Source organism: Pristis pectinata, chromosome 13 (assembly GCF_009764475.1).
Source record: "Pristis pectinata isolate sPriPec2 chromosome 13, sPriPec2.1.pri, whole genome shotgun sequence".
In the NCBI taxonomy this organism is placed as follows: Eukaryota; Metazoa; Chordata; class Chondrichthyes; order Rhinopristiformes; family Pristidae; genus Pristis; species Pristis pectinata.
Genome location: NC_067417.1, coordinates 16198549 through 16254635, shown reverse-complemented (window position 1 = coordinate 16254635; position 56087 = coordinate 16198549). Strand labels below are relative to the sequence as shown.

Below are 56087 nucleotides of genomic sequence, written 5' to 3'. Positions count from 1 at the left end.
TGAATGGAGGGTCAAGTTAATGTCTCAGTGGAGGAGAGTGCCATAGTATTAACAGGTTGTATTGAAACAGATAGAATGGGAATGAAAGTAGGTTGGCATATATGAAAATTAATGTCACCTGGCCTAGGAGAAATGCTTCTTAGGTCAGGGAGGGAAGCTTTGATGACAATCTTTCAGTTCATGAATATGGGACTGGAGAATGCAGAGAGTTATTCCCTTCTTCCAAAATAGAAAGAAGGATAACCCTTGTAGGTACAAGCAATTAATCTAACGTTGTTAAGTGGAAAGTTGCTGGAGATAATTTTCAGAGTCAAGATTAATTCTCAGTCTCAGAGGTTAGGTTAATAGGGGATAACCAATGTGTATTTGTAAAAGGCCTCAAGTTGTGTCTCACTAACCCAATTGAATTCTTTGATGAAATAATAAAGTTCATGAAAAAGTATAGTAGATGAATATATGGACTTTTAATAGACATGTTACAGCAGAATTACTTGTAAAGTAGAAGCACTTGGTATTAAAATAGCAATGGAATCTTAGGTAGTTAAATGAGGAAGGAGGGTGACACAGAGAACAATGGTGATAGATGTTTTTCTGGCTGTTGAGAAGCATGTTGTAGGATTGCTTTTCTTGCTGTATATAAATGATCTGGTTCTCAGGACCAGGAAGCAGATTAGCTCTACCCTGAAGAAGAACAATTTCACATTTGTAAAATGGACAGGCAGATTGTGGATACAACTTAGTGTAAAGTTAAGCACTTTAGAAGAAATCATATGGAGAGGTAGTTTAATATAAATGCTACGACTTTGTGGAGTGTGAAAGAGCATTGTGACCTAGGAATGCACAGTCACAAATCTTTTTTGGGTGGTGGGGCAAGTTGATAAAGTGATTTGCAATAGGGATACCAAAAAGCAATCGTACAAAACCATTAGTCAGCTTCAGTATGGTGGATAATTCTGGGCATCGTACACTGGGAAAGATGTCAAGGACTTGGAGAAAGAACAGCATGGTTTATAATACTAAAGTTACAGGATTTCAGATTATACAGAGACCCAATAAAGGTATTCTAAATCATGGCAGGTTTAATAGAATAAATAAGAAGTTGTTTCTTCTAGTAAGTGGATTGATAATTGGAAATCATTGGTTTAAATAGCTTGGTGAAACGTTAGAGAGGATCTGGATGCTGGTGGAATCACATTTATTACAACTTCCAAAAGATTATTTGACATGTCTTAGGAGGTAAATAATATGCAGAAATATGTGGTAAAAGTTAGGTTGTGAGTCTGAATTTGCTGATCTTTGTGGGTGCATTCCCATTTCTGAGCCTGTATCTTATAAAGAGTGTCTCTCTTCACAAGAACACATTCTGCTACTGAACACTATGATGCTGGAGGAACTCAGCAGGCCAGGCAGCATCTGTGGAGAAAAGCAGGACCCTTCTTCAGGACCTGAAACGTTGACCACCTGCTTTTCTCCACAGATGCTGCCTGGCCTGCTGAGTTCCTCCAGCATCATCGTGTTTTTCATTTAGATTCCAGCATCTGCAGTCCTTTGTTTCTCTTAAATACCTCTCTCTTTATGTAGCTGAAAAACATGAGTTGGCAGCTTGAATTTTAGAATTAATTTCCATTTATATTTCTCTTTTCCAATCCCGCTTGCATCTGCTGTGATTTTAAAATGTGCTGTATGTTCCAGGATACAACCAGTACTCTGGGTAGCCAACAGATCCATTATTTCTGTCTGCTGGTCCTGCCAGTAGCTGCTTTTTTTTATCAATCAACAGAAGCAAATTTAGTGCTCATTAAAATTGCTCAGGGCAAAATTATTGTGCTTGATATGTGCAACCACTTGGATTATACATCAGAGCATGGATATCCCTCAGGGCCCACTCTCAGCAGCTGGTAGCTCTGCCATTGACCTCAGCTAAGGTCATTGCTTCAAGGGGATGGACGAGAAGAATCTCTGACAGATTGAGAGCACATCTGCAGAAACCCCTACCAAAGAGACCAGAAATGCCAGCCAGAGGTTATAAGGACCCTCAGGAGGGTTTGGGAGGTTGTAGAAAGGCAGGTGTGGGGGTGGCAGGGGCAAGGTTAAGTGGGAGGAGCAGGAGATTGGTGCCTTTAAATTTTCTCTGAATGCATTAAAGGTATTGATCTTGCTGAGGCAAGGTTCTAGAAGTAAATACAACAAATGTCCTTTCGTTATTCAATAGTAATAGCAACTCCTCTGTTTTTAAACACTTTATATCCCTGCAGCACATAATAGCACTGTTAGCATTACATCAATGATTTCTTTCCAGTGCCAGGCAGATTCGGTGAGCTAGCAATGAATGACTGACTCCACTGTAGGGCTGTGATTAATACAAGCCATGATACCACAGAGGATCTACTACAATAATGCTGCTTCTAGTTGTGCAATACTCTCCACAATTATTCTCGTTCTTAGGAAGTAACAATGCTGAAATTTTCAGTTTTACCATGCCAATGCATTCCAAAAGACATTAATTGTTGGCTCTTTTAGCGATGCAGAAAACATGCTCCTTTGTGGTCTGGAATGGTGTATTCACACAACTTCTGGCATGAGTTTACGTTACTTAAGTATCAAAAATAAGCAGTTTTTTTCCTGCCTGTGAATGGGATAGTTCTGTTGATCTTGTTCTGTGTGAGAAGTATTGAGCCACAGTGCATCGCCAGTGAGCAAAGAGTGCTAATTGCTTCCTATTACACGACAGATGAAAATTAATGACTCAGATCAACTCTTAATTTAATAAAGAATAACTACAAACTCTTGGAGATACCTTGATTAAGCAACGTTGTGTAAATTGTAAATTATCATCTGGTTTGATGGAAAGTAATTCTGAAGGCAGTTGTTGAGCCGGCAAGTTAATTGGCCTTGATTCACTGTCACTAAATATAGGAAAGGGGAGAACTAAGTTTTAATTTGGAGCAATTACACTGGTGCTGCTGCAGAACTGTTTTGTAAAGACTGTTTTATCAATACTCTTTTTCAAAGAAGGGTAATGAGCATACTAAATAAAAAACAAAGCATCTAATAACAGTACAGTACTGAGAACATTAGTAAGAAAATAATCTGGAAAAAGAAGTGAAACCATCAAAGAAATTGGTTCTTTATGAGGAAGGTCCAGTTCAAGTACTCAACCCCTTTGTAATTGCAGATAGAGTTACAGCTTTTAGTGTATCATTCAGATGGATTGCTTCAGAATACAGTTATACTGCAACAGGAGTTGTTTTACACTGGGACTCCAAGGTCACCTTTAGTTCTCAGTTCCATCTGTGTTCAGCACCGTGCTGCATAGTTAAAGGAATTTCTCCACTTACATTCTGAATTCATTTTTAATTTTAAGCAACAGTAAAGCTGAAGGATAAGTGTACCTTTTCAATGGTGATACAACTAAATAAGTCACATAAGAAGTCCTGTTTTCCTATTCCATTCCATTTAGAAAAGAATTTTGTAAAAGATTTATAAAATGCTACTATATGTTTCTTGGGATGTTCTGAAGCAATTTATGGATGTGATTTTGGGCGTAGCACTGCTGTATTATAGGAAATATTCCAGCCAATTTTGTAAAACTAAATTCCCACTAACTGTGATATGATAATAACCAGATAATTTGCTTTAGTAATGTTGAATCATGAATAAATATTGTCCATGTCACCAGAGATAACTTTCCCAAACAATGTCATGGGATCTTTTATATCCAGCAGAGATTGTGGACAGAAGTTTGATTTTATGATTAATCTGAAAGACAATGTGCTGCCTCTAACAGGACAGCACTCCCTTCTCCCGTGGTCTCTAAAAAAACAAATGTGAGGATTATCAGGTAGATTGGTCGGGGAGAGACAAGATAATGATCTTACTGGTAACAAGGGCATCAAAGGAGAAGGTGAGGATGTGGTTTGGTGATAGAAACCATACAGCTACCATCATGGTCCGGGCAGAGTAAGTGGCATAAGATAAACCCATTTGGGTCTTATTTGGGAGGACAGGTGTTATCACTCCTCTGTCAGGTTTTCATTAAGGAAATAATGTGGCTGCGATTCATAATAAGCTCTTGGATAGGAAGGACCTTATTCGCCAAAGAATGGAGATTCCAATGGAAGTATGGACATGGATGGTGATGGTTGATCCACTGACAAGTCCTCTGGATCAGCATAGGGGGGCAATTTGGCTGGGATGGAGATTAGGAAGATTAGCCCCTTGGAATTCTGGGCAGGAAGGTTGGCAAAAGAATAGGATGGGGCAATTACGATTACTCCACATAAAATGGAGGCAATGAGTTCCTTTTGAAGCACGTGAGGTGGGGGGGGGTCACAGAGCAAAATTATACATTTATACTATCAATCCTGGAACTGTGGCAGAAAAGTAGGAAGGGTAAGAGTGACCTGGGATTGGGATTCGGTTTTGGATTGGGTGATAACAGCAAGCATATGATAACAGAAGAGAGGAATCAGAGAGGGGTAAAGATAATTTTAAAAAGGAATGCAAGTAACAGTGATGCTCGGTATAGATCAGCAGTCAAAATGGATACATGAGTAGACAACTTAATGAATTATATGAACAGGGAATAGAAAGGAAGTAATTGGAATGGAATCCAGATTTAAAGTCAGTGGTCAGTTGGTACTGATCAAGGAAATTGACCGTGTTGTCCAAGCTTGGTGAGTAAGTGAAGCCAAGCAGCTGAGGGAAGGGTGGAGAACTGATGGATGTACTGTCGGATTGAAGGAAATCTGCATTATCACTGCAGGGCAGAAGAAATTCTGTGGTGAAGTTGGAGCACACATACAACAGAGAAATGTACTGCAGAAGTGAGAAATTCTAGCCGGATTCTATATTGCATCTAAAGCTGAATAAACAATCATGGGCCTAGAAGTGGTGGGGGAAGGAAGTTCAAAGATCATCAGAAGAGATGGACAGTATTTGAGTCTTTTGATGAAGTCCAGTACAGAAATATAGTGTCAATGTCCAGAAATTTGTTTACCACATTTGTGAAAGTTCCAGCACTCACCAAGGAAACTGTAGGCAGGCATGGTCAGTTTGTGGGCAGGGCCAATTTAATCCAGCAACTAAATTGTAGTTGGAATTAAAGCACATCTACTATTAGAGGCAGCGGAAGCCAAACAGTGAAAGCAAGGAGAGAAGACAAGGATAGAAGTGAACAGAACTTGTGGAGTTGACAGCCTAGGAGGCATTTTATGGCTGTGTAAAAACAAATTACATAATACTATGTTTTTTGCACCATTTCACCCAATATCAATGAAAAGTAGAATGAAAATGGAAGTGGGAGTGTAACTGCAAATTGCAAGGGCTCTGCAGTTTCATTCTAGGTCCTCCATTCATCTGATCTATGCACAGAGGAACCCTGGCAAGTGCAATGGCTTCAACGTGTTCAACACACTCCTAGGTACCAATGGCAGAATTTCATTCATGCATGCACTTTAACAGAACAGTCCTTTAGGGATCAGATTCTAGCATCTACACCCTCTTGTTTCCACATCACGTTCAAGCCTCTGTCTCTAGCCTCTCCCCTCATCTGGCTCCATCAGCCCCCTTTCCTTTCTTCTTTCCTTATCTGTCTCTATCACCCACCAGTCATTGTCTCATGACTCCACCCCTCACCCTCACCCCGCTGGCTCCATCTGTCCATCATCTCTCTCCTCACCTGGTTCCACCTATCACCTGCCAGCCCCTGCCTCACCTCTCCCTTTCACCTCTTTACACTGGCTATCTCTCTTCTACGCTCTCAGTCCTGCTGCGGGGTCTCCACCTGAAACGTTGACTGTCCCTTTACCTCCATGGATGCTGCTTGATCCTCCAGCAGTTTGTTTTTTGGTCCTTAAGAGCTGTATTAGCATTACTTTGAGGGGTTGGTGCTGAGAACCTACTGTTCAGGGACGTCACAACAGCCACCATCTCAACTACAAACCCCGGTGGCGGTCCCTCCTCCCCGCATGCTGCCCCCACATGAACTTCCCACCCTTTGATCTGCTAACCTGAACCAAATATGACATCACCTATCACTTATCAACAATCCCCATCCCCTGGCACCCACCCCTGACTACTGACCTATTCCCCACCACACGTCCACTATCCCTGACAACCATTCTCTCTGCTCCACAAATTGCTGACCCCAGACAAACCCGTTCACCTTTGAACACTCCCTAGTGATGGAGCACAAGAAGAAAAAGCCCTTGATTTTGCAAGGCCTGTTCAAAGTCACAATTCCATGGATTTTAAATTTCCTATTGCTGTCCTGCAAACAAAATATTCATTGACTCATCAAGAACCGACTTTTTAATGCACATATTTCAGTGCCATCTGATTTTTAGGTAGCCCTATGTACTCGAAGCCTTTCTCACAAAATATAAAAGTCCAACTAGAAGGGAATCAGTATGAGATATTATAATGGTTAATGAAGCAGAACAGATAGCAGAAGTTAGAATAGGCAAGCATCTCAGTGGTAGTGATAACAACAGCATAAGATTCAAGATTCGGATTGACGTAAATAAGACACAATCTCAGGATAGACTGAAAAGAGCAAGCTATGAGGAAATGTGGATGGGATTAAAGAAAGTAAACAGACAAATCCTTGAAAGTCAAGGAGACAGAAAGCAGCAGGAAATCTTCAAAAGGGTCATCTGCAATTCAAGAAAAAAATATTTCACTAAAAGCCAAAAACAAGCAAGCCAATTATGGGGCACTGCAAAATGCAATATAATACAAGGAGACATTAGAAGACCCACAGACTGCACAGTGGCAAATGGACCTTAACCGATAAATATGAGGTGGTGTGTCTTGGTGGTACAAACAGAAATGTGGCCTACCCCTCAGAAAACAGAATACCAAATCAGAAAGAAGAACAAAATGATCCAGCAATCTCAGGGAGCAAATCATTAAGGCAGTATTGCAGGTCAGCCAAGCAATTAAGAAATGTTAACCTTGCAATGGCACTTATTTCTTATAGAATTCAAAAGCCGTAGAGATGTTAAACATGTAAGATTCTGGGCACACTTAAATCTGCTCATTTTTTGGTCTCCATTCCATTGGAAGGACAGAGAGGCATTGGAGAAAAGGTTTACAAGGATATACCAAACTAAGTGATTACAACTATCATGAAAGAATGAACAGGTTCGGAAGTTTTTCTTTAGAAATCAAAGACATAAGAGAGACCTAACAGAGTGGAGATGCGGTATGGGTTAAAGTTAGAAGGTTAGATGAGGAGGAAATGGCCTTGATATTTATAGGGCTGCACTTCCTGAGGGGTGACATCAGAGGGATTTCAGCCACAAGGTGTTATGAAGGATGCCTTTCAAGTTATTTGTCCAGATTTTCTGGCTGGCAACCTGCCGGATTGATAAACTAGCTACTCATTGGATGGAGGAGCAGGCATTGAGGAAGGGAGTGATGCTGCCAAGACCATTTAGCAGATGTGGAAGAGATCCCACGGAGGGGAGTTAGGTGGTTAGGATGAGAGAGATTGTCCCTTGGGCTGGAGATAATGTTTGGCAGAAGATGACAGTTAAGGATGGAGCTGGTGGTTGTGGGCTGGTGGGGGCTGCAGAGAATGGTAAGCAGGAGAGATCACTGTTCATTTCTTGAGAGGGATTTCAGAGGGTTGAAGAAGGCCACAGGAGAAATTACTTTTGATAGCAGACCTGTTGATTTTGAGGAGCTTGTTGTTGAGGGGTGGGGCAGTACACGGGTAGGGTACAGATAGTTCTCAAGATAGAATTCAAGCAAATAGCATATGATTGTTGGAAATATTGCAGTGATTCACAGATTAACCTTGTTGGACACATTTGGTCCTTCTCCAGATCCATTAGGCGTGTGCTGTAAAGCCTTTCTCCTGTTGGATTGGCTCTTCTCTTATCTGCTGGATTTCTCAAGGCCCAGAAATTCTGCCCAACATGAATTAAATGTACATCATTTTTTAAAACAAATGGAAGCACTGTGTTTCCTTAAAAGGTTTATCACATGACCTTCTTCCAGGGTAAGGATTAGTTGCCTACCTCTTCTGCCATTCTATTTAACAGGAAGGGAGCAGTTTTTAAGCAAATTGGATTCCAGTTTCAGTTTTTTAACATTTTGAGTTCTCAACCCACTAAAACTGACACAAGGTTGAGGATTAAGCTTGCCCCCAGTGTTTTCCATGAAAGAATCCAAAACCAGGGGCCATAAGTACAAGATGGTAACTAATAATTCCAATTGGAAAATAAGGGACAATGTTTTTACTTAAGAAGATGGTGGCATATGGAAATCACTATCAAAAAGCGTATTAGAGAGCTCGGATGCATTCGGAAAGGAACTAGATAAGTACAGGAGAGAAAAGAGAAAAGGAAGATATCCTGAAAGTCTGTGATGAGGTAGATGGAATGGGAGAAGATTTGTGTGGAGCATAAGCACCACCACAGGTTACTTGGGCAAATAGCCTGTTGTTGTGCTGTACATTCCTTGTAATTCAGCACAAGTAAGAAGCAATAATGATTCAATCCATTGAATTACAAGTAATTAAAAGATTTTTTCTCTTTACCAATAAATTCATTGGAACATTGTGGGTCTACAGAAACAAAATTGTTTGTGCCATTTAAGCCTTCATTCTCTGAGTGCTTTGCTGCCTTTTCGATGCACTTCAGCCGGGCCTGGGCCCTCTCTTGCTCTTGCTTTAGCTCCAGATATGCACGGGAAAATGCGTGGAAAATAGATGTTGCTGGAAATGCCATTATTAGGATCCCACTGAGGATGCTACTCAGAGCCACCACCTGACCAGGAATACTCTGAGGCACCATGTCGCCATATCCAACTGTTGTCATAGAAATGATAGCCCACCAATAGGAAGCAGGAATACTGCTGAAGTCTCCTCCTTTCTCCGTCTTATTTTCTGCAAGGTATACAAGCGGTGCAAATAAAGTGACAGACACGCAGAGGAAAAGAAGCAGGAGTCCAAACTCACGAATGCTGCGCTGCACAGTAAGACCCAACGTCTGAAGCCCCAGGGAGTGCCTGGCAAGGCGCATGACGTACAGAATTCTCAAGGCCCGCAATATTCGGAGCACTAGCCCCAATTTTTCCAAATAGATGTTGCTTCCTGAAGATCTATAACTGTCGCCAGGTCCTTTGTCAACCAAAAGCGAAACATAATATGGTAGAATTGCCAATATGTCAATAATATTCAAAGGTCCTCTCAGAAACTGCCACTTGCTTCGTGCCTGGATAAAACGTAACACAAACTCCAAGGAGAACCAGGCTACACAGATGGTTTCTATTATAAACATGTTATAGCACCTCTGGGAACATTTATCCTGCAGACAAAATGCAAAAAAAAGAAATACACATTAGTAATAAAAATATATATTATTTGAATATATCTGAACAGTTCATAGATTATGAATATCATTAATTCAAAGTTTTTCTCCCTTTTCACTTATTATCTGATAAATCTTGTAATCATTTATTTATCTTGAATATTATAAAAAAAAACTTATTACTGATTAGGACTTCCATTATTAATGTTTAGAGAATGGTGGCAAACATTTGGTTTGTTGCAAATCATAGCCAGAAGCTGCCTACTAAACTCGAGACAGCTCTGTAATAGTATTCTTGCTGATAAATCAAAGACTTGGGTTCAGAAAAATAAGCATATATCGTCTGTGCTAAAACATCAGCACAATTCTGAAGAAATCAGAATGAGGCAATCTTTTGGAGGAAACATTAAACCAAGATCCTATCTGTCATGTTAGGTGAATATTAAGGATTTTGCACTTATAAAACAGCAGGAAGTTCTCTTAGCATTTGCAGCTCTGATTGCTCTTCAGATATAGGAAATCAAGAAACCACTGAGTGTGCTGTATTTGAGGAAGACTATGTGTAGTGCTGATATTCTGGCTGTAATGTTCAGGAGTTATGTTCCAAAACTAGCTGTATCTTTAAACAAGCTATTCCAATGCAACTATAATACTGGCATCTCCCTAACAAAGCAGGACATTACTTCACTGGGTCCTGTCCACAAAAAACAGCAAGAATTCAATTTAGCCAATTCCCACCAATCAGTTTTCTTAATCACTGGTGGTGATGGAGGTGCAGTCAACAGTGGGTGGCACACTGCAGCTAGTAGAGCTGCCACATCACAGTCCATTGACTCAGGTTCAGTCTGATCTCTGGTGCTGCCTGTGTGGAGTTTGCACATTGTCCCTGTGACTGCACGAGTTTCCTCCCACATCCCAAGGATGTACAAGTTGGGAGGTTAATGGGCCACTGTGAATTGCCCCAAATGTGCAGGTAAGTGAGAGATTCTGGGGTGAGTCGACGGGAATGTGAAGAGAATAAAAATGGGATTTGTGCCGGATTAATGTAAATGGGTGCTCAAAGATTGGTGCGGACTTGATGGACTAAAGAATCTGTTTCCATGCTGTATCACTGTACTCCAATAACTGGGTTGCTTTGATTCTGCTGGCATTACTTAGCTCCAAATCTCTTGGTGCACCATGGACAATAGAGCTGAACTCCAGTGATAAAATGACTTCAAGGAAACACTTAACCTAAGACATCACAGAAGGAGTTCCTCAGGCATCGTCCTGGGTTTAACATCTCCAGCATTCACCTAGAATGAAAATTCATGGATTACTGTACAGATGTTAGCTATTAGAAGGCAAGCTCTTAAATGTTCTCTCATCACTTCCCAGATATCCTTGTGGAGATATTAGCTATCTTAATAATAAAGGGAGTTTAATGAAATATTAATTGGAAGTACACATCCATTAAAATAGCAGAAGGTTAAAAGAATGTATTATGCATTAATTGGCTAACATTAGCTTGATTCTTTTTTTGCTCCCACTTTTAGCTTTGTTGATGCAATAAAATGACAACAAAGTCATAATTGCACTGTTGCAAATTCGTTATTCAGTCCTTCATTGAGTTAAATAAATCAAAATTGATATTTTACATTAACCTTGCATGGGAATTGTTTAATTTGATTGGATAATACAATGCAAAAAGACTGTATTCATTCTGATTGTACAGTAATCCACATGAAGTTGTATAACTTCTTCAAAATTTAAAGTTTAACAATGAACTCCATTCTCCTCAACCTTAACATTGTAATTTAAGAAACAATTCACATGGATGACTGAAAAAATTCCAGAAATCTGAAAAAAATGAAAATCAAAACCAGTGAATATCCAAAGGAGAGTAACAAGAATTTATTGCGAGGCTACTAATTGGAAACCTGATTTTACCATACAAAGAATTCCAATTACCCGATTTGTGTGATGTGGTAAGCGTATCCTGATATATGGCTGATGTTTTTGGCTTTGGGGATTGCAATGACTAATTGACCTCCATGGTATAAAAATCAATTGAAATCAAACTCATTTTGTCATCTGGAAATCAATGTGGATTTTGTGTTGTCAAACTAGTGACAGACTTTAACATGGCATGCCTCATTATCATGGGGTAAAGACAATTACTGTGGTTCGAGCTGTATCTGGAAAGAGAAGCACTCAGTAGAGACCTCAACAATATTATATGGCTTGTATTAAAATCGTTTTAAAGGGCCAGTGCCTACAATGAGAAGACTATCTAAAGAATACATGTAGAAGTTAAATGACTTTATTTTCTCAGTTTAAATAACTCCTCAATGAAAATGTTATTTTACTTATACTATGCAGACAGTACAGGGTACTTAATGATTAAGCTTGTCAGCCATATTGTACAACAGATGTATCAGGAATCTGCGTTGGCATACTGTCAACATGACATATTAGTTGCTTATTGAAAGGCAAGAGTCTTGCTGTGAATGATATATCTCGAGAGATTAATCCTATTTTCTGGATCATTTGGAGTGATGTTTATTCATACAAATTGAATGTGGAATATACTGACAGAACATAAAAGAAAAATTATTGAATGTAACAGATGCCTAAGAATTTGGGAAATGTTGAAAGAGACATCTGTATTTCAGATGTGATTTTGTGCTGCAGGCTTAAGGCTTTTCTCACAGTTTATTGAATTTATTTTTTCAGAAATAGAGGCACTAGCTGGAAATTCAAATGCTGATGTTCCATCAGTTTAAAGGAGCAAAGCATCTCACCCCAGCAGGAAACCTTGTGAAAACTTGTTTTATTGTGAAATTGAAAAAGGCTCTTCAATGAGATATAAAAATGCATTTGCATATCTCAGATTTGAAATAAGCAGTTTTAAACTGAATGTCTAAGAATTTTTCAAAAGAATTGTGAAAATGTTGTCCCAGAAGAATATAGATGTACAATGAATTGTTGGGTGTAAAAGTCAGACAGATATGTACTTAGAAAGTAAGGTTAATAAAGCACATGAAGACCAGAGAGGAACTTAGATTTAAAATAAGTAAAGTTGCCACAACCCAAAATATGGTTTAAGTAGATCAGTAACGGAAATAATCTTGTTACTTTAATTTCTGTTGTAGAATTTAGTGCAATTGCAAAATAACCTCATTCATAATTTTTGTCTTGCTTTCCATCTGTCTGCCACGCTCAAGTGAAAGCAGCTTCTGCGCTGTTTGCTCTGTGTTTCTGCCTTAGTTTAATGTGGCATATGCTACTATTTGCTCCCCAAGCTTATTTATTTTGCAGTCAAATCAAAAGGAACAGGATTTCCAATCACATACTGTGACAAGAAGTAACCAATTCTACTTTGCCTAGTTTTGCAGGAATTCCTTTAATCAATTAACTGATCATAAAAGATTATTTAAAAGAAAAGCCCTAGGCACGATCGGTAATGAGCCCCGAGCAAAATCTGCAAAGGCATTAAACAGTCTGAATGTTAATCAAGTAATTGATAAAACTGCTTGTTCCGAACAAAAAGACAATACTATAAGTAAATAAAGCATGTATGATTTTAATAAGAGAAAGTGAATTTTAAAAGTTGAACTCAGTGCTGTGGTCGTAAAATAAAAATTAAGAGATTTTCCTTTTTTTGGGACAACATTGTGACTTTGATCTTTGAACATGTTGAACAGTTACTTTTTACATCCTATAAAAATGATGTGCATTGGATTATCAATAGCATGACTCATACAGAGAAACCTGTATTGTGCAGTGAAAGTACTTCAAGTTAGCCATGCTCACTGACATTTTGCTGAACAAAATCAATGTAGATGATTTTGTGCATCAGCAATACAGGTGTGAGGAAAGGTGAAAGAGGATAAATTTACTTGCCTTGGAAGACACTCTAGAGGTGACCGATTGGAAGCATGAAGGATTTAATAAAATATATTTAGGATACAATCAGGAGAGATGAGTTAGTAATTAGGAACCTTGGACTGAGAGGAGAAATCAGTTGTAAAGATTTCATCTGGAAAATAAAAGTTATGAACTAATGTAATGCTGCAGCAGTATATAGATAATGATTTAATGACAATAAGTTATAATTCCTTTAATGTAATAAAGCATCCCAAGATGATTATGGAAGCAATTTTCAAACAGGATTTAACACCAAATCCCATGCAGATATCTGTAGACAGCTGAGGTAGCTTTTATGAAGTTTCTCCAAGAAGGAAATAAAGGTAGAGAGGTGGGCGGGTGTAGGGAGGGAACTCTAGAGTTTAGGAACTTGGCAGCCAGAGGTGTGTCCAAGATGGAGAAATGAAAATTAGGGATACTCAAGACAGTAGAATAGGAGGAATGCAAAGATCCTGGAAGGTGAAGGGTCAGAGGGATTACAGAGAAAGGGAGAGGTGAGTCCATGAAGGTATTTGAACATTTTTAAATTAAGGCATTGGTGGACCAGGAATCAAAGTAGGACAGTGGGACAATTAAAAGCATCTGTGGAGGGAGAATGGGGCAAGGAGTTGTGGTTGGGACAGCTCAATGTTAAATGAATTGATGTCTAGGCCTAATCACCTTTCATGTTCCAAAAAAAATTCTCAGGCAAAAATAATCTGCATAATACAATAATGTCTCAGTGATTATGTTAGAAATTAATTCTTTCTTCAATGATTTTTTTCCTTATATCCCACCAGCAGCCATAATATTTATTCATTTGAATACCATCATACCTTAAACATTTTTACCATATTCAGAATTGCTGGAATATCTGTTTAATTTTATTCTAAAAAAATTCCAATAAGTCTCACCAAATGAAGAATGGTGGTGCACATATAAGATCTGACCACAAATATAGTCGAATATATATGTCAAAAATCTTTGTTTAATATGCTTTGTAAGTTACAAAATTATTAATCATCTTAAGAAAACATACCATGTATTTCTTTACAAAAAGAGAAGCAGTGAAAGTGCAAGTATCTGCACTTCCAAGTATCTGGTAATTCAGTTCAAACTGTAGCATTGTCAGCATCTAATGAAAATGTACCTATACAATGCACCTCCTGCCCTCTCAGAAGACTGGTGGATGATACAGGGACTAATGAGATGATGAATCATAAAATGAGAAAGAATGTGATTTTTGAGACCATAGACTATTAATTTCTAAAGGCCTCAGGCAAAAATAGAGCAGAGTACCTTGATGCTCCAGTGAGCTTTGTAGACAGTGAGAGAATGAGATAGCAAAACTTAGTGTATAACTCCTTGGGTATTTGCAAGCATTACGTGCACTGTTCTCTAGTTATGTGTAGGTGGTTGACTCTGAGCTGGTATGACCCTTTCCGTGTGTGGCTGATGACAGAAAAACTTTCATGACCTCAGGTCATGCTAAAATGGTGCACAGTCAAAAAGTGCTTTTGATGGATAGTTATTAAAGTTATTGTAGGGAAAGGTTGTGAACAATTTGGACATGATATGGCTCCAACAAACATCAGTGGAATAAATGGCAAGATAACCTGCTAAGTAGTTTAGTTGAGGAATGGATAAGGATATCAAACCTATTTTTCTTCAAACAGCACTGTAAATGCCATTATATCCACCCGAGTATGATGAGACTTTGGTTTATTATCTTCACCAAAAATTTGCACTTCCAACAATAAAATAGTGCATTGCTTTAAATTATTATGTTAGGTTTATGTAATGCATTGGTGTACAAGTTCCAAACCTCTGACCAAGACCAAGATTACTACCACTGAGTCCCTTGCTGCTGGTTTTCGGTTTTGATGTCAAAATGTTCGACATACAGGTAAGAGAGAAACTGCCTTAAATTTTAATCCTGATGTTTCTAACATTATAAAAGAATTGGCATGCTAGCCAATACACAAAGCGCTGGAGGAACTCAGCAGGTCAGGCAACGTCTGTAGAAGGAAATGGCCAGTCGACATTTCGGGTCAAGAGCCTTCATAACGTCAACTCTCAATTTCCCTCTATAGATGCTGCCTGAACCGCTGAGTCCTGATGAAGGGTCTTGACCCGAAACGTCGACTGCCCATTTCCCTCCTTAGATGCTGCCTGACCTGCTGAGTTCCTTCAGCTCTTTGTGTGTTGGCTGCAGTCTCTTGTGTCTCCATCTGGCATGCTAGCCAGCACTTTTTTAAGCTCGTTGAAATAACTTATCAAAGATAGGGGTTCAGAGCTTTGCATGTGTTCCAATTATCAAAATTAATTGGATTGTGTTTTCTGCCTCAAAAATAGAAGGGGAAACAAATCTGCCCCTACAGTATGACTTCACCATTAACAAAGCTTCTTTGATTATGTTATGGCATTAAAACATTTTCAACACTTTAGGTAAAAATACAGATGAACCAATTTTGAAAGAAACAACTTATGTTTGTATAAAGGCAAAATCACATCAAGCAGAAAAATGTAATTGCCAAAACAAATAAACTTCAGCATGCATGTGGCCGAATAATACTACCTTCAGGAGGTGGTCAAGATTTCTCTTTGGTTTGTTTATGAAAATCATTAAAACTTTCTGTCCACCTACATGTGGCATGAAACAAAAATGAGCTGCTGGAGGAACTCCGTGGATCAGGTAGCATCAGTAGATGGAAATTGCCAGTGGGCGTTTTGGTTGAGACCTTTCATCAAGACTCTACATTCTGAGTTACTCCAGCAGCTTGTTTTTTGCTCCAGATTCTAGTATCAGCTGTGGCATGGCTAAAATTGTTAGATTTATGCTCCCTCATCAAGGAAGACACCTTAAGATACATTTTTTAAAAAATCAACAATGTTTCTCATTCATCCAGAATAACTCAAATTACCCTTAAATGAAAATTGGCAGTACACATGGGCAGCTATTAGAACTGGGTCAATTCTGTCAAGGGCAGATAACGTTAAAGTTTGTTTGGTGTTAATAGTTCAAAATGAAAACAGTTTGGCCAATCTCGATTAAACTTCCATTGCAAGCTTAAACACTGATAAATCTCTCTCTCTGTTTTAATCTGATGGGCATTAATCTGACAAAGGATTGAAGGAGGTCAGATTTGGTCAAAGGTGAAAATCTTAAATAACTTAAAAGATTCTGAAGTCTATCTGTCTGGACCGCGAGTTCAGAAGTTCTTCAAAAGAAAAGTTTATTGAAAGCTTCATATTTGTCCATTAATCTATCTTAACTTGAATTTCTCTTACTTGGGCTGTTTAATGTATGGCAAAGTTTTGTTTAATTTCTGCCTGCAAATTTTCTTCTTTTATTGTACAGTATTTATCTTGAAATATCAAAATCTAATTTGGTATCTTCATATTAAAGCATTCAGTTTTATTATAAGTTTCTTTCTCAACAACTAATTTGGTTCAGTTGAAACATCTACACATTTTGAAATAAGAAGAAATAGGGAATATTTAAAATAGGGAATGTTTCCCACCAATGAAGCATTTAAATGTGCAGTCACTGTTGTAATGAAGCACAAGGGTAGGATGGAAGTGATGGAGGGAGGGGTACAGCACATCTAATCCAAATTGGTGGTTTTGCACCTACAAGCCCACACCTTCACCCCACAACATTAAGAATGTGCATGTATGCCCTCCAAAAGCCAGCAAATTTAAATTCCTGTACATGGTATTATACAAAGAATTGAGGCACAAGGCCTTATAAACAGCATTGAGATGGATAGCCAGACAAAAGTGCACTTTCTCATTTCTCATATTTCCTTATTGCATAGGAGGAAGCCATTCAGACCAACAAGTCTATGCCAGGTCTCAGAGCAATCCCATTAGTCCCACTGCCCCACTTATTTCTCTGTAACTTAATCTCTCTTGAATGCCCATGAACACCCTTCCCCTCTCCTACTACTCACCTACACTAAGGGGGGAATTTACAGTTGTCAGCTCACCTAACAAGTAACACGTCTTTTGAATGTCGGAGGAAACCAGAGCTCCCATAAGGAAACCCCCTACTGGAGAACATGCAAACTCCACAAAGACAGCACCGGAAGTTAGACTGCAACCTGATGACGAGCCGTGGCACAGCAGCAGTACCGGCAGTGCCACTGTGGGGGTGAATCGTGGGCAACAGTCCCTCAGCACTGCACCGAAACATCCACCTAGATTTGATGTTCAAGAATTCGGAGTAGTACCTGCAATGCTAGCCTTCAGAATCAGAATCAGGTTTATTATCACTGACATATGTCCTGAAATGTGTTGTTTTTGTGGCAGCAAGACAATAAAGACATAAAAATTACTATAATTTACAAAAATAAATAAATAGTGCAAAAGAGGAATAATGAGGTAGTGTTCATGAGTTCATGAACAGTTCAGAAATCTGAAAGCAGAGGGGAAGAAGCTGTTCCTGAAATGTTGAATGTGGGTCTTCAGGCTCCTGTACCTCCTCCCCGATGGTAGTACCGTGAAGAGGGCATGTCCCAGGTGGTGAGGGTGCTTAATGATGGACTCATTTCGTTTGACTCAGAAGCAAGGATTCTTATTAAAGCAAGTGGTGTTAGACACTAGCGTTTACAAATTAGATCTCACTCTGTTTTTGTGCACCAAACATGTGCTGCATATAGCATTAATGCTCACTCAGATCTCCTGAAAAAAAAATTATTTTGGGCAAAAATATATTTAAAGAAGTACTGTGACCCTGATTCATGCACTGATGTAGGATCAGGTGTTATGGCACAAATTTATGTGCTGAAATGGGATGAGGTGCTATGGTGCAGGTTCGTGCACTAAAATGGGAGCAGTGCGATTCCTGTTAGGGATGCCTGCAGAGCACAGAGATCACACTATTGCCACACTAACTGTTGACGACTAAGTTAGTGCTTCAAGAAGCCTCTCCGTGATAGTCACAATACAGCAACTGAAACAGTTGCCATGGAGGTGACATAAAATACATGGGAGGAAGGTCACAGCACCCTGCCTTATGTCTGGGCATCCACTTCCCCCCACCAACCCCCACCCTCCACCCCCACTCCTCAGCCATGGGATGATCTGACCCAATCCACTCCCATGCCATAAGCACCCCCAAGCCATTGCAATGTGCAGGATGATCAAAGGATTAGTGATTGCAGACACAGCTTGCAAAAAAATTAACAAAAGTGTTGTGATCAGAGCACCACTGATTAATTCCCTGCAATGCTAGTCATAAAACAATGAGACTGGGAGATGCCAAGTGTGACTGTGCAGGCCTTTTAGTTCTATGTCGGTCAGAGACCCTGGGCGATGTGCTGCTAGAATTTGTGCCAGTAACCAAGATTATAGGTTTCCTCCACAAGCTCCAGTTTCTACCAACTGTGGAGGAAATGCGTGGTGCCCAACCTATGACATCATTAACTGCGTGACTGACACCAGGCAAACATCAGCCCTGTGAATCTCTCTCCTTCTCCCCCTCTTATACGCACACACAGGGACACACGCACACTTACAAAGTGGCCGGGCCAATTTCACGATTGGTGCGACACAAACCAACAACGATCTAACACGCAGAGGACCACTTTTATGTACAATATGCACGAACAAAATATATGCAAATTGGCCCAATTTGTAGGCAAAGAAAGTTCCATTGCAGTAATGGTTAATGAGATTGTAGGTGGGCTTATAACGACCACGGTTGTCAAATACATTTCCAATCTATACATTATTTGCCTCGGTCACTCTCTGAAAAGACCAGATAACTTCGTCATTGGGATTTGACTATGTTGGACGCCATTTAATGGAAAAGAAGTTATTATGTGACCCAGATGTTAAAATGCTGCAACTATATAGATTTATAAGAAGTTTCTCGCCATTGGTATAAAAAACCAGTGGGACTTCGAAATATAATGACAGGGCATTTTTGAAATAAGGGGACTTACCCGGTCTTCTTCTGACCTTAAATCTGGCATTGTACCAATGCAAAGACTAACTACTGTGATAGTGACAAATAAAATGGAGAGACAGGCAAACACTTTCCCAGGCAGTCCTGACTGAGGATTCTCCACCATATCTCGCAGTTTGCCCATGTAGTAACCCAATTTGCCGCTCGCAACCAGAGCATCGACCTCCTCCTTCTCCACCTCAGTCTCCTCTCCTCTCCTGATCTTGGCCACCTCTCGGACTCTCTGAATGAGCTTCCTGCGGCAACAGGCCTCCAGGTTGGCCTCCTCTATCCCCCAGTAAACGAGCTCTTCTTGGAAGGACAGGGCACACATCTCTCTCAAAAGCCGCAGTTTGCCCGCAGAAATGAAGGTGATGATCATGCGGAAAGCGCATGGGTTCCGATCAAAGAAATACTCGTTGGAGGATTCGTCGTAATCGTCGCAGATCTGCACGATTTCTTCATAGTTGCGGCAAAACTTCAATTTCCCAAGTCTTGTAAGCGGGAATTCATCCAAAGTTAGCCAGGGCACCAAATACTTGGTTCCCCCCACGTTGAGGATGATATGTTGCTTCTGGTTTGTTTGGCTCTGTTGATTTGCACGGCGGATCCACCCCGACCGGCGATAGAAGGCTCCTTTGACAGGGGAAGTTTCGGCGTGAATTAAGGGAGCAATCTGATTCAAGGTACTACACGACGAGTCGCTCAGGTTACTGTAGTCGTTTTCGCTGCTTCGGGAAATGATGGGCATGGTGAAATCAGTGCGTTACAGAGGGCGGCAAAGTCATCTGTGCAGAAAGAAGAGGGTTATATGGAGACATCTGTGCGCCTTTAAAATCAATAGTCAGAGCCAACACGGAACACTTAGATATAACAAGAAGCATTGACTTATTCAGAAGGGGACACAATGTCCTGTGGCAGAGACTTACAGTAGAACCGAAGGTCCTCGACCTGAAGCGTTGATTGTTGAGCGTTTTCAACACTTTTTAAGTGTCTCTCTGTATTTTTCTTTCGTTGATGTATGTCCCACTTCCACTGATTAGATTCTCAAGAGCAGCAAGCCGAGCTTCAACTTTTTAAATCTGCCTTAATTGCTCGAAGCGTTCATTACCCCGACTGAGCCCACGTCCCCTTCCTTCGATGGCTTGGAGTTTACCAGTGAAGTATGTGCTTGGTAGGGAATAATCTAACTTCCTAGTGTAGATCTGGCATTCACCATACCCACAGTGAAATGCACCGGGTGCGTTCGACCTCACCTCTCTTACCCCTGGGATGCAAATTCAAATGGGACTTAAACATTAAACTGGGCATAAACTGGGCTGGTTCGAAAATTTCAGGTCGTAAGTGCCTTACAATTTCGGATAGCTCCTAATTAACATGGTTCACGGAGGATAAAGGAGCAAGCTGCTGTTGGGAAAAGCCTCCTCTCTCCTCCCTGTCGTTTTGGTGGCAAGCTTTCAACCTCACCTAACTGATGTGGAAGTAAGCGCGCCAGAGCCGGTGAAGGGAGAGGCTGGTCTGAGACATCCAGGAGCTGGTAGCAGGCGATTCTAATCATGAATTAGCAGCGAAAATATTGAACTGAAGACCACGCGGAGAAAGGACTTCCAATCACGAAACTTACCGTCACTTTGGAAGCAGTTTAATCCAATGTTAAAATCCACAGGATGATCTCTTGCCTGTTTCAGCACACTGGAGCCACCAACTCCCACAATCAAAGTTTATTATCAGCAAAGACTTCCCCTGATGTTGGGCTTCAATTGTAGACGCCTTTGCTTCACCCCAGTCTTCGCGAAAATACAAGGATTCAAAGCATGACGCCGATACCAACTCCTTGTAGGGGGCAGTCTTCAAAGCGATCGCGCCGGTGCGCGGGGATCCTCCTCGCTCATTGCCAGTCTACTGGGGTCCCAGGACGCAGAAGGGGCGGGGGGTGGATAGAGATGGGGCTGGTCGCCGTCCGCCGGGGAGAAGGGCCACACACGAGCCTCAAACGCACTCCGGCTGAAGCAGGCACAGGCTGGGCGTGGCGTTTGAATGGACGGGACTGGAGTCGAGCGTTTACAGTGTGTGGCCAGTCACAGACGAAACTTTGTGTTGAGCTGTCGTACTGTTCTGGAGGTTTTCCTGAAAGCCGGGACAGTGGGACCAACCGATCAGGGGCAGATGCGCTCCCGTCTCCCCGATGCGGTAGCAGTAATCAAACGGAACCCAGCAACACTCTCGGTTGCAAATCTCTTTTATTTAACTCTATTCAGACACTCCCAGACAAAGTTCGCTATAAGCTTAAAAAACGCTGAGACATCTCTTTGTCACTTTCATGCATTAAGCATGCGAGCGTTTATTTTTTGCGCAATGTTAATATTCTGCTCTGAACCAGTCCCTGACAGGTACGGAGCCAACAGTGGCCGGGAACTGGCGGAGGGTTCTGCTGTGACAGGCTGGAGACTTCACCCCGCAAGACGGGAGCCCTGAGGGTGGCGCCTTTCCAATGAAAGAGCGGTGCACCTTTTGATTTCCACCTGAATACTTGCATCGTTTCTTGAGCACACTAGACGGAGCTGCACACTTCCCGGACCAATTTCTTATCCGTCTTCTCATTTTCGTAAAGGCCAATTTCCTGTGGGGAACAATTTAATCGACACAGAACCGGTCTCTTGGAAACGTGTGAAATGATAGTGTGAAAATCAAGAAACAACAGTAGATTCGGGAAATCTAAAATAAAATCAGAAAATGCTGGAAACACTCAGCGGGACAGGCAGCATCTGTGGGAAGAGAAGCGTCGAAGACTCTTGGACCGGTTGCCAGTGTACCATGGAGAGTTGCAGAGAGAGGCGAAGCCCCGCCACCACAACAGAGTTCAGACTCCAGGTTATGGGACAACGAACAATCTGCTGGGAGAACTCAGTGGTCGGGCAGCGTCTCTGGGGGAAAAATGACCTGCTGCTTCCCTCTGGCAGAATGTTTGTTGCTCCATATTCCAGCTTCTGCAGTCTCTTGTGTCTCCATGTATGGAAATTGTGACCAGCAGTGTCAATACCTGGCACTTGCATCAGCTCTGGACTCCATTAGAAATAACCAGAGCGCATACTGAGCTTCTTAAATCAGCCGATTGAGTTTTTAACAGATACCAGACTGATTCCCCTGGAGTGAAGGCACCTGTCATTGCTGTTGGGAAAACCATTGCGTGTATTCCCTCAATGCACTGTGTAATGAATTGATCTGTATGAACAGTATGCAAGACAAGTTTTTCACTGTACCTCCATACGTGACAACAATAAACCGATAACAATAATAAACCAATACCAATCTCGAAATGCAACATTCCACAGCCTATGGAGATTACAGATGCTGGAATCTGGAGCGACAAACAGAGACTATAAAATATGAGCAACACATTACACAGACCACGATGCTTAATTTTATCTTAACTACCCCTTAATTGCCACTTTACTTCACCCTATCAGTGAAGAATCCTCTGTTGCCCCCATCGCCTTCCCCTACCTACTCTGCTATCTGTTTCTCTCTTTCTCAGATCTGACGAAGGGTTCTGGACCTGAAACTACAGCTCTTTCTCTTTCCACAGATGCTTCCTAACCAGTCAAATTCTTCCAGCATTTTCTGTCTTTACATGAAGACCAGTTGTTGTTGCAATGCAGGCCATTGTCCCACCACCCCCCCCCCCCCCCAATAAAACTTCATTTATAAAATGCACACTTGTCTCATCAGGATATTGCATCATCTTCATTCCAAGCATTTCATTACAATCCCTGCAAATATTTACAGGGAATGTGATGAAGTGTCAACATGTCACTAATGTTTCATCCCCAAACTTCCCTTCACTGAAATGTGTGTGAGGTTATTACAGAGGGCTCTGCCCCTCAATGTTTATCAGTGGGAGGACCCATACTGTGGCCTTTTCCCACAAAGCCTTTGTAACAACCGAGCTAAGCAGCAGGTAGTCCTGCACCTTGGACTATGCCAGCCTGCGGCTTGCAATTGTGGACAACTCCTGGCACCGGAAAGCCAACAAGTTTCAGCAGACCATCAGGTTGGTGATCTTCCAGCAACAGTTGACGTTTATCTCAGTAGTTGTCCCTGAGAGAATGCCAAATAACTGTTGTCATCAAATGGAGAAGTTGCTTTTCTCATTTTAGAATGTCTAGAAAACATCTGGGCATTAATCTTAAAAGAAGAACAATTATAACTGTCTGCCCCCCTTCCAAGGATGTGGCTGTGCTTGGATTTTGCTGGAGAGGGAGCATGCAGGGTCTGTTGGCTTGTTAGAGGCCTTCCGGGCCAGTATGCACTGCAGGGACTGGAATGCAATCTGGACAAGGATGATAATGTTTCAATTTGCAAATGCTATATGCCAATAAAGTTTTTAAAAATATGCATCCATTTGCCAAACAAATCATAATGTGAAATAATAATGTTGGAAACAAAATGGAAAAGCTGACATGAAAGAAATAAAAAATTGGGTTGACCTTCAGACTATCTATGGTTATAATCCTCATTGACTCGTGACTTCTTGAAGCCAAATGTGGATACATTTCCAAATATAAATAGATATGATCCATGCTGCTTTGACAATTTTTTGTTTTGTCTATATTTAGGCCTGAAACAACTCTAGTATTTTTTACAGCCTATTTATCAGAGGAGGTGTGGCCTTGCTGGATCCAAAGAACCTTCATATTGACAAAGACTTTTAGATAGACAGGAGTTGGATGTTTTATTGAGGGTGGTAAATAGGAGCTAAAGAGGTAACCAAGTGAGTCCAAGACCATTGCAGATTTCAATATTCTCCAACACTGCTCTACCCAGGGGCGTATCCTAACTCAAGGCTCATGAGGTTCTTGAGACCCATACAATGAAAAATAGTAGTGGCTTCCATGCCTTCCTCATGATTTTTACATTAAACTTGTATTTTCCTGGGTAGATTGCAATCATGGCTAAAAGACTCTTCTACCTTTTACAGTACAACAAAGCACCCTCACCAGAACACCAGTATTAAAAACAGGCTTTGGGTCCCAACTCGACAGGACTGGTTGGAGTAGGACCTGGCATCAACCTTTCAAAGTAAAAGCATTGAGCCAGAGGTCACCAGGTTAGGACAGTGAAAGATACTGTGCTTGAAACCAAAGTATCTAAAAAACTCATGACAGAACACCATTGGGCAGGAAAGAGATCAAGTTATAGATGCCTAATGAAACCCAGGAATCATAGTTAGAGACCAGAAACAAAGATCTTATTCAAACTTTAAAGTCCTTGGTATCAAGCAGATTTTGGTCCTGACAAAGAGGGAAAAGAAATGAAAAGTTTTCATGTCTCCTGCACTAATAAGATGCACCTTTTTAAAGCATGAAAATTCATCAAAATATAACAAATGAAAATTGCCAGAAGTTAGATAGTAATGTACTGGAATATTTTCGCTACATTCAGTGGAACATTTGATTAATAATTAAATTAGAACTCGAAAGAATGATGTTTTAATACTTAATCTTCCAAAGTTATCAAGTTATAAATGCTTTAATCTAAAAAACAATTAAACATTTATTACTCAAGACACCCTTCAGAGACTCAGGAGATTAAAGAGTACATTGTGAAAATGCAAATTGTTTGATGCTTCGTTGATCCTCACAGACATTTCTTAGAAATACATTCAACTGCTTCTATTGAGATGCATTGAATTATCTGACAAAGAAACTCTATATATTGAAAATTTTTCTTTGTGCCAAATCGCTTACTATAAAACACTCCAGGTATGATTAAGTTACCAAGCTTTGTGCAGGTAAGTTACAGATGCTAATATTCCTTTGATGATCTGTGATACACAGTTCAGCAGAAGTCCAATATTTCTTATTTCCTGATTTAATCTCTATCTGTGCAATAACTAACTCTCTTAATTACATGTCTAAACTATATTAATTAAATTTCAGGTACAGCATGAAGACAGGCTCTAAATCTTGGTGCTATAGGTAAAGCACCATATCAGGACCATAGTGGTTAGGCATGATCAACTTTCTTTTAATTTGAGACTTTACTAGTATTTCAATATCAAGATTCAAACATAAATTAAGGCATTTCTGGAGCTAATTCTGTTTTTATCAAATTACCCATAATAAATGTCCATTGAACATCATAAGTAGAAATTTTTTGTAGCACATTAAATTTTAAGTTGGGAGTAATGTTTTATTGTGGTACCTAAATCTAGAATTTACTAAACATGGTATATTAAATTGTTAAAACAAAAATTAAAAATGCTGAAAAACTGAGCAGCAGCAGTGGACAGAGGGAGAGAGGGAGAGAGAGAGAGAGGGAGAGAGGGAGAGAGGGACAGTGTGGTGGTTTTTGGTTGATGAACTTTCATCAGAACCAAAAGATTCATAATGAAGTTTTTCTTCTTGGGTATCCCCTTAGGGTGTGTTTCCATTTCAGTTCTCTTGGGCTCTGAGGTGCCTGATTGTTAGACTCAGGATCATTCCAACTGCTCCATGTAGTCTCTGCCACATCTCAGAGTTCCCTGCACATTGTTGCATTCAGGAAGCTCGTCCAAATTCCATAATCAAGGAGAGAAAGGTTCATTTAATGTTCCTTCACAGGCACAGGCAGAGCAGGTACAGGTACCTGCTGCCTTTCAAGCTTCCTGGGAGTACAGACATTCAAAGAATGACTCATTTCCTTACAGACACCCTCCTGGCATTGTCCTCACAGGTGCCCCTGCTAGATCCTTGGAGATTCTCTGTAGTTCTCTGGCACAAATAACATGTCTCTTGCATATGCTCCCCCTCACCAGATCATCGGGTCCCCTCTGAGTCCCTGGGGGTACTTTGTTCCCTTCAGCATCCATTAACTTGGTTGCAACACTCCCCAGTACCTGGAAGAATGTTGTTTGCATTGTGGTATGTCCCTTCAATGGCTGATTGGAGAGAATGAACCTGAGAGATAGCTGTGATAACTTCTAATTGAAGATTCAGCAAACCATTACACAGGGAAATCCTGCCAACCCTGTTGTGTGAACAATCTTCTTGCTTTTTCTACAACTTACACAAGGAGCATTAGGATGTCTCATTATGCTACTTTAATGGCATTAAAAGCAAGGATTGCAATTTCTAGCAATATGCATTGAACTGCACTGTCTTGGCTGCTAGAGACTGAGTGCTTGGGAGGAACCATGAACTCAATCCCTAACTTCTATCACATCCAGCAGGAGGCAGTGAGAACACAGAAGTTGGGTACCCTGTCAACACTTGGAGCAGGTGTTGCTGGTCCCCAGCAGTGACCCACTCTTTCTTGCCCACCACCCACCCCACTTCACTGACATTCACTTTGATATCCTCATGGATGAGCTGAAAGGAGGAGCCATATTCTCTGAGCCAGAGCAGCCAGGAGGGCAGACAGGTCAGACATGAAGAGGAGTCGGCCAATGAAGTAATGGTTAGAAGTGAGTCAACTCACATTAGGGAACAGTGCATGAAGAAATTCCATGACCTTGCTCACTTTGGAACCAGAGCTCAGAGAAACTACAGCAGCAGCACTTACACACTCTGCTCACCTGATGCACGCATGCACATCCACACACATGCATGCATGCCCATGGGTAGACACACACATATACAGCCAAACACTCGGGCACAAATCACACACACAAACATATATACACACACATTTATGAGCCATCCCACACACACGTGTGCTTCCAGTTCCAAAGCTCTTCAGATTCTTATTGTTATGAGCATTGGGGGATAACTCAGGCTGTCACACCTGCTGCAGCTAAGAGTGCCATGGTGAAAAAGTTATGCAAGTTCTACCTGACTTTTAATATGCCTCCTCCCCTCTGCCTTTGTAAATCTGCATGTCTATTGGGTACTCCTAATGTAGCCACACACACCTCATGACCATCCTCTTCTTTCTGACTTTAGCATTGCAGACTCACTGAGATACCACCTTCTTAGCCATCTCCTTCCCTTACAGAAGCAGCATGCCATAGAGGAGGAGGGCGAGAAGGACACTTGATTATTTTATTCAACATCATCAAACATTGGTCAGGTACTGGTATAGTGAGGGTTGAGCAGAAGCGATTAGATGCTATGCACTAAACTTCTTACATGTACTAGTGCATACTGTGCCAGAGATGTTTACTAAGTTTCTCAATTTGTACTGAATATCAGTGTTGCAGCAATTTACACCTAAAAACATCAACATTTAATTACCTAATGCTGAAAAACAGAGCACTGTGTGTTCCAATTTCATTAAATCCTTAAAATAAATTATTTAAACTAGAAAAAGGTATGTAAAGAAGTTTTTTTTTCAGGTCAGTATTGGAATCTTTGCAACAAGACATATACATGCTACAAAGAGTTGTTCATTTGAATTCAGTTCAAATAGGTCCGCTGAAAGGCAGGACATTTTCAAAAACAAACTTAATTAAGATGTTAATTATAAGGGGATAGATTACTTTGTTAAAGATAGGCAAACAAGACGTGTGTATTGTAATAATTTGGTGTGCTAATAACAACATAGAGTGCACGCAGTTTTGCTCATGTTGTCAATTTCTCTCCTGGGAATGCATCAAATTAATGAACATTAGTAGGATTAATTGAGGAAATGTAAGCAAAGTGAAGGAGACAGAGGAGAAAGGAAGCTTACTGAGGTAGGAAAGTTAATCTTATTATTCTGCTCTGCTTAATATCAATTAATGGGCAGAAGATACAAAAGCTTGAGAGCACGTACCCCCAGACTCAAGGACAGCTTCTTTCCCACTGTTATCAGACTCTTGAGTGGACCTCTCTCAGGCTAACAATGAATTCTTGAACTCTTGATCTTCCACTCTACATTGTTGTGCCTCTTTCACTTTATTTGTCTAGCTGCACTGCACTTTCTCTGCATTCTGTTTTCTTTTCACCACTTTGATGTAATCATGTATGGCACGATCTGTTTAGATGGCATGCAAAACAACAGCTTTTCACTGTATCTTGGTACATGTGACAATAATAAACCAGTCATGGTTATTCACCTGTACCTTCTGATCCACAATGTATTAAAAATGCTCTTTTTAAATACAACTTGAATCAAACAGGTTGAAAAATCAGCAAATCTCCAGAATGCAATTTAAAGAGAAACTTATCAGATTCAGTCCAGACAACTACATGGATACTTTATCATTTCTTGATTTGACCAACACATTGGAAGATGTACAGAAGTAGAGGGCTATGGGAAGTCAAGTCTGTGCCTTCATGCAGGTAATGTAGCAGGAAATAGTCCATTTATAAAGCCATGTATACCCTCTTTTGACATATTGGTGACTACGTTGAAATCACCTCTCTTGTGCTGAAGAGTAGTTTGACCTTTCTGCAAGCTATGGTATTCTTCATGTACCAAGTGCTTTTGGTTTGCATATAATTGATTACTCATACACCTAATCAACAAGTTTGTCAGCGCAAAAGAATACCTTCAATGAATGCTAAAGTAGGCTGAGATTATTGCCAATTATAACTTAGCTATGTTGTTCATACTTTGAAGAAATTTCTAACCAAGTTTCACAAAGAGATATTGTGCTCAAAATTCAATTCCTTGGCACTTTATTAAATGCTATGGATGATTCAAATGATCTTGTACTACATTTATGGTGTATTTTGCTGAGGGAATTACAACATGAATGGATAATGACCATTGGATGTATGCAGAAGAAGGGCACAGATCCAGCAGTCTTATTTATCTGTGGAGGGCAAGCTGTTGGACTGCTACAAACCCTTGCAAACCCCTTTGGTATACACGGCCAAGTATCAGCTTGCTTGACCACAGGCCGAGCTGCCATGCAATACTCATATTGGGTGGCTTCTACTAAGGCTCTAATTAACTAAGATATGGACCATCAGTAAATTGGAAGCCTGAATTTACAATCCAGAGATGTGAGTTTAAACCCCACCATGGCAACCGTGGAATTTAAATTCAGTCAATAACCTGGCATTAAAACAAAACAGAAGCAATTAGTCTCAGTAATGATGGCGACAAAACTGTTGGATTGCTGTACCTGATTTATCTCCCTGATTTATTAATGCTCTGCAGGGGAGGAAGTCTGTCATCCTTACCCTATATGTGACTTCAGACCCACAGCAATGTGGTTGACTCTTAATATACCCATGAAATATAGCCCATCTGTTCAGGGGAAATAAGGGATGGGAAATAAATGCTGGCCTTCCCTATGACACCCACATCCTGAAAAGTAAATACATTATGACGTCACAATGGAAGTGATGAATAGGCTTCAAACTCTGTGCTTAATAGTATGTTTGATTGTTGTTTGAGTCCTCCATGTTCCTTGACCTTTCACAGAGACTGTCAAGTAAATCTACTAATGTTCTAGCTATTTCACTGTGGCTTCTATAGGGTGCCCTATCTGTCTGGCCAATTTAAAGTTCCCAGAAGGAGAAAGGCACAAGGGGAGGAGGAGGAGGATTAGTTATGAAGGAACCTTTATTGTCCATTGCAGACCTTGGCCACTATGTGTTTCTCCAGAAACAATGAGACCATCTCCTCCATCCATAAGCTGTATCTGCACCCCCCCCCCCCCCCACCACCCGTTATCTGCTGCTGCCTCCTGTTGTACATCAACTTTCTACAAGAGAGGGAAGTATGTCAATGTACCTGTCATGATTGAGTCCCTGGGATCATGTGGAGGTTGTGAGATGCAGGTATGAAGCTGGCAGCATGGTAAGTGTATGAGAGTGTAGCAAATCTTGTATGTTTGATTGATAGATATTGTGAGGTGTGGTACCATGAATTGCAATTGGTTTTGGAATTGGTTTATTATTGTCACATGCATTGAGGTACAGTGAAAAACTTGTCTTGCATACCATTCATACAGATCAATTCATTACACTGTGCATTGAAGTAGTACAAGGTAAAACAATAACAGAGTGCAGAAAAGGTGTAACAGCTACAGAGAAAGTGCAGTGCCGGTAGACAATAAGGCGCAAGATCATAACAAGGTAGAATGTGAGGTCAAGAATCCATCTTATTGTACTAGGGAAATGTTCAATAGACTTATAACAGTGGGGTAGAGGCTGTCCTTGAGCCTGGTGGTAATGTGCTTTCAAGCTTTTGTATCTTCTGCCTGATGGGAGAGGGGAGAGGGGAGAAGAGAGAATGTCCAGGGAGGGTGGGGTTTTTGATTATGTTGGCTGCTTTACCAAGGCAGCGAGAAGTGTAGACAGAATCCATGGAGGGGAGGCTGGTTTCTGTGCTGAGCTGAGCTGTGTCCACAACTCTCTGCAGTTTCTTGCGGTCCTGGGCAGAGCAGTTGCCATACCAAGCCGCAAGCAGGTTCAAGGGCAGTGGTGGAGTTAGTGAAATATATAAGTTTTGAAAGATAATTCATCATTCATTTTTCATAATTCTGCAAGTTTACTAAATTTCTTTGGCATCCCATCCAGATCCTTGAAGTTTGATTGCTGGCACTGAACTCCTTGGCTGCAGAGAAGTGTTGAACCAGAGGGCCTCATGGTCCTCTTTGGACAGAGAACATCTCCTTATCAAGTGGTCCACTAATGCCTCCATTGCAAAGTTGTTAATCATTGTCACCCTTTCTCTCACATATTATGGAATCCTTCAGTGTCTCCCAGGTTCGAATCTTTTTTTCAGGCCCACTGTAGCCAGAATGCACAATTTTCACACCCATCACCTCCACCTTTAGAGATTTTTTAAGTGGTACCATCTGTATGTTTGCCTCCTGATTAGACAACAGCTTGGTTAGAACTGGAAATAAGAAGCAATCATCTGAGTCAATAGGTGGCTAAGGATTATAGGCACTAGATAAATGATTTTGGAAGTGTGAAATTATTTTGTTTGTTCCAGGGTTAAAATTGGCTGCATAGTTAATTACTTAATTAAGCCATTCAGAATGTAACTCTTGACAGCATCTCATGCAGCAGGGCATATTTACCGGTACATATTCAAGAACAGGAAAGTTAACAGACAGAAATTGGGTTTGTGCAAACAATAGTTCAGCCTTATTAGAATCATTGAATCATTACATGCACAGAAGAGGCCATTTGGCCCATTGAGCCTGTGCCAACTCTTTAACCGAGCAATCCCGTCAATCCCATTCTGCCACTATTTCCCTGTAGCCCTCAGAATAATTTTCCCTCAAATGTCTATGCAATTCAGTTTTAAAAGCCCTGATTCATACAACTTCAAACACCCCTATGGACAGATAACTGGAAATCCCAGTTCACCCTAAACAATTGAAAGAAATGGTGGGAATGCATTGGAACAGCAATTGTTTTGGTTGCTTTTCCAAAGCATCAAAATTCACTTGGATTTCAGGTGTAATCAAGTGGGTGCTTAATACTCAATAACCCATTGCCTGGAGACTGCACCTGCCACATAGGGGAAGGTCCAGTCTCTAGACGATGTGTTATTGGACCTTATCTTCAGTCATCTGCAATTTGAGTTCATAGATAGAAGCCAGGCATTTGAAAGGTTGGGCTTGTGCAGGTCAGCCAAGAGACTTGAGGTCGAGAGGATGTATTGAGATGGTATGTCATGTGGCTTGGGGAGGGAGCATCAGAGGTTTTGGTGAAGGGGTTTGGATCATGAGATGGGGTGTAGGTAGGTGAGGTAAGGATGCACTGTAGAATTGAGGGCAGAGGGTTGGTGTATGGAATGGGTAGATTTAAGAAAACAATACTAACCTGGAAGCCTTCCAGATTGGATGAGGGTTAATATCATGTTTTGCTGGGAGTGCTCTGCAGTGAATGGCCCCAGGCCATAGTCATCCAAACTCCCCTGCAATGCTCCGGAATGAGTAATGCATCAGGAATGGGGTTTTTTAGCTCCATCCCAAATGCCAAAATTGCAAAAGTGACTCATGACAGAAAGCACCCAGTTGAATTTCATGACTGACTGTATTTAATCTGGAAATGATCACAAATGTGATTTATTCTGGGTTAAATTGATTTTCAATTGCATTTCACTAAAAAGAGTACCATGCAATCCAAATTCTGGCAAGTGAGTTCCAGATCATTAACATTCTGCATAAAAAAAGTTTTCTTCACATCGTCCAGACCTTTTGCCCATCACTTTCCAATTTGCCTCAGAGAAAGCTAATGGAAAGGTAGTAACCCAGCAATTATCAACAAAGCCATTCACTGAGAGATACAATTGTTTCTGGACTGTGAGCAGCCATAAGCTAAGGCACAGAAGGGACAGAGGGTGATGTCATGCAACCAGCAGAAGCCCAGAAGCCACTGCAGAAAGCAGCTCCCATTCAGCAGGTTCTGAATGCACATTTCCACAAGTTTCATTTTATATTTCATCAAATCTATAAACAATCATGCCATTTATGTGGAAAAGTGTATTTTTAAAACTGAATAGCAATGGTAAGGTTTAACGTTATGTGTCGTATCTTTATCAGAGGTAACAATGAAAGTGTCCATTATGTGATGCACTGATGCAATTACCTCTTGTGACACATGAATCAATAGGTCAGCTATTTCTACTGCACATGATGTATCATGTGTAAAGGCTGGCTGAAAGCTGTGTTACAAAGCTGCTTATGATTCAGCCAGCTGCTAACCCCACTGTGAGGTGGAAATAGATGCCTCTGTAACATTGATAGCCTGCCCTGCTCTGCCTGGAGGGATTTACTGGCTATCAGGGTTTCTCTGATTACTTACCGATAAGGAACTGTTTGTCTGCTTCTAACCATGCATCCTTAAAGTGGATAAAAGACTTGACCACCTAAAGCTTTGTTCATATCACATGGCCACAAAATCTTTGAATGTGCCACTCATTGAACCCTCTTACTAAACTTTGAAGCTGGCCATTATTTTGCTATCGAATTTGTCGGCATCTTTTGCTTTGAGGATGCATGCAACATGTTTAACAAAATAAATCTGCTAGGTGCATTGCAAGTAGGCAAGTGATTGCAGTCTATTATTTCCAAAGCATCTTACATTTTATACCTAACACAAGATTAGAATCACAAAGGAACTTAACAAGGCTCATTGTGATTAAACATAGAAGGTGCTATGTAAATGCAAATCTATCTTTCTTCATTCCTCTGCTTAACTAAAAATGACTGGCTCTGTGACAGCTCCTGAATGAGGGGCTATGTCCCTGGGCAAGCAATATGCCCAGAAGAGTCCTGATTCACAAAACCCATTCCCAACACTTTGGTGGAGTATTCAAGGCAATGTTTGGGTTCCCGATACTGTGTCTGGGGAACCCAAACATTGCCTTGAATACTCCACCAAAGTTTATAAAATTATGAGAGGCATAGATAGGGTAGACAGCCAGAATCTTTTTCCCAGGGTAGATGTGACAAATACCAGAGAACGTCCATTTAGGATGAGAGGGGAAAAGTTTAAAGGAGATGTGAAGGGCAAGTTTTTTTTTACACAGAGAGTGGTAGGTTCCTGGAACAAGCTGTCAGAGATAGTAGTGGAAGCAGATATGATAGTGGCATTCAAGATGCTTTTGGATAGGCATATGAATATGCACGGAATGGAGGGCATTTGGATCATGTGCAGGCAGAAGAAATTTAATTTACTTTGGCATCGTGTTCGTCATAGACATTGTGGGTTGAAGGGCCTGTTCTTGTGCTGTACTGTTCTATGTTCAAGGCTGCACTGGTGCATTTGAAGTTGCACATACCTAGCTGGAGCCCATGTACTGAACCAGTGTTCCTCCCTCTTGCCAAGTAACTTCATCAGAGATTGGAGTTGGAAGACGACAGGGAGTCTTGGGATGGGGGGGGTGGGGGGGGCAAAGGGATTATGTGGGGTGAGGGTGAGGGTGAGGGTGAGGGTTCAGGAAGTCAGATTGAGAAGATGCTGGGGACTGAAACCTTAGTAGAAGGCAATTTGCAAGATGGCAGACATCAGAATGAGGATGGAGGATATAGAATGGCAGAGACATGAGGTTAGAATGCAAGAGGTCAGGAGATCGGAGGATGGAGAGACTAAGGCAGTGGACTGTCAGGAAGAGGACATAGGTGGATTGGACATGGGAGTAAAGATGGACAAGAGGAAATCAGGACATGAAGATCAGAGAAATTGGATTGAAGGTATACATCCTAGGTGATCAGGGGACAGCAGGCAGGAGAGTGGAGATGTGGAGAAAGGACAGGAGATTGAAGAGTGAGGACACGGGAGGTTTGAGTGGGGAAGAGGGCAGTGAACAGGATTAGGGAGTGGACAACAGAGAGGAGAAAGGATTGAAGTGGGGATAAAGAATTAGAATGGGTGGAAGAGGATGGAAGAATGTAAAACCAACAAGTCTGACTCCTTAGGCACAATTATTTGGAAACTCTGTCAGTGCACTTCGGAAACAGTGATGTCATAATTGCAATGTTTGAAGTGCATTTGTGCAATTGTTGATATAGATCCTCCTAAAAATAAATCCCTCACTACATTGTATGACCTACATTTCCCTTCCTGGCTGCTTTGTTGTGCTCCTGCCTCGTGTTCCCTTGATTTGGATGAGGGACTATGCTGAGCCATTCACCACTTGTATGCCAATCGAAATTACTTCACCCACAGCAGCCTCTTTTAACTTGGAAAACCCCTCCAAGGCATGAGTCTGAGGAGCTGCATGAGGCTGAAGGCTGGAGGCCATTTATTTTTGCTGAGAAAGACCAACTGGTTTCTCCTGGGATTGGGTAAGAAAAATGAATGAATATGCCCTGAGGCATTTTGGTACATTGAATACAAGTTGTTATGATATGTGATAACTTTTTGTGGATGGGTAGGCATGTTATTATTGATGCACAGACTATACAATACAACTTGCAGAAGGAAGGCATGTGATTATAATTAGACAAAGCATTGCTGCACTTAAAATTCATCAATTGCTTTCCAGTACATGACTGTCAAGTTATCTTCCATGCTTATAAGTTCTGCTAAGATTTTCAAACTGTGTGCACTCTGTGCCTTCCATTAATAGTGACCTTTCCTTTAAAAGCATGACAAATGTGCATCAATTGCAAGATGCAATTTTGACTGCAGTGCAGCTTTGTGGCTGTAGTTTAATAAACTTTTAAATGTTCTGGTAAGCCAGAAAACTGATCTAGTGCTTTTTAATTATCTACAGGGTATGTGAACAATTAAAGCCAAATTTCAGCACCTGTCTAATTCTAGGTTCTTTACTGCTTCTGCTGTGTTAGTTTCAACCACGTTCATTATTTCAATTTGTGTTTCACATTCAGCTTTTTGCTTGATCAAATATATTGAAGCAATAAGGTCAAACTGCTTGATATTTGTATTTTGTTTTGATTGTCATCAGTGACTAAACCAAATAGCTCCGTGGTGTTTTATAGTGTGGCTCAGCTGAAGGTACTGTTGCTTCTGAGGTACAAGGTTCTGGGCTCTAGACTTACTTGAGTGCAAAGATAGAGTGCTGCATTGTCAGCAGGTACAGCATTTTTCATGAGATGGTAAACTGACAGGTGCATGTAAAAGACCCTTTGGTACTATTTTAGTGAAGACCTGGTGTTCTAGCCAGCATTAATCCCTCACTCAACATTACTGAGAATCAGGTTATTTGCTGACTATCACATTTCTGTGCATGGGGCTGTACACAAATTAGTTGTATTGCTTCCTAAATTGCACAGTAACTATATTTTAGAAAAGTACATCATTGGCTGTAAAGGACTTTGTGATTTCCTGAAACAGAACATGGAAGGTACTTAATAAATGCAGGTCTTCTTTTCTATAATGGCAGCTGCCATGTGTGCAATCACATCTTTGGAAGCTTAAGGAGATCTGATATGTCACCAAATACTCTAACTAACATCTACAGGTGTACTGCTGAAACTATCCTGACTGGTTGCATCATGGCTTGGTATGGCAATACCAACACATGGGGATGCGAGAGCCTACAGAGAGTAGTGGACACAGCCCTCCCCATAACTGACAGTATCTACAGTAGGTGCTGCCTCAAGAAGGCAGCATCTATCATCAAGGATCCCCACAATCCCTTTTCTCACTGCTACCATCAGGCAAGAGGTATAGAAGCTTGAAGTCCCACACCACCAGGTTCAGGAACAGCTACTTTCCTACATCCATCAGGTTCTTTAAATGACCTGCACAACCCTAGTTTAACCTCAGTAAAGGAACACTATGGACCTCCTCTTGTCTTTGATTGTGTCTTTGCTTTTTTTTTCCGCAACAAGTCCTACTTTTGCATACATTCTTTTTTGCATTGTCTGATATAATTTTTATGTATGATTTATGTATAATTGTATTCTGTGTTATCTGTAGCTGCATGCCTGTGGTGGTGTTGCAAGTAAGTTTTTCATTGTACCTGTACCTCACCGTACTTGTGCACTTTTATCATGAACACATTGTCGATACTCACTGTAATATTGCTTGACCAACATTTTGTTTTAATTAAGCTTCCAACCTACTTTGGCACTGCTGACCTCTTGTGTAATGAGTTTACATGCTTCCTGAATATTGGTAGCATTCTTCCCTGCCACATAGGAAGCACTTTAACCTGATATTCTGCTACCCACAATAGCCTTCGGATTACACTTTTTACCGCTGCATTTTTAATCTTCCATTCTCATAGACACTGTACAGTCATCAGCTAAATTGGTCCTTAGCTAACTGATCAGCTAAAATAAAAGCAAATTAGTTGATCGTAATCACGTTGCTTTTTTGGGACCTTGCTGTGCACAAATCAGCTGCTGCTCCATTTCCTTTATTATAAAAATACCTATAGTGAAGAAAATATGTTATGGACTGTAAAATGCATTGGGTCAACCAGAGTCCATGTAAGGTACTACAAAAAAAAGTTTCGTTTTTGCATTTTTCAGCCAATCGGCAGCTCAGCTGTGTAGTTCCTAATGGACTGAAACTTCTGAAACATTCACTGAACAAAATGTTCCTCTAAGTGTAGAAGTACAAAATACAAAACTCCTATTTAATATCCTGCCTGTGCACTAAAAGTAAATTTCACCTCAAGACTAATTCAAAAGCTTTTACTGAACATTGTTATCTTGAAATCCTTGATTGCGTAATATGATTGCTACTCTGCTCAATGGCACTTGGATAAACCATGAGAGTGAAACTGCTGAGTGAAGCCTCTGTTATATTTGTTGGCCATGAGATCAACGTTCATCATATCATTTTTACTGAAATATGTCAGGAGGTGCTTATATTTTGATGTGATTCATCCTGTACTAAATAAAAGGCATTGAAATTTCTGTACTGAATAGGATTTAGAAATTACCATATTGTTCTTTATATAATCAAATGGAAATTAAGAGTCATTGATAAATGCTTTGAGATTGGGGAAAAAATTAAGTAACATTACTTTGAAGTCAATGTTGCATAATTCTGTAAAATTTTAATCCAGTGTTCCACAATCTCTTCATCAAATGACGACAGAAAATTCCCAGTAAAAAATCACAATAGAAAGATCACACCTCTTGACTTGGTTAACTTCAACTTGCAAACTTGGTGACATAGGCTGGCTGTACAGGCCTTCTGGGAAATCGGCTCTTGCCCTCCTTCAGCTTGCTCAGGAGAACTGCTGACAGATCTCTGATGGTCTGACAGATCGCTGCAGAAAATGTAGCCAGCTTTAAGTGATGCTGCAAATGAAGTGTTTCACAGTTCCTAGGCAATTCCTATGCAGTTTCTTGACTCTGATCCCCAACAGCAGTAGAAAGTTGAGCATGGGTTCGTAGCACATGAAAGAAATAACTCATTTATTTTCTAATGAAATATTGTCATAGTCTCGTTAACTTCTCATTTTCCACAGTCATGACTGTAATAACTAAGCTGAGTGATGGTACTGATGATCATGCAATGGTAATCCCAGTTTGCATTTCTATAACCTTTAATGGAATAAAAGGCAAAGACCAAATGGAAGAATTGAGAGTGTTGACTAAAGGACTTGATGAGGTTTAGGGACTCCCAAAAGGTAGGACAAAGTGAGGATCACCAGATAGGATACTATACGGAGGAGAGCAATCTCTTGCCTCTGAACTAGATAGTTTCAATCCAGTACATATTCCAGGCTGGTACTACAGTGTAGCTCTGAGAGAGTGCCGCACTGTTCGAGGCACATGTCCCAGGAGCTGAAATTTTGGAAGAATAGCGGTAGATTTCTCTCAGTACCCTGGCCAACATTTACCCCTTGATCAGTATTAAAAATTAATAGTTGAGATCTTACTGTGCATAAATTACCTGTAACGTTTCAAACATTTAGAAGTATTTAAACACACATAGCTTTAAGGCAAGGGCGGTGTTTAAAGGAGATTTATGAGGCAAGGTTTTACACAGAGAGAGGTAGGACCCTGGAATGCACTGCCGGGAAGGTGGTGGAAACAGACACAATATTAATGCATTTGGACAGGCACATGAACAGGCAGGGAACAGAGGGATATGGACCTTGTGCAGGCAGATGAGATTACTTTAGATTGGCATCATGGTCAGCACAGACATTGTGGGCCAAAGTGCCTGTTCCTATGCTGTACTGCTCTATGTTCTATGTTATGCAATGTCCTGAGGCCTTAAAAGACATTACATAAGTATAAATTCTTTTCTTTTCTATTTCACATATTTTAACAAGACTATGACCTTTTTGGAACAATTGGCACAGACACATTTGTGGAAACTGGATAAACACTCCCGGGGGGAAATAGAAGGACGTACTGATGAAGAAGAATTAGTGGAACAACTGTAGGCACACACCAATTGTTTGAATGACCTCTTTCTAACTTACCGTGTGGATGAGACAAACTATGGTTCAATTGGTAGCAGTCTGACTCTGATCTCAAGAGCATGTGGCATCAGGTCCCACTCCAGTACTGCCAGTGTGAGGGTCTATGCCATTGTTCTGGTGTAGCACCAATGGACTGCTGCACTTCCAGCTGTCGCATTAAGCAGGGGTCTTTCCTGCTCTCAGACTTGCATGTAAAAGATCTGATGTCGGTTTTTGAAGAACAGAATTAACCTTGATGTGTTGGACAGTATTTATCCCTCTCCAAATATTGTTAATACTCTATATTCTTTGAACTTTAGATCTATATTGTTTATGAGGTGATCTACTGAAACGTCTAATATCCTGAGGGGGAGGACAGAGTAGATGCTGAGATGTCTCCACTAGTGATTCAGAATCAGATTTATTATCACTGACATATGACGTGAAATTTGTTGTTTTGCAGCAGCAGTACAGTGCAAGACGTAAAAATCTATAAATTACAAAAATAAATAAATAGTGCAAATAAAAAGGAATAATGAGGTAGTGTTCATGGATTCATGGATTGTTTAGAAATATGATAGTGGAGGAGAAGAAGCTGTTCCTGAATCAGTGAGTTTGGAGGCTCCTGTACCTCCTCCCTAAAAAGAGTTTCAAAAAAGGGGAGACCAAAAATCAGGGGATAGATTTAAAGCAACTGGTAAAACACTTAGAGAAGAGATAAGGATTTTTTTTTCCATTCAAAGGGTAATAGGAGTCTGGAATTCACTGCTTGAAAGGATGATAGAGACAGTAATCCTCGTTACATTTTATAAAACATTTGGATGTGTACCTGAAGAACTGTGATGTGCCATGGACTGGAAGATGGGACAATACTGGGTAGCTATATTTTGACTGGCACAGAAAGAGGCAATTTTTGGCCTTTAGTTTGCATGCAGTGTAACTCCAGTCCTGTGAAAAACTGAATTCTGAAGGCAGCCACAAATTCATTTGAATGGCCTCGTACTTGTGTGAAAAGGTTCTTTTGGAATCCTAAAGATCGAGGGCTCTGGACACAGGCTTTGGATTTTAAAAATAGTTTAATCACAAAGGCAAATGCAGAGACAGAATGAATGGGACCAGATGCACACTCGCACCCACACACACGCAGGAGACTGCGAACATGAGGGGGAAATCGCAACGAGGATAAGATACACACACACACACACACAATAGACAAGGTACAGTTTATCAAGGGATAAACACTTCAATCAATGCCTAAATACCTTGCCCCAAACAAGCATTGGCCCTAACACTCCCTGGAATCTGACCAAGATGCTCCCAAACCACATGGTAGTGCACACTCTTACCAGTGGTCTCTGAAGCATTGTCTCACTATTCCTGGGGAAGTCGAAAGAGGAAGGGCCAGGGCAGTGCAACACTCTTTTATAGTGCTGGGTGGAGCCTGGCCAGGTGATTTAGACAGGCCAATGGTCAGGCAGGTTCAGGAACAAAGGTGCTCTCCAGGTCCAATCCCTATGCCCACACCTGATGGGTGGGGTGGATCCACACCTTGATTGAACCTTACTTCCGATCTGAGGAGCAATGCTGTCCTTCAACCAGAGGGGTCAGTGTTGTTACTGTCATGTGACAGCCATGTGCTCTCCTACTACTCTACTGTGCCATAGATTTTCGATGTTTCTACAATTCCCTGCAGTTCGATTATCACTATCTAGTTCTATTTGGTGCAGGCCACTTCACAAATTAAGACCAGCCTTTGTATGAGTAGTACTTGCTGATTGCTACAATCATGGTAATAAGGTTTGAGCATGAATTTCCCTTGTAATTTCCATTAGTTTGTGCAGGCACTTTGCAAAGCTTGTAACTGCTTCTCGGGCCCATCGAATTTCTTGCCCAAAAGGTTCAGTGGGTACTTGAATGAAAAATGTACATTTTCATCACATTAAAAACTACTCAGGAATTCAAATAAAACTCAGGTGCCTTCAGAATTCTGCTTTTACAGGGAATTATACTGAATGTAAGCCAATGTGAAGAGACTTTAATGTGGGGTTAGATCATTTCTTTTCTGTTTATTTTTACCCCGATTTTCTTTACACCATTGCACTTAAACATTGGCTTCTGATTTTATTTCATTAAATTACAGAAGCATTTTATCACATTGAGAAAAGATAGTAGTTAATACACATGACAAACATCACAGCAGGAACATTGTTCCATATGAATTAATACTGCCTTTTTAATTTATGGCTAACCCAATTGCAATCAATGTACACAGGAAAACAAAACAGCTCTTATAAATAAAAAATGTATTGCAACTAAAATCTATTACATTACAAAGTGATAGGAACATATTTTAATTAGCTTCTTTTAATTTCTCTATTAAAATCAGTAATGTGAACATATTGACCAAAACCATTTTTCCGCTAAACTCAGTAATATCAATAACATTGACTAAATTAAATGAACAACTGTAGCTTTTAAGAGGGATTATGCATAAATTTGCTGTGTTAAATCCCTTGTTTAATCCTTAGGGATATTTAAAATGACAGCAATTTAGTCACAGAAGTGGGAATGAAGATATTAGAGCTCATTTCTCCACAAGGCAGTCGGCTGAATAGTCAAAGCCAAAGGCACTAGCTGCAGCAGAGCAGATCAAAAGCTGAGATGCCAGCAGCAACTGCCACTGAAGTGTGCAGTTAATTGTATGCCAGCTTCAGCTGGAGTTAAAATCATTAACAAGAGATTTCGTTTACAGTTCCTAGCTTGTGAAGGCCAATTAAAGTCTTTTTGTACATGACAGGTTGCTCTGATCCTGCCCCCTATTTAATCCCAATTGTTTGGCTTTAATTTGAATTTAAGGAGGAACCTGAAGTGTGCAACAAGTGGTGAATGTTGCACTGTTTTATAAGAGGCGCAGCACTAATATGTGGTGCATAGGTGCACAGTGTTTAAGCAAGCTGTATGTGGTACAGAACTCTTAAACCTCTATTGCTGTAAACTGGCAGGAGCCCATTTACCTCATCTTTAGCAACTAATTAGATACAACATCAAAGCTACATCTAAGTTCACTCAGGGATGTGGTTAATAAATGTTGTCATGTTAAATTTAGATTTGAGTTTTAATGCTTCAGAGTCCACCAAAGGAGGATTTGAATAGTAGTGAGTTGGTCCTTACTGCACCATCTAACATGCAGTTGGGGCTCTGCTAAGGCAGGTTCCATGATGTAACATATATGATGCCAATGTCTATGTTAAACCCACGTATTATGTGAATTGTTATGACTCATGCATCTTCAAAGATCTACACTAGAAGATAGCAGGTAGGATGGTTAGCCCCTGGGAAAATCTGACTTCCTTCTTCAAACTTGATTGGTAGTACCAACTTTTAAAAGAATCAATTTCAGTAAAGAACATAACAATAAGCTCTGTGCCAAAAGCAAAGTGAGTACTCTTCAGTATTGCAAAGTCCATTGTCTGAATCTGAGAGGCATTCGTGAAAGTATGCTATATATTTGTTAACACCACAATCCTCAGTATATAGACTTACCTCCTCTATGTGAGTAACCAGAATATGTTTGATGTGGACAAGGAGTGATTACCAAGTAAGCAGCAATGTCAGCAGTTGATGGCCAAAGTCTCCAGCTACAATCCAACTCCATTGCTTTTGAGAAAGCAATCAATGCATCTGAAATCAATTACCTCTGTATTTTATTTTCTCTGTATTTTTTTGGAGGTTCAGTCAAAACCCAGGTCACCTCTTAACCAACATGAAATCAGTTGCACAATTGTTAAAATTGTGGCTAGAATATTGGAAGTAGGTGGTGGTAGGGACATGAATACAGTAGGTCAGATTGGGGTGGTTGATGGAGGCTAAGGAGATGAAAAAACAGAGAAGTTGAAGCCACCACTAACGCATTCCTTTCCCTTTCCCTATCAGCATTCCAAAGGGACCTTCCCTCTGCAATTCCGTATTCTACTCTTCCATCTTCACACCAACACACACTCCACTTCTCACTTTCCCATGGAATCACAATAGATGCAACACCTCTCCTTTTAACTCTCCCTTTCTTACCATCTTTGGACTCCATCTAGGTGAAGCAGTGATACACTTGTACTTAGAACATAGAACAGTACAGCAAAGGAATAGACCCTTTGGTCCATGTTTTCTATGCTGACCATGATGCCCAATTTAACTAATCCCATCTGCCTGCACATGATCCATATCCCTACGTTCCTTGCATGTTTCCATGCCTGTCTAAATGCCTCTTAAATATTGCTATTGTATCTGCTTTCACCACTTCCCCTGGCAGTGCCTTCCAGGCACCTACCACTCTCTGTGTAAGAAAACTTGCCTTGCACACCTCCTTTAAACTTTCCCCCTCCCAACTTAAACCTACGTCCCCTTGTATTTGACATTTCCACCTGGGGAAACAGCCTCTGATTATCTACCCTATCTACGCCGCTCATAATTTTGTATACTTCTATCAAGTCACCCTTTATACTCCAGTGCTGCAGAGAAAACAATCCAAGTTTGTCCAATCTCTCCTTATTGCTAATGCACACCAATCCAGGCAACATCCTTCTTGTAATGTAGTGAACAGAACTGTACACCATACTTCTAATGTGGCCTAACCAAAGTTTTACACAGCTGCAATATGACTTCCCGACTTTTATACTCAACACCCTGACTGATGAAGGCCAGCATGCTGTATGCCTTTTTTACCAACCCATCGACTTGTCTTGCCACTTTCAGGGAGCTATAGACTTTCACCCTAAGATCCCTCTACACATCAATGCCCCAAAGGGTCCTGCCACTTACTGTATACTTTCGCTTTACATTTGACCTCCCAAAGGGCAACACTTCACACTTGTCCAGATTAAACTCTATCTGACTTTTCTCTGCCTATATCTTCAATTGATCTATTTGCTGCATGTCTTTTGACAACCTTCTTCACTATCCACAACCCCACCAATTTGCAAATTTACTGCTAAGCCCTTCTACATTTCCATCCAAATCATTTACATATATCACAAACTATAGAGGTCCCAGCACTGATGTCTGCAGAACACCTCTGGTCATTGACCTCCAGTGAGAGAAGCAACCCTCAACCACTACCCTCTGTCTTCTATGGCCTTGCCAATTTTGAATCCAATCTACCAAGTCGCCCTGGATTCCATGTGTCTTAATCTTCTGGATCAGCCTACCATGAGGGACTTTATCAAATGCCTCACTGAAGTCCATGTAGATAACATCCACTGCCCTACCCTCATCAATCATCTTCGTCACCTCCTCAAAAATCTCAATTGTTCATAAGACATGACCTGCCCCACACAAATCCATGCTGACTGTCCCTAATAAGCCCATGTTTTTCCAAATGTGAGTAAATCCCATCGTTAACAATCCTCTCCAATGGCTTCCATACCACTGGAATAAGGCTCGCTGGCCTATAATTTGCTGGATTATCCCTATAGCCCTTTTTAAACAAAGGAATAACATTGGCTGTTCTCCAGTCCTCCAGGACCTTGCCTGTGGCTGGAGAGGATACAAAGATCTTCCAATTTAGTGCCTGTAATGTGATGTCCCCCACAGTGGAGAACCGACTGTACATTGGATGACTGCTTAACAAAGTGGGGTGGAAAATTAAAGTGAGAATTGACTATCACTTTAATTCTCTATTCCATTACCACTCCAACATCTCTGCCTTTAACTTCTTATGCTGTTCCAATGAATCCCAATGAAAGTTTAAAGAACTGCAACTCGTTTCTGCTGCCCTCAGTGCTCAAGCATTGAACATAACAATTTCAGATAACCAACCTTTCCAGTTTCTTTCATATTTGACCAATTCTGATAAAAGGTCATCAACAAGTAAAGTTAACTCCATTTTTCTCTCTCCACAGATGCTGATTATTTCCAGCACATCCTATTTTATTTCAGATTTCCAGCATTTACAATGTTTTATTTCTCATTGGTCTAGCATTGTTTGTTTCTCTCTCGTCTCCACACTCACTCAATTCACTCCACTTACAACTCCTCCAGAGACTTCAGTTTCACATCAGAAGAATCTGCCACTGTTTCCCAGTTGGCACAACAAATATTTGTGGCACTCAGTCTCTCTTGATCTCCACCCTATCACAGATAGGGTGTTTTCTTTGTTTTTTCCCTTTGTTTTCTTCCTCCCTTCCCTTCCTCTGCAACTTAAAACATGCTCATTTTCTAACCATATCTACTTCTTTTGAAAGATTAACTTTAATTCTCCCTTCACAGATACTGCCTGACTGGGTGAGTATTTCCAGCATTTTCTGTTTTACTTGTTGTCTGTGGCACTGTTCTCACTATCGTGAAAGAGCTCACCAAACCATCCATCTGCATAGTTCAAAGCGCTCTCTGAGACAGATGCCATTGCCCAAACAAGTTAATGAGTGACATTCTCCTCTTCCATATGTTTTCTTTTCATTTTAATCAGCATTTGTGTTTCTGCCATCAACTGCTCCAGATGGTGAGACCAGAATTTTGAATTTTATATGCCTTGTACTGTGTAGCTTCTCTGAAATCCAACAATCACTTTTGCAGATATACACAGAAATACCAGCTCTGCTAATACACTGCCTAAATAATTCTTTTGCTTAACTATTTCTAAATTTAAAAACTGATTATAAAAGTTCCTTCAGATTTGTAAAAAGGAAAAGATTAAGAAATGTTATAGTGCAACAAACAATCTGCTGGAGGAACTCAGTGGGTCGAGCAGCATCGGTGGGAGGAAAGGAATTGTCGATGTTTCGGGTCAAAACCCTACATCAGGACTGAAATGAGGCCTGGAGTTTTGGGAGTGAGAGGGCCAGAAGGTACTGACGTATGACAGAGATGGTGGAGCGTAGAACATAGAGGGAAAACCATATGGAGAAGTGGTGAATTGAATGCACATACATGAGATCCTGGCTGGGACCGAAATGGGAGGCCTGAAAACGGATCTGGAAGCCATGTAGGACAAGATGGCGGTGAAGACAAGTACTGAGGAAGGATATGTTGCTATAGTAGAGAGTCTTGGTAAGAACATGGTCAAAGAGCTAGAGAGCAGTAGAAACCACAGAGGGGGAGAAGTGAGAGTAGGTCTCACAGAACTCCTATTGGAGAGAGGAGGAAAACTTATTTAAAGTCGATATACCTTGAAGAGACTTTGCAGTGGAGTAGTACAATGGATTCACAAGAGACTGCAGATGCTGGAATCTGGAGCAACAAATCTGCTGGAGGAACTCAACGGGCTGAGCAGCAGCTGTGAGAGAAAAGGTATCGTCGATGTTTCTGATCAAAACCTTGCATTAGAACCATTATAGAAATGTTATTGTGGGTCACCTACAGTCTGAGACAGGAGAAATTATTTGGGGAGTAAGGAAATAGCAGAGAACTGAAACAAACATTTTGTGTCTCTCTTCACAAAGATGACACAGAAAACTTCCTAGAAATGCAAGGGAACTCTAAATTTGAATTGAATGAGGGGATGGAAAGGATTAACATTAGTTAAAAAAAGACTGTATAAATTAATGGGATTGGATGACCCATGACCTGAAGATCTGCATCCCAAGGGTCTGAGGAAGGTGGATTCATTGGTTGATACCTTCCAAAATTCCATAGATTCTGGAATGGTTCTCATTGATTGGAAGGTAGTAAATGTAACCCCTCCATTTATATGGAAGGGAGAGAGAATAGAGGGAACTGCAGACCAGTTAGTCTGACATCAGCAGAAGGAAAAATGCTGGAATCTATTATTAAGCAAGTGCTAGAAATATGCTTAGAAAATAGGACTAGGCAGAGTCAAAATAGATTTATGGAAGGAAATTCACCTTTGACAAACCTGTTGGAGCTTTTATAGAAAATAGAACTTTACAGCACAGTACAGGCCCTTCAGCCCACAAGGTTCGTAACTCATAGAATAGATAATGGGCAGCCAGGGGACGTGATAGAATTGGACTTTCAGCAGGGCATTTTGTTGAAGATATAATGTCACAAGAAGTTTCTAAATAAAATTACAGCACATGGGATTGGGTGATAAATGATGGAGATTGAATATAGCTTAACAGGAATAAAGCAGAGAGTAGGAATAAATGGATTATTTTTGGATTGGGAAGTTATGATGAATGGGTCACCATAGGGAATGGTGCTGGGTCCCCAGCTGTTCAAAACCTATATCAATGATTTGGATGAAGGGACCAGGTGCAATATATCTATGTTTCCTGATAATATTTAGCTGGATGTCAGTCTGTGAAATGAGTAGAATGCAGAGAGGCTTCGAGAGAATAAAGACAAACAAAGTGAACAATCAAATTCATGACAAATGGAACGCACTGTGGAAAAATGTAGGTTCATGCACCTTGGTAGAGTATTTTTTTTATATCATGTGAGGCTGAAAGGTGTTGGTGTTCAGAGGAACCTAGGCACATGGCTCTCTAAAAGTTAACATGCATGTATAGCAAGGAATTAGTAAGGCAAAACAATATGCTGGCCTTTATTGCAAGAAGGTTTGAGTACAATATTGAAGCCATCTTTCTGCAATTGTATAGGGCCCTGCTAAGACAGCATCTAGAATAGTGTAATAGTGTGTTCAGATCAGATCTCCCCAGTCCTACTAAACACTTATGGGTTTGACAAGGTGTATGTAGGGATGATGTTTGCTGTGGATGGACTGTCTAGAGTCATCAGCCATTTGGGATTAGGAGAAATTTCTTCACCCAGAGGATTGTGCAGGCTCAATCACTGACTATATTTAAGAAAGTGATGGATAGATTTTTGGATATGAAAGGAATCAATTGAAATGGGGTTAATGGCACTGAGTCACGATCTTACTGAATGGCAAAGCATGCACAAGAGTGGAAATGGTGTACTCCTGATTTTTTTACATTCATTTAAGCTGTTACTAGCTGTATGAGGTGGTAAATCAGCGAAACCTCCTATGGCAGCATGATGCTGCAAAGATGGTCAATCCTTCTATTACAGTACACCTGATAGATTCAATTTACTGCATACATTTCCTGCAGTTTACTGAAATAACTTTCAAGGAAATGAATTTTCTGTTAGATTGTTTGGTACTTGTTAAATCTTACAGCTTCACTTTGCACCTGTCACCAGTTAGAATATTATAATGGAGGATGCAGTTTTTCAATAGTTTATTGCTGGACTTGAGTCATGAGCTTCTCAACAGTTTTACACTAATAATATTCAACAGAAAATTAGTGAAAATTAAAAGCAAGGACATCTATTGGGATCTGACACAGACTTAATAGGCTGAATGGCCTCCTTCTGTGTCATAATTATTTAATGATTCTATGATTAATTAGAAGCATTCTTCAAAATTAAAACATTTTAATATTATTATTAATCTGAACAGCCCTGACAGCAGAATGGATGATGCTAATAAATGATGCTTTCATGAGGCTAGCATATAAAACTGCATGTAAGACTTTACCAATATATTCAGTGTCAGAAAAGAATTACGACTTTGTCGCGGTTGGCTTTTTTTAGGATTGTTCCTGAGGATTTGCCTGATCTGCAAATGAAAAGGGCTTTATGCTATTATGTAAGTGTTATGAATGCCATTGCTTTAAGCTGGTACGAAAGATTATATTGCAGAAATGGTATTAGGTAATGCATAAATGTTTGCATGATTAAACATGAATAACCTTGCAAAAAGCAGTATTTTATTCATAAAGGTCAACGCATCAGCTTTTCTTTCCCCTCTCTATTGCATTGATGCTCCATTTAAGTCAAAGATTACTTGGTATGAAATTTATTTTGAAAATGACAGTTATATCATGCAGAAATATAACGGAAGGCAGAAAAAGAAATATATTAAAGCTGCCATTTAATAATGAACAATCTAAACATTTAGATAAAATGATTGGCTATCTGAACAGAACCAGTTTCTGAAATTACTTTCAGGAAAATGAATTCTTGTTAGATTGTTTGGTGCTTGTTAAGTCTGACATATTCACTCTGCACCTGTCATCAGTTGGACTATTACAGTGGAAGATGCACTTTTTCAATAGTTTATTGGTGGACTTGAGTCATGAGCATTCTGAACAGTTTTGTACATAACATTCAATAGAAAAATGAGAGAAAAGTAAATAAAAGGTCCATCTGTCAATTTAAAATTTAAAATTGACATCACATCAATAAGTTCAATTTAGGTCCTTAAAGTAAAGAACGATAATTTCTCTAAGGTCATGGAATATTTATTCAAATGATGGGCTCATAGCAACAGAAAGCAAAGGTAGTTACTGAAAAAAAATTCCACTTAAAAATTGTTTGGGATTATTTGAAGTTTATGATGTTATTGACCAACTTGATTATTCCCTAAGTGATTTATAATTCAGCCATACTATCTCTGTGAATTTTATCTTCAAACCTGCTCACTGAATGATGCTGGGAGCTTGTGCAGAATGTGTGTACGAGGCACATTAAAGATCTGAGGATAAAAACTAAATAGCATGGTGGATGTGGTAGTCTGTCCAGAATAAAAATGAACTGCTCAAGCAGTCACAGAGGAGCCCACTTGGAATAGATGCTGCAGAGGAGCCTCTCCCTATGCCACATCTGCTCTGGTTACAGCCAGGGTCTCCAACCAGTACACATTGCCTTGGCACAGTGAGCTCCGAAGTTCCAATCCGTATCTCTTTGGCACACTCAATGTGAACTTCATTATGTGCTCAGATTTGCAGAAAACTGATGTAACCTTTGATAATGAGATGATAGCTCATCTGCTAATGGATTCCTGTGGCTGCACAGAGCATTCACTTATTAGGCATTTTATACACATTTCCTTGGGTAGGGAGTGCAGGGATTAAGATCCGGCCACAATGAAGGAATGGTAATATATTTCCAAGTCGTGTGGTGTGCAACAAGAAGGGGAACCTGCAGGTGGTGTTGCTCCCATGCACTTCCTTCATTGTCCTTATTGGTGAGAAAGGTTGCAGGTTTGGGAGGTTCTGCTGGGTAGCCTAAATGAGTAACCGCAGTGGATTTTGTAGATGGCACACGATGTAACCATGGTCCACTGTTGGTGGAGGGAACAAATATTTAGGATGGTTGATGAGGGCACCGGTCAAGTTGGCTACTTTGTCCTGGATGATGTTGAGCTACTTGAGTGTTGTTAAAGCTGCAGGAAGTGGAGAGTCTTCCATCATAATTCTCATTTGTGCCTTGTACATGGTGGAAAGGCCTTGGGGTGTCAGGAGGTGAATCACTTGTCACAGAACACCCAGTCATAGAAAGATACAGCAAGGGAACAGACCCTTTGACCCACACTGAGTCCAAACCAACCCATCTAGCACCTATTCCGTGATAAATGTGGAATCAAGGGTGCATAGTTAAACCATCCACACCATGTACAATTGTGGGATGAAAGGCAAATTGGATGTTAGGTAGTTTGACCATTTGATAATGAGATCTGCAATGTTAAATGCTATGACCAGTTTTCAGAGCTTGGCTCTGGCTTCAGGTGTTGGCTAGTGATCTTTGGGAAACTATCAACAAAAATCCATCCTGAGCAGTGTTGTACAATGTGGTTCCCTGTCTGGCGTTTGTATCACTGACCATAAGACATAGGAGCAGAAATAGGCCATTCGGCCCTTCAAGTCTGCTCCACCATTCGATCATGGCTGATTTATTTTTCCCTCTCTACCCCATTCTCCTGCCTTCTCCCCGTAACCTTTGACACCCTTACTAATCAAGAACCTATCAACCTCTGCTTTAAATATACCCAATGACTTGGCCTCTACAGCCGTCTGTGGCAATGAATTCCACAGATTCACCACCTTCTGGATAAAGAAATTCCTCCTCATCTCTGTTCTAAAGGGACATCCTTCTATTCTGAGGCTGTGCCCTCTGGTCCAGACTCTCCCACTACTGGAAACATCCTCTTCACGTCCACTCTATCCAGGCCATTCAATATTCCGTAGGTTTCAATGAGATCTCCCCTCATCCGTCTGAACTCCAGTGAGTACAGGCCCAAAGCCGTCAAACGCTCCTCACACATTAACCCTTTCGTTCCCGGGATCGTTCTTGTAAACCTCCTCTGGATCGTCTCCAACACCAGCACATCCTTCCTTAGATATCGGGCCCAAAACTGCTTACAATACTCCAAATGTGGTCTTACGAATGCCTTATGAAGCCTCAGCATTACATCCTTGCTTTTATATTCTAGTCCTCTTGAAATGAATGCTAACATTGCATTTGCCTTCCTTACTACCCTCAACCTGAAAGTTAACCTTTAGGGAGTCCTGCACTAGGACTCCCAAGTCCCTTTGCACCTCTGATTTCTGAACTCGCTCCCCATTTAGAAAATAGTCTGTGCCTTTATTCCTTCTACCAAAGTGCATGACCATACACTTCCCTACGCTATATTCCATCTGCCACTTCTTTGCCCGTTCTCCCAACCTGTCCAAATTCTTCTGCAGACTCCCTGCTTCCTCAGCACTATCTGCCCCTCCACCTATCTTTGTATCATCTGCAAATTTGGCCACAAAGCCATCAATTCCATCATCTAGATCATTAACATAAAACGTGAAAAGTAGCTGACCCACCGACCCCTGCAGAACACCACTAGTCACTGGCAGCCAAACAGAAAACGGCCCCTTTATTCCCACTCCTTGCCTTCCGCCTGTCAGCCAATCTTCTATCCATGTTGGTGCCTTTCCTTTAATACCATGGGCTCCTCTCTTGTTTAACAGCCTCATGTGCGGCACCTTGTTAAAGGCCTTCTGAAAGTCCAAGTAAACAACATCCACAGGCTCTCCTTTGTCCATCCTGTCTGTTACTTCCTCAAAGTATTCCAACAGATTTGTCAGGCAAGATCTCCCCTTAAGGAAACCATGCTAACTTCAGTCTATTTTATCATGAGCTTCCAAGTACCCTGAAACCTCATCCTTAATAGTGGATTCTAACATCTCACCAAACACTGAAGTCAGGCTACCTGGCCTATAATTTCCTGCCTTTTGCCTCCTTCCCTTCTTTAAGAGTGGAGGGACAGTTGCGATGTTGCAGTCCTCCAAAACCATTCCTGACTCTAGTGATCCTTGAAAGATCGTTAATGCCTCTACAGTGCCTTCACCATGCATTTTATGTCATTTTATCCAGGTCCTGACTCCAGGTATAGCCACCTCATGCCAATGGAATTTTGTAATTGATTGGAGGGCTTTCTGGGCTCAATTGCAGAGAGGATCTCTATCCTTACATCTGTCTTTTGATCAAGATGGTGTATGCAAATGCGGGGACTGACCCTCTTTGCTGCTCTGCCATGGTTTGCAACAGCCACCCCAAAGCTGTACAATAACATCCACTAATGGTTGAAGGAGATGAGCCCTTCCCCTTTCAGAGATGCGGTAATGGATTTATTCAATGACTGATGTCTGCCTTAGGTGCTGAAAACTCTTGAATGTATGCCAGTGTGGTAAGCAATGCAACTGACACTGTCTGTATAACACTATCATTTTAATGATGTGTGTACATGTATTTTGTGTGCAATTGGTACTGGGACAAACTGTTGCCAGTTCCTTGCAAATGGCAGCAAAAGTTTTCTGCTGTGATCTGTTTCAAGTCTGATACACTTTAATGGGGTTTGTAAAAAAGTGACTTGTTGTTAGTGCATGCAAGTTATTGGGCTGTCTTTGGTTTAAGTTGAAAATTGTCTAATTTACTATCTTTGCTCAAATAATTGTAATATTTAAACTGCCGTTCTCACTTTCAACTGGATTCTAATATAACGAAATTAATAGATAATGCTGATAGAATGGGATTTAATATCATAATACAGATGCACTCCCTTTGATAAGTAATACATGATTCAGTTACCCTCAGTATCAAGAAATGAATGCAAATTTCTCTTCATTCCATTCATAATCATTATAAGTTGATAATCTTTTTCCATTAGCATCTTACTAAATAGAGGGGAAAGATCCCTGGTATTCAAACACAATTAAAACTAAATGCTAACCATAAAACTGATGGACAGTATTAAAACCATTACTTTGTAGCTTAGATTTTTCATGGTGGATAAGCCCCAAGTTTGATTGTTAAAAATTTGATGAGAATTGAGACAATTTAAGTTGTGTTTAATGTACTGTGTAATTCATTTGCTATTGAAGCACTCTTATATATGCTGCAGAGGTAAAAGATAATAAAAGACCCAAGTTCCTTCCTTATATATGTATATATCTTTATAAATTTGACACTCAAACCTGTGTTGATTAGCAAATGAGAAGATTAGCTATACTGGATAAATATTTGGATTTAGTATGAGAGAATGGAACAGATCAGCAAGGAAATGTGAGTTCAGTCTAATAAAGGGAGTTGTGACATATTTGTGTCTGTAAATATATGATTTTTAAATCATAAATTGTATACTTCAGTTGAAGCCTTCATGGGGAGAAGGGGGCTGTTATATCAAAGATGAGCTGCTTTGCTGGTTTTTAAATGCAGTTTTTGCAGTCCGTTATAAAATAAATAACAGCATATCAATTATTGGTGCATTTCTGCCCAAGACAATACATATATATACCTATATGTTGTTGTGTATAAGAGTCAGAAAGTCATGCTATATAAAACTATGGTTAGGCAACACTTGGAATATTATGTGCAATTTTGGTCACCCCATTACAGGAAGTATTTGAGGCTTTGGAGAGGGTGCAGAAGAGGTTTACCAGGATGCTGCCTGGATTAGGGAGTATGAGGTATAATGAGAGGTTGGACAAACTTGGGTTGTTTTCTCTGAAGTTTTGGAGGCTGAGGAGAGACCCTGATAGAAGCTTATAAGATTGTAAGAGGCATAGATAGGGTAGGCAGTCTCTTTTTCCCAGGGTATAACTGTCAAGTACTGGAGGACATGTGTTTAAGGTGAGAGGGGTAAAGTTTAAAGGAGATGTGCGGGGCAAGGTTTTTGTTTTACACAGAGAGTGGTAGGTGCGTGGAAGAGGCTGCTGGAGGGAGTAGTGGAAGCAGATATGATCATGGCGTTTAAGAGGCTGTTAGATAGACACATAAATATGCAGGGAATGGTGGGATATGTATTAAGTACATGCAGAAGGGAATAGTTTAATTCAGCATCGTGTTCAGTGCAGACATTGTGGACCAAAGGGTCTATTCCTGTGCTGTGCTGTTGTGTTCCATGTTCTATCGAGGATACTATAAAAACAAATTAAGCTCAACTAAAGATTTCCATCACATGACTTTACAAATCATCCAATTTTAATAATCACTGATTGTATGATCATTCAAAGCAGTTCTATTTATTTGTGGTTGTTTAGATTTTATTAACCAGTTGTAGATAGCTGTCGCTTTGGCAGCTCAAATAAGTACACTCCCTTACCATCTGAAGACGGTTATCTCGATGTCTCTCCCTTGGCTCCCACGAGCTGTTGGGCACAGCAGTGGTTTAAGCATCCAAAAATATATCTTCAGCAGCGGAAATCTGTTATGATTCAGTCAGATATATTCTTTACTAACACAGATGGGTAAGTGTGTGTCAAAATTAATGAGTAAAATGCTTGTGAAAAAGTAAATAACAACACCTTAGACATATTTCAAGTAGTATCATGAGCGATTTTTGCACATATGAGAGCCTTGATAACCCCAATGGGCAGATGCTCTAAATGGCAGAAAGGTTAATTTCACAGCAGTTGAATTTTTCATTTCAGATTGCATATCTGAAAGTAAGCCTGATTAAAATCATTAGAGGATTCTGTTCATGGAAGACTGGGTTCAACTTCAGTATTATATTACACTGAGCTCATCCTTTTTGAATTTTTAAAGTTCATATTTTCAGGATCTGGACATCACCTGGAAGGCGAACATTGCTCATCCTTGCTTGCTCTTGAACTGCTGCGGTCCTTCTATAGTGATGTTGCATAGGGTTTTCCATTATCTAGACCCTGCAATGATGAAGGAATGGTGATTATAAATCACCACGTGCTGGGTGACTTGCAGGAAAACATGCAGTTTATGGTGTTCCTATGCATCTGAATTCCTCGTCCTTTTTGGTTGTAGAGGTCACAGGTTTGGGAGATGTTTTTGGAGTAGTCTGGACAAGTAACTCCAATGCATTTGTAAATGGTACACACTGCAGCCATCTTGTGCTGGTGATGGAAGGGAATGAATGTTTAGAGTGGTGGATGGCGTATCAATCAAACAGTCTGATATGTCCTGGATAGTTCCAAACTTTTTGAATGTTGTTGGAGATTCAAGTAAGTGAGAGTATTACATCACACATCTGACTTGTGCTTCATAAATGGTAATAAAGGCCTTAGAGTATTAGGCAGTGTCTCATTTGCCACAGAATACCCAGCATCTGTAGCCACAGCATTTATATTTCTGGTCAATGGTAAACCAGAGTCAGAACCATTGAATATCAAAGACAGGTAGAAAGATATTCTCCTGTTGGATATGATGATTGCTGACACTTTTGTGACCTTATTCTTTCTTGCCACATGTCAGCCCATGCCTATATGTTGTCTAGGTCTTGCTGCATACAAGGAGTTACAAATGGAACTGAACATTGGCAAACATCACCACTTCTGACTTTACTTTGGAAAGAAAGTAATTGATGAAGTAGCTGAAGCTGGTTGGGCCTAAAACACTGCCTAAACCTCCTTTAACATTATCTCTTAATTCTACATTGAAGAGCAAGCATCCGCATCCAAAAATTAGCAACAACTGGAATCAAACTGTTTGCCCTCCCTCTCCATCAGTGAATAGATCCATTGATTAGCTACCAGCCTATTGCTTCCCTCTCCATACCCAGACCTTATTTCATCTCCTCTCAATGGGACTATTTAAAATCTAAGCATGGCACATCCCCCTGAAGACATGGACATTGATGAATTAGCTTTTATTGTGTATACCATTTGCCAGAAATACCAAAATCATTCTGTTTACAACTTCTGGTGCACTGAATTAATTTGCTTGTAGTAAATCTTGCCATTCAACAGCATGTTGTAATTATATAAATTCATCATCTTAGAGAGTGAGAAATTAATCTCCATTAATAAGTGAGTAATGTTTCTGTTGGTGCTGGTTGTGGAAAGTGAAAGGTGTAAAAAGACCAGAAATTATATTTTTAATGAACTTTACAAAGAAAATCTTAAAAATGCTGCAAAGCAAAGGAGTCCAGAATAATCAGTCTAAGGAAATTGTTGAAGTTTCTAACACCACAAAAATAATTTACCTCAAGA

General features: G+C 40.4%; 1 protein-coding gene across 1 annotated transcript; it reads right to left on the bottom strand.

Annotated features, from left to right (window-relative positions):
• Positions 1 to 8516: 8516 nt before the first annotated feature.
• Positions 8517 to 20927, bottom strand: kcng4a (potassium voltage-gated channel, subfamily G, member 4a). The gene is made up of 3 exons (XM_052028684.1): positions 20786 to 20927; positions 19160 to 19949; positions 8517 to 9317 (listed from the first exon to the last, which is right to left on the bottom strand). The coding sequence occupies exons 2-3, from the start codon at positions 19910 to 19912 to the stop codon at positions 8517 to 8519; spliced, it is 1554 nt and encodes a 517-aa protein (XP_051884644.1). The 5' UTR covers positions 19913 to 19949; positions 20786 to 20927.
• Positions 20928 to 56087: the final 35160 nt, after the last annotated feature.

Excerpts from the sequence above, each read along its gene's own strand:
- kcng4a (XM_052028684.1), bottom strand. The coding sequence starts at position 19,912 with ATGCCCATCATTTCCCGAAGCAGCGAAAACGACTACAGTAACCTGAGC. Across the intron at positions 9,318-19,159 it reads TAAGGTCAGAAGAAGACCGG|GATAAATGTTCCCAGAGGTG; the intron begins GTAAGTCCCCTT and ends TTTTGTCTGCAG.